Source organism: Triticum urartu, chromosome 5A (assembly GCF_056163025.1).
Source record: "Triticum urartu cultivar PI428250 chromosome 5A, HENAU_Tu73, whole genome shotgun sequence".
Taxonomy (NCBI): domain Eukaryota; kingdom Viridiplantae; phylum Streptophyta; class Magnoliopsida; order Poales; family Poaceae; genus Triticum; species Triticum urartu.
This window is the reverse complement of record NC_141877.1, coordinates 132,776,697-132,848,785: the sequence shown is the minus strand read 5'-3', so window position 1 is coordinate 132,848,785 and position 72,089 is coordinate 132,776,697. Positions and strand designations below refer to the sequence as shown.

The 72,089-nt window shown below is 45.0% G+C and overlaps 1 protein-coding gene across 1 annotated transcript; it reads left to right on the top strand.

Annotated features, from left to right (window-relative positions):
- The first annotated feature begins 44,340 nt into the window (after positions 1-44,340).
- LOC147970584 (uncharacterized) lies at positions 44,341-48,939 on the top strand. Its single transcript, XM_087523500.1, has 2 exons — positions 44,341-45,814; positions 48,908-48,939. Exons 1-2 carry the CDS (start codon positions 44,341-44,343, stop codon positions 48,937-48,939), a joined length of 1,506 nt encoding a protein of 501 aa, XP_087379626.1.
- Positions 48,940-72,089: the final 23,150 nt, after the last annotated feature.

The window sequence follows — 72,089 nt, the reverse complement described above, 5'->3', positions numbered from 1 at the left end:
TAAGTTGACAAGCCCTGCGTACGCGTCAACTTAGTAGGCCCATAGGCCAACCTCCCAACCGGTGCGCCCCAGATGTTAGTGGGAGGAATCATTTTTTCGTGTAATAAGGAGGCAGTTGATTGCGTGCGGCCAGGCCAGCGGAGGGAGTAGGGTGGGCCGGGGAAGCCTGCGCGGCATCACAGCGGGCCACAAGAGGAGGGAGCAGGCAGTCCCGCCGGCGCTAGTTTAGGCGGCTGGAGCAGGAAGATTAGAGATTGAAGAAGCACGTCGGCCATTGGATGGACATCCAACAGTCACTGCTGCTAGAATCGTGTGTTGACTGACAAAGCCTTGCGTAAACAAGTCAGCCTCGAAATTTGTGGCGTGTATAGCCCATTTGCTATTATTTTTATAACTTTTACTCATTTTCTAATTCATATGGAATTTATTGCAGCCCGTTTTCCATTTTTAGAATTACTGCCATTTTCTGGTGAGTACCAGGATTAAAATATTAACTAAATATGTGGGAAATTTTGAAAATTCGCAAATTTTTGCTGGGGAACAAAATATTCTTAATCCAAAAATTAGTAGCCATACTAAAACAAATTTAAAAATAAATTAGTACTATGTCATGTTAAATCCAATGAAATACGTATAAGATATCAGTGAAGAACAAAAAAAAAAGAAACTAATATCCCATTTGCTATATATTTTTGGAATTTTCAACCCCTTTTGATATTACTTTTAACAGACACTGACCATACTGTTTGGCCAGGCCGAAATGTATCCCTCCTCGTCTTGAAAGATTTGCAGCCCAGTAAGTCGGATAAAACAAATAGGCCTATCTTGGGTATTCTTCAAAAAGAAATACTGGGCTACCTATTTTCCCAAAGAAAAAATTGCTAGGCTGGTCATGTTGTTAGACGGGTCACAGAGACCGCACAACCCAGTTTATAGCCTGCTCCTCCAAATTACAACTAACAAAAAGCTGTGCAATTCTGTCGTTAATTGACTATACGTTGAAAATGATGTGGGTCCCAGATATCAGCAGGGTGGATTAGAGTAAAAAACGAGGGGTTCATCTGAGTAGTAAAAGAGGCGCTTGCTTATGTTTGGGAGTGGACCTGGTGGGTCCGTACTGTCATACTCACAACTACAGTCCTCTCCCAATTCACTATGTTGAGAGGGACCGTTTCGAAATAAAAGTATGTTGACAGGGCCGGACGGCGGCGCCGCGGCGAGCGCACCAAGGCGGAGGATAAAGTGCTGTCGCCAATGTGCTGGGCTAGGTTGGACATTCTTATTGAAAAATAAAAATGGACCGGATCTATTTACGACGTTGACTACGATTTGCATGGGTCCGCTGGTTGCAGGAAGAAAATGCTGGGAGGAAGAAGACTGGTCGCTATCTTTGTCGAAGAATAATATCGACTGAATGTAACGACACTATCATAGGAAATAATCCTCCTGTTAAATCGTGAATTTAAAGAACGGGTGCATGAGCATTTAGCTTTATTATTTATTTACTTATTTATGTTTTGGGGACCATGACCATGTACCTGGGCCGGATTCATGTGAGAGCCTCCCTTCCAGTTAATTATGGGATTCTCTATTGGGCCTTCATCAGTGGGCTGCATGTTATCAACAAGTGGAAAATGTGTTCCGTACGAAAAATAGTATGCACTACGTACGGTACGGGGCACTAAAGGATCGAACCGTGCAACGACTTCCAAAACATTGTGTTTGTCGTTCTAACAACATATTTATTCAACCAACAGACGAAATATACTACTGATTGTACGTTGAAAATAGCAGCAGCAACCAGGGCTGGGGGTGCAACAGAAGTAGTAAGCAGGCCAGAAGAGTGAAGACGCAACTCTCTTCCAAACCAAACATCAACCATCATTACAAAAAGGCTACCAAAAAAGAACAAGTGTATGCATCAAACTAAATAAAGATCCTACTACACCAAGTGTACGCATCTAACTAAGGCTTAGTTAGACGTTAATATTTATTAAGCTGTGGAGATTGGCTGATGGCTTGAACCAGATGGGTGCCTGACGGGGGAAACTCCAGCCAGCAGGTTGAAGTCTGATACTTGCGACCCTCTCTCCTACTTTGGGCTGCAGAGCGTGCCAGCACATATCAGGGTATGGTGCATGCAGAGACGCATGGTACGCTGTGTACACACAGTTTTGCCCGATGAACGAAACCGTGCTGCCATCATGATCCTTGCCGTCGGTTATCTTTTGGTTGATCGGATAATTTAGTCTGACAAACAGAGAGCGTGTACCAAGGCTACTTACCAACCTCCAGTCAAAAATTCCTGAAGGCCTAGAGAAGCTGGGATCCTGCTCAAAGACTTTGCAGTGACTGTGATTGTATTCCGCGAAACAACACGTCCGGTACGTGCGAACGATCATCAATCGTTCGCCGTCGTCTGATCGAGCCAGGAACCACCTGCAACTGCCATGCTGCTTTTCTTTGAAAGGTTCTGGGATTAGGAAGGGTAGGGACACCAGGCGGCCTACAACGTAGGGTCATATCAAAGTCAGACAACTTGCTTGAGTGATCACAGTACTGGTACTCCCTACAGTACCTGCTACTATGCCCTAACTTGCTTGAGTAGAGTAGTGGAGTAGGACTCTGCTCTACTACTAGCACCGGAGGAGTAGTATGTTCTAATCTAAAATAGTTACAAACTTCAATTCCCGAGCGTGGAACGACTACGAACCGCCATCAGTGCTAACTCCAATCCTACAAGTCATGGATTTGTTTATTTTTAACTTTCTGTATGAACCTGTAGCCAGCCTGCAAGTCATGTACACTGTACTGACAGTGGAACCCACAGAGTACTTAGAATACAAGATTAAGGATGCAATTAACTTTTTATAAAGGGAGAATCATACGTGCAATTAACTCAAATGGATTGGACGTGAATCTATTGTTCTCCAACGGCAACCGGAAAATTTCCTCCCGCGGGCCGGAGAAGGTTTCTCGGTTTGCATGCGGGTTTAACAGAGGGGTTTGATGGAGGCGAGGAGGCATGTTCAGCCGAGCATGCAGTGGACGGCGCAGTACTATTCGATTTGACAACTACAACTAGTATATTATAAAAAACAAAGAAGAGTAGTAGAGATAGAGATAAGAATAGAGACTAGGGAGGAGCACCATCTACTGCTTCGTGGGCTACTCCTGCGCTCCATTCGGCAGCCACACCGTCCCCTACAGCCACTCCCTCCCGCGCTCCATTCGGCGGGCGCTGTTGACATTTGGGGAGCGCACTCTTGCGACTGCTAGCAGCGACGACTTCATCGACGACGACTTCTTCCCCGACCTCGGTAACCTCTTCCTCAACGACATGGTCGACAACCTCAATGCCAATGGTGCTGCTCCTGTTGCACCATATGTGTTTCTGTCCTTCCTGTTCGAAATCGTGGTAGAATTCATGTTTATAGTTTGTGTCCTAGATTAGATCTGTTCATCTACTATGCTAGTCCGCATGATTAGTTCAATCTCTGTTATAGCCGTCATGATTTATTTTGTAGTAAATCTGGTAGTAACTTGCTCATATATTCAACTGGCGGAACGTCCCACTACAACCACTCCTGTTTCATGGACGGCCTGGTCGATGCCTCCAAGGAGCCCTTCGTCTATTGCTATGAGTGCCCGGTGCCGTTTTGGGGCTCGCCGGCGGACATCGTGCGTCACCTGATGCAGGCGTGCGGCGATCACTACTGGCCCTTGGCGAAGAACATCAAGTACGAGACGTGCTACCCATTCACCATGCCGGAGTCGCTGGAGGATCAGCGCCGCCTGCTAGTCTCGGAGGAGGACGACAGCGTCTTCCTCTTGATCGTGACCACCGGCGAGGCCCGCGCAGGCCGCCGCCACATCTCTGTAGTGTGCGTCAGGGGCGACGCCGCTGACGCTGACACTGACACGAGGCTGATGTACGGGTGCGTGCTCACTATTACTACCCCTCGGAGGTACATGGGTGGCGGCACTGGCTATGTCAAGCTGACTTGGACTCTACCGAGCTAGGACTTTCCCGTCGATGTGGACATGGAAGACGCATGGTGTTATTTGACCCCCAACAATGTGCATGGGGACTCCAAGGAGGTTTACCTGGACATCTGCATTACTAAGTTAAATGTTGATCATTAGTCTTCGCTCAATGTAATCCGCTGTCTAAGCATGTGGAGACTTGCATGCATGATCTTGCTCTATTGGAGTATCGTGCATGAATAAAAGTGTATCCATTTATGGTTTAATCTAGAATCTTCCATGTATGAATTTTTACTATAGTACTGGTGAAAGACTTATGATGAACCATTTCTTACATATCCTCTGCCCCCTTCCAAGTCATCCTGATTTAATCCCCCCGTCTTGGTGTATAAGGGCATGGTTAATACTTAAATAGTATAGCCAACTGTTGACTATAAGAAAGTGCCATGTCATCTGTAGCCAACATGTATAATAATGGATACTCAAAAACTAATTCTTGAAGATCATTTCCTGCAAAGCACAATAAGAGTTATTTCTTCACATGTTTTGGATGCAGGTTGAACAGTTGAATGCTTTTGTTTACAAAAGATACTTTTTATCTATTTCACCCGAATGTTTATGAGCTCTAGAGATGAGATAATATCCGAACAAACCTATTGATACCCGTTACACATGAGATGACCCCCACATCCTTTGTCAAAATAAACAACTCCCCAATCAATGCATTTCACTCTTCCGTACAACGCACGGGCACCTTACTATAGATTAGTACGACCAAAAATTGAACTAACATTATATATAGTACGATAAATGATGATGCATGTCACCTAAAATTATATCATTGAAAACTATGTTCAAATATGAATCAAACGATATTGTTTTTGTTGACATGCACTAACATTTTGTCAGTTAAATCTTCAGTCAAATTCAATGGGCCACGACCAATGTAGTAGTACTAGTGTAGAGGGCGGCGCTGCACGGGAGTCTCATCCCGCTCGTGGCGCGGCAGTAAAGCCGTCATATCACAAAACCCAACCACTCCCAGTAATAAGTGGCCTGGTAAAATAAACGGACAAGCAACCATCACATCCCTCCGTCTTTTTTGCATTTCATCTCTCTGCATTTACTTTCTCCGGTTCATCTCACACACTCGATCCCTAGCTACTACTCCAATTATCCCTAGCTACTACTCCTAGGGCCAGTTCTTTTGGCGGCTTCCCCAGCTTTTCCCATAAGACTAGTCACAGTGGAGAGTAACATTAAGGCGCCTCACTCATTTATTTGGGCTTCTAAACTACTACTAGTAGTACCTCCACCCTGGTTTAGTCCTCACCATTGTAATTTGTGCTAAATTTTGACCAAAGATTTAACTGATAAAATGTTAGTGCATGTGACATGCACTAACACTTCATTAGTTAAATTTATGATCAAAATTTGACATAGATTACAATGGGGACCAATAAACTAGGACGGAGGTAGTAGTTATGGGATTACTAATCTAGAAACCTAAAAGAACTGGCCCCTGGTACTCCTACTACTAGTAGTGAAGGAAATATGCCCTAGAGGCAATAATAAAGTTATTATTTATCTCCTTATATCATGATAAATGTTTATTATTCATGCTAGAATTGTATTAACCGGAAACATGATACATGTGTGAATACATAGACAAACAAAGTGTCACTAGTATGCCTCTACTAGACTAGCTCATTAATAAAAGATGGTTATGTTTCCTAGCCATATACATGAGTTGTGATTTGATTAACGGGATCACATCATTAGGAGAATGATGTGATTGACTTGACCCATTCCGTTAGCTTAGCACTTGATCGTTTAGTTTGTTGCTATTGCTTTCTTCATGACTTATACATGTTCGTATGACTATGAGATTATGCAACTCCCGTTTACCGGAGGAACACTTTGTGTGCTACCAAATGTCACAACGTAACTGGGTGATTATAAAGGTGCTCTACAGGTGTCTCCGAAGGTACTTGTTGGGTTGGCGTATTTCAAGATTAGGATTTGTCGCTCTGATTGTCGGAGAGGTATCTCTGGGCCCACTCGGTAATACACATCACTCAAGCCTTGCAAGCATTGTAACTAATGAGTTAGTTGCGAGATGATGTATTACGGAATGAGTAAAGAGACTTGCCGGTAACGAGATTGAACTAGGTATTGAGATACCAATGATCGAATCTCGGGCAAGTAACATACCGATGACAAAGGGAACAACGTATGATGTTATGCGCTTTGACCGATAAAGATCTTCGTAGAATATGTAGGAGCCAATATGAGCATCCAGGTTCCGCTATTGGTTATTGACCGGAGACATGTCTCGGTCATGTCTACATAGTTCTCGAACCCATAGGGTCCGCACGCTTAAAGTTCGATGACGGTTATATTATGAGTTTATGTGTTTTCATGTACCGAAGGTAGTTCGGAGTCCCGGATATGATCACGGACATGACGAGGAGTCTTGAAATGGTCGAGACATGAAGATTGATATATTGTAGGACTATATTCGGACACCGGAATGGTTCCGGGGGTTATCGGATATATACCAAAGTACGGGGGGTTATCGAAACCCCCCCGGGGTTATTGGGCCTCATCTGCCCAAGTGGTGGAAGAAGAGAGGAGGCAGGAGGTGGCGCGCGGCCCCCCTTCTCCTTCCTTCTCTCCACCTCCTCCTTCCCCCTTCTCCTAGTTGGAATAGGAAAGGGGGGCAAAACCTACCTGGAGTAGGATTTCCCCCCTAGGCGCGCCTCCTCTCCTTGGCCGGCCCCTCCTCCTCCCCCTTTATATACAGAGGAGGGGGGCACCCCATACACACAACAATTGATCTCTTGGATCTTTTTGCCATGTGTGGTGCCCCCTCCACCATAATCCACCTCGGTCATATCGTAGCGGTGCTTAGGCAAAGCCCTGCGTCGGTATAACATCATCATCGTCACCACACCGTCGTGCTGATGGAACTCTCCCTCAAAGCTCGGCCGGATCGGAGTTCGAGGGACGTCATTGAGTTGAACGTGTGCTGAACTCAGAGGTGCCGTACATTCGGTACTTGGATCAGTCGGATCGTGAAGACGTATGACTACATCAACCGCGTTGTGCTAACGCTTCCGCTTTCGGTCCACAAGGGTACGTGGACACACTCTCCCCTCTTGTTGCTATGCATCACCATGATCCTGTGTGTGCGTAGGAATTTTTTTGAAATTACTACGTTCCCCAACAGTGGCATCCGAGCTAGGTTTTATGCGTAGATGTTATTTGCACGAGTAGAACACAAGTGAGTTGTGGGTGATACTAGTCATACTGCTTACCAGCATGTCATACTTTGGTTTGGTGGTATTGTTGGATGAAGCGACCCGAACCGACATTACGCGTACGCTTACACGAGACTGGTTATACTGACGTGCTTTGCACATAGGTGGCTGGCAGGTGTCAGTTCCTCCAACTTTAGTTGAACCGAGTGTGTCTACGCCCGGTCCTTGAGAAGGTTAAAACATCACTAACTTGACGAACTATCATTGTGGTTTTGATGCGTAGGTAAGAACAGTTCTTGCTCAGCCCATAGCAGCCACGTAAAACATGCAACAACAAAGTAGAGGATGTCTAACTTATTTTTGCAGGGCATGTTGTGATGTGATATGGTCAAGACGTGATGAGATATAAGTTGTTGTATGAGATGATCATGTTTTGTTGAAGTTATAAGCAACTAGCAAAAGCCTTATGGTTGTCTCTCTATTGCATAAGATGCAAGCGCCAAATAATTGCTTTACTTTATCGCTATGCAATAGCAATAGTTGCAAGAGCAATAGTTGGCGAGACGACCATGTGACGACACATTGATATAGATCAAGATGATGGAGATCATGGTGTCATGCCGGTGACGATGGAGATCATGACGATGCTTTGGAGATGGAGATCAAAGGCACAAGATGATGATGGCCATATCATGTCACATATTATGATTGCATGTGATGTTTATCTTTTATACATCTTATTTTGCTTAGTTCGGTGGTAGCTTTATAAGATGATCTCTCACTAAATTTCAAGGTATAAGTGTTCTCCCTGAGTATGCACCGTTGTGAAAGTTCTTCGTGCTAAGACACCACGTGATGATCAGGTGTGATAGGCTCTACGTTCAAATACAACGGGTGCAAAACAGTTGCACATGCGGAATACTCAGGTTAAACTTGACGAGCCTAGCATATGCAGATATGGCCTCGAAACACTAAGACCGAAAGGTCGAGCGTGAATCATATAGAAGATATGATCAACATAGTGATGTTCACCATTGAAAACTACTCCATCTCATGTGATGATCGGACATTGTTTAGTTGATTCGGATCACGAAATCACTTAGATGATTAGAGGGATGTCTATCTAAGTGGGAGTTCTTAAGTAATATGATTAATTGCACTTTAATTTATCATGAACTTAGTCTTGGTAGTATTAGCATATCTATGTTCTAGATCAATAGCTCGCGATGTTGCTCCCCGTTTATTGTGTTCCTAGAGAAAAACTATGTTGAAAAATGTTAGTAGCAATGATGCAGATTGGGTCTGTGATCTGAGGATTATCCTCATTGCTGCACAGAAGAATTATGTCCTTGATGCACCGCTAGGTGACAGACCTATTGCAGGAGCAGATGCAGACGTTATGAACGTTTGGCTAGCTCAATATGATGACTACTTGATAGTTTAGTGCACCATGCTTAACAGCTTAGAATCGGGGCTTCAAATATGTTTGAACGCCATGGAGCATATAAGATGTTCCAAGAGTTGAAATTGGTATTTCATACTCATGCCCGTGTCAAGAGGTATGAGACCTCTGACAGTACTTTGCCTACAAGATGGAGGAGAATAGCTCAACCAGTGAGCATGTGCTCAGATTGTCTGAGTACTACAATTGCTTGAATCAAGTGGGAGTTAATCTTCCAGATAAGAGAGTAATTGACAAAGTTCTCTAGTCACTATCACCGAGTTACTAGAACTTAGTGATGAACTATAATATGCAAGGGATGACAAAAGTAATTCCCAAGCTCTTCGTGATGATGAAATCGATGAAGGTAGAAATCAAGAAAAGCATCAAGTGTAGATGGTTGACAAAGACCACTAGTTTCAAGAAAAGGGCAAAGGGAAGAAGGGGAACTTCAAGAAGAACGGCAAGCAAGTTGCTGCTTAAGTGAAGAAGCCCAAGTCTGGACCTAAGCCTGAGACTGAGTGCTTCTACTGCAAAGGGACTGGTCACTAGAAGCGCAACTGCCCAAGTATTTGGCGGATAAGAAGGATGGCGAGGTGAACAAAGGTATATTGGATATACATGTTATTGATGTGTACTTTACTAGTTTTTATAGCAACCCCTCGGTATTTGATACTAGTTCAGTTGCTAAGAGTAGTAACTTGAAACAGGAGTTGCAGAATGAACAGAGACTAGTTAAGGGTGAAGTGACGATGTGTGTTGGAAGTAGTTCCAAGAATGATATGATCATCATCGCACACTCCCTATACTTTAGGGATTAGTGTTGAACCTAAATAAATGTTATTTGGTGTTTGCGTTGAGCAAGAATATAATTTGATCATGTTTATTGCAATACGGTTATTCATTTAAGTTAGAGAATAATTTTTATTATGTTTACAGGAATAAAACCTTCTATGGTTATACACCCAATAAAAATTGTTTGTTGGATCTCGATCGTAGTGATACACATATTCATAATATTTAAGCCAAAAGATGCAAAGTTAATAATGATAGTGCAACTTATTTGTGGCACTGCCATTTAGGTCATATTGGTGTAAAGCGCATGAAGAAAATCCATGCCGATGGGCTTTTGGAATCAAATGATTAATGAATCAGTAGATGCTTGCGAACCATGCCTCATGGGCAAAGATGACTAATACTCCGTTCTCCGGAACAATGGAGTGAGCAACTGACTTATTGGATATAATACATACTAATGTATGCGGTCCGATGAGTGTTGAGGCTTGCGGCGGGTATCGTTATTTTCTGACCTTCATAGATGATTTAAGCGGATATGGGTATATCTACTTGTTGAAACATAAGTCTGAAACATTTGAAAAGTTCAAACAATTTTAGATGAAGTGGAAAATCATCATAACAAGAAAATAAAGTTTCTACGATTTGATCACAGAGACAAATATTTGAGTTACGAGTTTGGCCTTCAATTAAAACAATGTGGAATAGTTTCACAAACTCATGCCACCTGGAACACCACAGCATAATGGTGTGTCCGAACGTCATAACCGTACTTTATTGGATATAGTGCAATCTATGATGTTTCTTACCGATTTACCACTATCGTTTTAGGGTTATGCATTAGAGACAACTGCATTCACATTAAAATGGGCACCATCTAAATCCATTGAGATGACACCGTATGAACTGTGGTTTGGCAAGAAACCAAAGTTGTCATTTCTTAAAGTTTGGGGTTGCGATGCTTATGTGAAAAGTTTCATCCTGATAATCTCAAACCCAAATCGGAAAAGTGCGTCTTCATAGGATACCCAAAAGTTACTATTGGGTACACCTTCTATCACAGATCCAAAGGCAAGATATTCATTGCTAAAAATGGATCCTTTCTAGAGAAGGAGTTTCTCTCGAAAGAAGTGAGTGGGAGGAAAGTATAACTTGATAAGATAATTGTACCTTCTCCCGAATTGGAAAGTAGTTCATCACTGAAATCAGTTCCAGTGATGTTTACACCAATTAGTGAGGAAGTTAATGATGATGATCATGAAAGCTTCGGATCAAGTTACTACCGAACCTCGTAGGTCAACCAGAGTGAGATCCGCACCAGAGTGGTACGGTAATCCTGTTCTGGAGGTCATGTTAATTGACCATGGCGAACCTACGAACTATGAGGAAGCGATGATGAGCCCAGATTCCACGAAATGGCTTGAGGCCATGAAATCTGAGATTGGATCCATGTATGAGAACAAAGTATGGACTTTGATTTACTTGTCCGATGATCAGTGAGTCATTAAGAATAAATGGATCTTCAAGAGGAAGACGGACGCTAATAGTAGTGTTAGTATCTACAAAGCTCGAATTGTCGCAAAGTGTTTTCGACAAATTCAAGGTGTTAACTACGATGAGATTTTCTCACTCATATCGATGCTTAAAAGTCTGTCTGAATCATGTTAGCAGTTGCCGCATTTTATGAAATCTGGCAAATGGATGTCAAAACTGTATTCCATCATGGATTTCTTAAAAAGAAGAGTTGTATATGATGCAACCAGAAGGTTTTGTCGACCCTAAAGGTGCTAACAAAGTGAGCAACCTCCAGCGATCCATCTATGGACTAGTGCAAGCATCTCGGAGTTGGAATATATGCTTTGATAAAGTGATCAAAGTATATGGTTTTATACAGACTTGCGGTGAAGCCTGTATTTACAAGAAAGTGAGTGGGAGCACTACAACATTTCTGATAAGTATATGTGAATGACATATTGTTGATCGGGAAGAATGTATAATTTTCTGGAAAGCATAAAGGAGTATTTGAAAGGATTTTTTCAAAGAAAGACCTCGACGAAGCTGTTTACACATTGAGCATCAAGATCTATAGAGATAGATCAAGACGCTTGATAAGTTATTTCAATGAGTACATACCTTGACAATATTTTGAAGTAGTTCAAAATGGAACAGTCCAAGAAGGAGTTTTTACCTGTGTTACAAGATGTGAAATTGAGTAAGACTCAAAGCCCAACGACGGCAGAAGATAGAAAGAGAATGAAAGTCATTCCCTATGCCTCAGCCATAGGTTCTATAAAGTATGCCATGTTGTATACCAGATCTATTGTATACCCTACACTGAGTTTGGCAAGGGAGTACAATAGTGATCTAGGAGTAGATCACTGAACAACGGCCAAAATTATCCTTAGTGGAATAAAGATATGTTTCTCGGTTATGGAGGTGACAAAAGGTTCGTCGTAAAGGGTTACGTCGATGCAAGTTTTGACACTGATCTAGATGACTCTAAGTCTCAATTTGGATACATATTGATAGGGCGAGCAATTAGCTAAAGTAGCTCCGTGCAGAGCATTGTAGACATAGAAATTTGCAAAATACATACGGATCTGAATGTGGCAGACCCGTAGATTAAACTTCTCTCACAAGCAAAACATGATCACACCTTAGTACTCTTTGGGTGTTAATCACATAGCGATGTGAACTATATTATTGACTCTAGTAAACGCTTTGGGTGTTGGTCACATGACGATGTGAACTATGTGTGTTAATCACATGGTGATGTGAACTATCGGTGTTAAATCACATGGCGATGTAAACTAGATTATTGACTCTAGTGCAAGTGGGAGACTGAAGGAAATATGCCCTAGAGGCAATAATAAAGTTATTATTTATCTCCTTATATCATGATAAATGTTTATTATTCATGCTAGAATTGTATTAACCGGAAACATGATACATGTGTGAATACATAGACAAACAAAGTGTCACTAGTATGCCTCTACTAGACTAGCTCGTTAATCAAAGATGGTTATGTTTCCTAGCCATAGACATGAGTTTTCATTTGATTAATGGGATCACATCATTAGGAGAATGATGTGATTGACTTGACCCATTCCGTTATCTTAGCACTTGATCGTTTAGTTCGTTGCTATTGCTTTCTTCACGACTTATACATGTTCCTCTGACTATGAGATTGTGCAACTCCCGTTTACCGGAGGAACACTTTGTTTGCTACCAAATGTCACAATGTAACTGGGTGATTATAAAGGTGCTCTACAGGTGTCTCCGAAGGTACTTGTTGGGTTGGCGTATTTCAAGATTACGATTTGTCACTCCAATTGTCGGAGAGGTCTCTCTGGGCCCACTCGGTAATACACATCACTCAAGCCTTGCAAACATTGTAACTAATGAGTTAGTTGCGGGATGTTGTACTACGGAACGAGTAAAGAGACTTGCCGGTAACGAGATTGAACTAGGTATTGAGATACCGATGGTCGAATCTCGGGCAAGTAACATACCGATGACAAAGGGAACAACGTATGTTGTTATGTGGTTTGACCGATAAAGATCTTCGTAGAATATGTAGGAGCCAATATGAGCATCCAGGTTCCGCTATTGGTTATTGATCGTAGACGTGTCTCGGTCATGTCTACATAGTTCTCGAACCCGTAGGGTCCGCACGCTTAAAGTTCGATGACGGTTATATTATGAGTTTATGTGTTTTGTTGTACCGAAGGTAGTTCGGAGTCCCGGATATGATCACATACATGATGAGGAGTCTCGAAATGGTCGAGACATGAAGATTGATATATTGGACGACTATATTCGAACACCGGAATGGTTTCGGGGGTTATCGGATATATACCGGAGTACCGGGGGGGGGGTTACCGGAACCCCCCCGGTGGTTATTTGGCCTCATGGGCCCAAGTGGTGGAAGAGGAGAGGCGGCAGGAGGTGGCGCGCGGCCCCCCTTGCCCCAATCCGAATTGTGTAAGGGAAGGGGGCGGCGGCCCCCTTTCTCCTTCCTTCTCTCCACCTCCTCCTTCCCCCTTCTCCTAGTTGGAATAGGAAAGGGGGGCAAAACCTACTTGGAGTAGGATTGCCCCCAGGGCGCGCCTCCTCTCCTTAGCCGCCCCCCTCTTTTCCCCCTTTATATACGGAGGTGGGGGGCACCCCATAGACACAACAATTGATCTGTTGGATCTTTTGGCCGTGTGCGGTGCCCCCCTCCACCATAATCCACCTCGGTCATATCGTAGCGGTGCTTAGGTGAAGCCCTGCGTCAGTAGAACATCATCATCGTCACCATGCCGTCGTGCTGACGGAACTCTCCCTCAAAGCTCGGTTGGATCGGAGTTCAAGGGACGTCATCGAGTTGAACGTGTACTGAACTCGGAGGTGCCGTACGTTCGGTACTTGGATCGGGCGGATCATGAAGACGTACGACTACATCAACCGCATTGTGCTAATGCTTCCGCTTTCGGTCTACGAGGGTACGTGGACACACTCTCCCCTCTCATTGCTATGCATCACCATGATCTTGTGTGTGCGTAGGAGTTTTTGTGAAATTACTACGTTCCCCAACAAGTAGTACTCAAGCTGGAATTCCAATTGCACGGCACAACTTGTTTGGCAAAAAATTCGATACAGGGTGTAGGAAGCGGCTTGGGAATTTGCATACCTTTCCACCTAGTGAGATACTCCATACAAAGTACGATAGAGAAATAACCACAGAGAAGGAAGCTAAAAGTAAACAATCAAATGAGCATTTTTGCGTTTGTTTTGCATTGAATCGTTTCACAAGCTTGACTAGTGCTGTTTTTATACTTTTACAAAAACCACATTGTAATGTTAAAACGTGCATTTGCACGTACATAAGTAATAGTGGTACTCCCTCCGTCTAGGTGTATAAGTCTTCCCTCCTTCTTGGTCACGGTGCACAACCGAAGATGACTTATTGACCTGGACGGAGGGAGTAGCACAGTCTGCAAGCATATATAGAGAGAGACGTGTAGTGCGATAGTATATAGTAAAGTTTGTGCTATATGCATGTACTTGCAAAATGCGTACGAATACACAAGGTTTCCAAACTTTCCCTTTTACATACTTAATTAAGGACGGTAATAATTCCTGAACGTCCGGGATTTACCATTTGCATCCGAAAACTAATGAGATCGCCTTAAGAAACAAAAATTATACTCCTCCTAAAAGCCACAACGCTCGCAGGAGTGCTTGCGGCGCACCACGAGTGCCCTGGTGCGCTGTCGTTTCCCAGCTCGCCGACACAACGCCTCTTCCTCAGCCTCGCAACTCGCGAGGTGCTGATTGGCGGCTTGCCGGAGGGCGAGCACGATCTCACCGGTGTGGTTATCCTACACCAACAAGTACTCCTCCTCGTTGGAAGCATGCACCGGTCCACGTACCGCCAAGCGTAGATGAGGCGCTTGGGCCTAACTGCACTCAGGGCGTCGACACGGGCGTCCTCTGCCACTCTCACGGCCCTCGCATGAACCTTCTGCCAAAGAGCCAATTGCCTGACTCTCTCGGATGCGACATAGGCCTCCCAGGCAGCTTGTTCCGTGGTGCGCTTCTCTTCCTCGACCTTCTTCTCCGCCTCTATTTTGGCGTGCTCTGCTGGAGGCAAAGCCTCCCACAAGGCGACATCCATTTCTTTCCAAAGATCCTCAAGGCTTGGGGGCTCGGTGGGCGGCGCGGCGTTCTCCTCATAGCGGGGAGCCGACGCGTCCTCCGATGCGCGTGCTGGCGAGATTGGGAACACCGACGCGTCCACCTCGACGCGTCACGGCGAGGAGCGGAACACCGACGCGTCCTCCTTTACTAGTGGCAACGAGGAACGGAATGGCGATGCGTCGCGTCGTGGCTAGGTGCGGAACACTGACGCGTCCTCCTCGACTAGTGGCGACGAGGAACGGAACGGCGATGCGTGACCGTGCGCGCGGTGCAGCGAGGGGCGCCTAGGGCTTGGGAGGGGCGATGCCATGGTGGTCGACGTGAGAGGGAGGGGGAGGAGATAGCGATGAACGTGGACATGAGGGGGAGGAGATAGCGATGTCGTGGGAGGCGCAGTATTTATAGCAAGCAATGGCACACCTACGTAAGATATGGACTGAGCTGCACTGACTTAACTGCAGGTCCAGTTGCGTCACTGACATGTTGGCCAGACCCCTGTTGGGCCCATATGTCAGTGACCCAATGCACCTGCAGTTAAGTAACAGCTACATGGGCATATTTGTTGGAGTAAATTACGGGGGAGGGAAGGGGTGGAAATATTTCTAGTCACAACGGATTGGACGAGTGCGGGGGGAGGAGAGTCATGCATGCAGATTTTTTCCACACGGGGTGGAGAGGTGGGACCGCCGGAGGGAGAAGGAGAGTCTGGCAGGCATATTGTTTCCACACATGGAGAGGAAAAGATTTGGAGACGAACGGGCTTCCTGCAGGTATGTGGAACGATGCATAATAAGTCTCATTTTGCATGCCGGGCTAGGTATAGTCTCTAGTCATTAAAAACATACATGCCCCACACATGTTCATATTTCAAGGTGCACTAAATTATTGCATGTGATGATTAAGGCTGGCCATAATGGTGGTATCTTAGCTGGTATCATGCACACGGGAATAGCAAACATGCTGATGTAGTAGTTTTTTTAATCAAAGAAGGGTTTCCCCCTTCCGATTTTCATTACTGAAAACCAACATCTAAATCTAAACATAGTATTTTCCCTAGAACTACCAGGTTCAACATCTCGCAACATAAACCCATACAACCATACGCCAAGGAGGTACGTAGTAGGTAGTACTATGAATTCCATTTTCGCTCCATACCAATCGTTCTAAATGTTGGAAATATGCCCTAGAGGCAATAATAAAAGTATTATTATTATATTTCTTTGTTCATGATAATTGTCTTTATTCATGCTATAACTGTATTATCCGGAAATCGTAATACACGTGTGAATACATAGACCATAATATGTCCCTAGTAAGCCTCTAGTTGACTAGCTCGTTGATCAACAGATAGTCATGGTTTCCTGGCTATGGACATTGGATGTCATTGATAATGGGATCACATCATTAGGAGAATGATGTGATGGACAAGACCTAATCCTAAGCATAGCACAAGATCGTGTAGTTCGTTTGCTAGAGCTTTTCCAATGTCAAGTATCTTTTCCTTTGACCATGAGATCGTGTAACTCCCGGATACCGTAGGAGTGCTTTGGGTGTACCAAACGTCACAACGTAACTGGGTGACTATAAAGGTGCACTACAGGTATTTCCGAAAGTGTCTGTTGGGTTGACACGGATCGAGACTGGGATTTGTCACTCCATATAACGGAGAGGTATCACTGGACCCACTCGGTAATGCATCATCATTATGAGCTCAAGGTGACCAAGTGGTTGATCACGGGATCATGCATTACGGTACGAGTAAAGTGACTTGCCGGTAACGAGACTGAACAAGATATTGGGATACCGACGATCGAGTCTCGGGCAAGTAACATACCGATTGACAAAGGGAATTGTATACGGGGTTGTTTAATCCTCGACATCGTGGTTCATCCAATGAGATCATCGTGGAGCATGTGGGAGCCAACATGGGTATCCAGATCCCGCTGTTGGTTATTGACCGGAGAGTCGTCTCGGTCATGTCTACATATCTCCCGAACCCGTAGGGTCTACACACTTAAGGTTCGGTGACGCTAGGGTTATGAAGATATGTGTATGCAGTAACCCGAATGTTGTTCGGAGTCCCGGATGAAATCCCAGACGTCACTAGGAGTTCCGGAATGGTCCGGAGGTAAAGAATTATATATAGGAAGTGCTGTTTCGGCCATCGGGACAAGTTTCGGGGTTATCGGTATTGTATCGGGACCACCGGAGGGGTCCCGGGGGCCCACCGGGTGGGGCCACCTGTCCCGGGGGGCCACATGGGCTGTAGGGGTTGCGCCTTGGCCTAGATGGGCCAAGGGCACCAGCCCCAAAAGCCCATGCGCCTAGGGTTCCACTTAAGGGAAGAGTCCCAATGGTGGAAGGCACCTCTAGGTGCCTTGGGGGGGAGGGAAACCTCCCCTTGGCTGCCGCACCTAGGAAATTGGATCTCCTAGGCTGGCGCACCCCCCCCCTTGGCCCTCCTATATATAGTTGAGGAGAGGGAGGACTTCATACCTCAGCCTTTGGTGCTTCCCTCTCCCCTGTTACATCTCTCCCTCGTAGTACACGGCGAAGCCCTGCTACTGTGACGCCCTGCATCCACCACCACGCCGTCGTGCTGCTGGATCTTCATCAACCTCTCTTCCCCCCTTGCTGGATCAAGAAAGGAGGAGACGTCATCCGTTCCGTACGTGTGTTGAACGCGGAGGTGCCGTTCGTTTGGCGCTTGGTCATCGGTGATTTGGATCACGTCGTGTTCGACTACATCAACCCCGTTCTTTGAACGCTTCCGCTCGCGATCTACAAAGGTATGTAGATGCATCTAATCACTCGTTGCTAGATGAACTCCTAGATGGATCTTGGTGAAACCGTAGGAAAATTTTTGTTTTCTGCAATGTTCCCCAACAGTGGCATCATGAGCTAGGTCTATGCGTAGTTCTTCTTGCGCGAGTAGAACACAATTTGTTGTGGGCGTAGATATTGTCAACTTACTTGCCGCTACTAGTCTTATCTTGCTTCAACGGTATTGTGGGATGAAGCGGCCCGGACCAACCTTACACGTATGCTTACGTGAGACCAGTTCCACCGACTAACATGCACTAGATGCATAAGGTGGCTGGCGGGTGTCTGTCTCTCCTACTTTAGTTGGAGCGGATTCGATGAAAAGGGTCCTTATGAAGGGTAAATAGAAGTTGACAAATCACGTTGTGGCTTTTACGTAGGTCAGAAAACGTTCTTGCTAGAACCCTACTTCAGCCACGTAAAACCTGCAACAACAATTAGAGGACGTCTAACTTGTTTTTGCAGCAAGTGCTTTGTGATATGATATGGCCAAAGTTGTGATGAATGATGAATGGTCTATATGTGATGTATGAGATGTTCATGCTATTGTACAAGGAATCACAACTTACATGTCGGTGAGTATGACGGTGACAGGATGATCATGGAGCCCCAAGATGGAGATCAAAGGAGCTATGTGATATTGGCCATATCATGTCACTATTATTATTTGGTTGCATGTGATGTTTATCATGTTTTGCATCTTGTGTACTTAGAACGACGGTAGTAAATAAGATGATCCCTTACAACAATTTCAAGAAGTGTTCTCCCCTAACTGTGCACCGTCGCTACAGTTCGTCGTTTCGAAGCACGCCGTGATGATCGGGTGCGATAGATCCTTACGTTCACATACAACGGGTGTAAGATAGTTTTACACATGCAAAACACTTAGGGTTAACTTGACGAGCCTAGCATGTACAGACATGGCCTCGGAACACAGAAGACCGAAAGGTCGAGCATGAGTCGTATAGAAGATACGATCAACATGAAGATGTTCACCGACGTTGACTAGTCCGTCTCACGTGATGATCGGACACGGTCTAGTTAACTCAGATCATGTAATACTTAGATGACTAGAGGGATGTCTAATCTGAGTGGGAGTTCATTAATAATTTGATTAGATGATCTTAATTATCATGAACTTAGTCTAAAATCTTTACAATATGTCTTGTAGATCAAATGGCCAACGTTGTATTCAATTTCAACGCGTTCCTAGAGAAAACCAAGCTGAAAGACGATGGCAGCAACTATACGGACTGGGTCCGGAACCTGAGGATCATCCTCATAGCTGCCAAGAAAGATTATGTCCTACAAGCACCGCTAGGTGATCCACCCGTCCCACAGAACCAAGACGCTATGAACGCTTGGCAGACACGTACTGATGACTACTCCCTCGTTCAGTGCGGCATGCTTTACAGCTTAGAGCCGGGGCTCCAAAAGAGTTTTGAGAGACATGGAGCATATGAGATGTTCGAAGAGCTGAAAATGGGTTTTCAAGCTCATGCCCAGATCGAGAGATATGAAGTCTCCGATAAGTTCTTCAGCTGTAAGATGGAGGAAAATAGTTCTGTCAGTGAGCACATACTCACTATGTCTGGGTTACATAACCACTTGACTCAGCTGGGAGTTAATCTCCCAGATGACGCGGTCATTGACAGAATCCTCCAGTCGCTTCCACCAAGCTACAAGAGCTTTGTGATGAACTTCAATATGCAGGGGATGGTGAAGACCATTCCTGAAGTATTTGCTATGCTGAAATCAGCAGAGGTAGAAGTCAAGAAGGAACATCAAGTGTTGATGATGAATAAAACCACTAAGTTCAAAAAGGGCAAGGGTAAAAAAGAACTTCAAGAAGGACGGCAAGGAAGTTGCTGCGCCCGGCAAGCAAGCTGTTGGGAAGAAGTCAAAGAATGGACCCAAGCCTGAGACAGAGTGCTTTTATTGCAAAGGGAAGGGTCACTGGAAGCGGAACTGCCCCAAATACTTAGCGGACAAGAAGGCCGACAACACCAAAGGTATATTTGATATACATGTAATTGATGTGTACCTTACCAGTGCTCGTAGTAACTCCTGGGTATTTGATACCGGTGCCGTTGCTCATATTTGTAACTCACAGCAGGAGCTGCGGAATAAACGGAGACTGGCGAAGGACGAGGTGACGATGCGCATCGGGAATGGTTCCAAGGTTGATGTGGTCGCCGTCGGCACGCTACCTCTACATTTACCTACGGGATTAGTTATAAACCTCAATAATTGTTATTTAGTGCCATGTTTGAGCATGAACATTGTATCATGATCTCGTTTAATACGAGATGGCTACTCATTTAAATCCGAGAATAATGGTTGTTCTGTTTATATGAGAGATATGTATTATGGTCATGCTCCGATAGTCAATGGTTTATTCTTAATGAATCTCGAGCGTATTACTACACATATTCATAGTGTGAGTACCAAAAGATGTAAGGTTGATAATGATAGTCCCACATACTTGTGGCACTGCCGCCTTGGTCACATAGGTGTCAAACGCATGAAGAAGCTCCATGCAGATGGACTTTTAGAGTCTCTTGATTATGAATCGTTTGACACGTGCGAACCATGCCTCATGGGAAAAATGACCAAGACTCCGTTCTCAGGAACAATGGAGCGAGCAACCAACTTATTGGAAATCATACATACTGATGTGTGCGGTCCAATGAGTGTTGAGGCTCGCGGTGGCTATCGTTATGTTCTCACGCTCACTGATGATTTAAGTAGATATGGGTATATCTACTTAATGAAACACAAGTTTGAAACCTTTGAAAAGTTCAAGGAATTTCAGAGTGAGGTTGAGAATCAACGTGACAGGAAAATCAAGTTTCTACGATCAGATCGTGGAGGAGAATACTTGAGTCACGAATTTGGTACACACTTAAGAAAATGTGGAATAGTTTCACAACTCACGCCGCCTGGAACACCTCAGCGTAACGGTGTGTCTGAACGTCGTAATCGCACTCTATTGGATATGGTGCGGTCTATGATGTCTCTTACTGATTTACCGCTATCTTTTTGGGGCTATGCTTTAGAGACTGCCGCATTCACTTTAAATAGGGCTCCGTCGAAATCCGTTGAGACGACACCGTATGAATTATGGTTTGGGAAGATACCTAAGCTGTCGTTTTTAAAAGTTTGGGGATGCGATGCTTATGTCAAGAAACTTCAACCTGAGAAGCTCGAACCCAAGTCGGAAAAATGCGTCTTCATAGGATACCCTAAAGAAACTATTGGGTATACCTTCTACCTAAGATCCGAAGGCAAGATCTTTATTGCCAGGAATGGATCCTTTCTAGAGAAAGAGTTTCTCTCGAAAGAAGTAAGTGGGAGGAAAGTAGAACTTGATGAAGTATTGCCTCTTGAACCGGAAAATGGCGCAACTCAAGAAAATGTTCCTGAGGTGCCAGCACCGACTAGAGAGGAGGTTAATGATGATGATCAAGATACTTCTGATCAAGCTCCTACTGAAATTCGAAGGTCCACAAGGACACGTTCCGCACCAGAGTGGTACGGCAACCCTGTCTTGGAAATCATGTTGTTAGAAAACAGTGAACCTTCGAACTATGAAGAAGCGATGGCGGGCCCGGATTCCGACAAATGGCTAGAAGCCATGAAATCTGAGATAGGATCCATGTATGAAAACAAAGTATGGACTTTGACTGACTTGCCCGTTGAACGGCGAGCCATAGAAAATAAATGGATCTTTAAGAAGAAGACAGACGCGGATGGTAATGTGACCATCTATAAAGCTAGGCTTGTCGCTAAGGGTTATCGACAAGTTCAAGGGGTTGACTACGATGAGACTTTCTCACCGGTAGCAAAGCTGAAGTCCGTCCGAATCATGTTAGCAATTGCCGCATTTTATGATTATGAAATTTGGCAAATGGACGTCAAAACGGCATTCCTTAATGGTTTCCTTAAGGAAGAATTGTATATGATGCAGCCGGAAGGTTTTGTCGATCCTAAGAATGCTGACAAGGTGTGCAAGCTCCAACGCTCGATTTATGGGCTGGTGCAAGCATCTCGGAGTTGGAACATTCGCTTTGATGAGATGATCAAAGCGTTTGGGTTTACGCAGACTTATGGAGAAGCCTGCGTTTACAAGAAAGTGAGTGGGAGCTCTGTAGCATTTCTCATACTATATGTAGATGACATACTTTTGATGGGAAATGATATAGAACTCTTGGACAGCATCAAGGCTTACTTGAATAAGAGTTTTTCAATGAAGGACCTTGGAGAAGCTGCTTATATATTAGGCATCAAGATCTATAGAGATAGATCAAGACGCCTCATAGGTCTTTCACAAAGCACATACCTTGATAAGATATTGCAGAAGTTCAATATGGATCAGTCTAAGAAGGGGTTTTTGCCTGTGTTGCAAGGTATGAAATTGAGCTCAGCTCAATGTCCGACCACGGCAGAAGATATAGAAGAGATGAGCGTCATCCCCTATGCCTCAGCCATAGGTTCTATTATGTATGCCATGCTGTGTACCAGACCTGATGTAAACCTTGCCGTAAGTTTGGTAGGAAGGTACCAAAGTAATCCCGGCAAGGAACACTGGACAGCGGTCAAGAATATCCTGAAGTACCTGAAAAGGACTAAGGAAATGTTTCTCGTTTATGGAGGTGACGAAGAGCTCGTCGTAAAGGGTTACGTCGATGCTAGCTTCGACACAGATCTGGATGACTCTAAGTCACAAACCGGATACGTGTATTTGTTGAATGGTGGAGCAGTGAGCTGGTGCAGCTGCAAGCAGAGCGTCGTGGCGGGATCTACATGTGAAGCAGAGTACATGGCAGCCTCGGAGGCAGCACATGAAGCAATATGGGTGAAGGAGTTCATCACCGACCTAGGAGTCATACCCAATGCGTCGGGGCCAATCAAACTCTTTTGTGACAACACTGGGCTATTGCACTTGCCAAGGAGCCCAGGTTTCACAAGAAGACAGGGCACATCAAGCGTCGCTTCAACTCCATTCGTGAAAATGTTCAAGATGGAGACATAGAGATTTGTAAAGTACATACGGACCTGAATATAGTAGATCCGTTGACTAAACCTCTCCCTAGGGCAAAACATGATCAACACCAGAATTCCATGGGTGTTCGATTCATCACAATGTAACTAGATTATTGACTCTAGTGCAAGTGGGAGACTGTTGGAAATATGCCCTAGAGGCAATAATAAAAGTATTATTATTATATTTCTTTGTTCATGATAATTGTCTTTATTCATGCTATAACTGTATTATCCGGAAATCGTAATACACGTGTGAATACATAGACCATAATATGTCCCTAGTAAGCCTCTAGTTGACTAGCTCGTTGATCAACAGATAGTCATGGTTTCCTGGCTATGGACATTGGATGTCATTGATAACGGGATCACATCATTAGGAGAATGATGTGATGGACAAGACCTAATCCTAAGCATAGCACAAGATCGTGTAGTTCGTTTGCTAGAGCTTTTCCAATGTCAAGTATCTTTTCCTTTGACCATGAGATCGTGTAACTCCCGGATACCGTAGGAGTGCTTTTGGTGTACCAAACGTCACAACGTAACTGGGTGACTATAAAGGTGCACTACAGGTATTTCCGAAAGTGTCTGTTGGGTTGACACGGATCGAGACTGGGATTTGTCACTCCATATAACGGAGAGGTATCACTGGGCCCACTCGGTAATGCATCATCATTATGAGCTGAAGGTGACCAAGTGGTTGATCACGGGATCATGCATTACGGTACGAGTAAAGTGACTTGCCGGTAACGAGACTGAACAAGATATTGGGATACCGACGATCGAGTCTCGGGCAAGTAACATACCGATTGACAAAGGGAATTGTATACGGGGTTGTTTAATCCTCGACATCGTGGTTCATCTGATGTGATCATCGTGGAGCATGTGGGAGCCAACATGGGTATCCAGATCCCGCAGTTGGTTATTGACCGGAGAGTCGTCTCGGTCATGTCTACATATCTCCCGAACCCGTAGGGTCTACACACTTAAGGTTCGGTGACGCTAGGGTTGTGAAGATATGTGTATGAGTAACCCGAATGTTGTTCGGAGTCCCGGATGAAATCTCGGACATCACGAGGAGTTCCGGAATGGTCCGGAGGTAAAGAATTATATATAGGAAGTGCTGTTTCGGCCATCGGGACAAGTTTCGGGGTTATCGGTATTGTATCGGGACCACCGGAGGGGTCCCGGGGGCCCACCGGGTGGGGCCACCTGTCCCGAGGGGCCACATGGGCTGTAGGGGTTGCGCCTTGGCCTAGATGGGCCAAGGGCACCAGCCCCAAAAGCCCATGCGCCTAGGGTTCCACTTAAGGGAAGAGTCCCAATGGTGGAAGGCACCTCTAGGTGCCTTGGGGGGGAGGGAAACCTCCCCTTGGCTGCCGCACCTAGGAGATTGGATCTCCTAGGCTGGCGCACCCCCCCTTGGCCCTCCTATATATAGTTGAGGAGAGGGAGGACTTCATACCTCAGCCTTTGGTGCTTCCCTCTCCCCTGTTACATCTCTCCCTCGTAGTACACGGCGAAGCCCTGCTACTGTGACGCCCTGCATCCACCACCACGCCGTCATGCTGCTGGATCTTCATCAACCTCTCTTCCCCCCTTGCTGGATCAAGAAAGGAGGAGACGTCATCTGTTTCGTACGTGTGTTGAACGCGGAGGTGCCGTCCGTTCGGCGCTTGGTCATCGGTGATTTGGATCACGTCGTGTTCGACTACATCAACCCCGTTCTTTGAACGCTTCCGCTCGCGATCTACAAAGGTATGTAGATGCATCTAATCACTCGTTGCTAGATGAACTCCTAGATGGATCTTGGTGAAACCGTAGGAAAATTTTTGTTTTCTGCAACGTTGCCCAACACTAAAAACTACTTAGTACTTATAACGCGCCATTGAAAATCGGAACTCTTAACCCCGCTAAAAAAATGATATTTTAAACGTGGCTACTTGATCTGTGGCAACCGGCGAGCCACCGCCTCCAAGTCGTTCACCTGTGGTCCCGACCATCAACTCCTACAGATCAAATTATCACGCGAGCTGACTATTCCTACAAAGGTGCGCTCCACCACGTACCCGGTACCCGCGAATGCAGCAATCGTGCACCTAGGGTTTTAGGGTTTATTTGTTAACGTTGCCTTTACGTAACACTCATGTGTGCGAGACAGCGAGAGACCGACTACGTGCGTGCGCCTCTTCTCTTCGTATATGTACTCCACCGTTTGTTTGGTGTCCACAAAATTATAATAACTACTAGCAATGTGCCAATGTGTTGCCACACGATCTGAGTAGATTAATACATATTCATCGATTCGATAGAAAAAAGTCTAGTTTTGAAATACGTATATCACTAAAAAATGTTATGTTTCACTCAAAATATTTTCCTTTGGCGGTTTTGATGACATAAGGGAGGAATGTTGTTGGTTTCAAGGTTCGAGAAGTGGTATATGTCTTATTTCTACTCTTACTAGCAAGATGCCCGTGTGTTGCACGGAACATCAAGATCTTGTGGGAGAAAATGATGAACGAGGGAAGGCCTTATCTACAAATGTGGAGAGGAGTGCGGGTAAATTGCCATAGTTTCGTTCCTATCAATCAGATATATATCAGACGGCGTATATTGCAGGATGGCAGGCCCACCATTATCACCAACTCTGTTTTTTATCCCTACTCTTACAAAAAGCATAGTCGGTGATGATCGTGTGCCTGCCATCCTGCAATACAGGCCGTCCAATCTATATCCGACGGATAGGAAGGAAACTATGGCAATTTTGCAAAAAGATACCCACACCCCTCTCCACACTTGCAAATAAGGCCTTCCCTTGTTCATCCTTTTCTCCCACAAGATAAACTACTCACACGAATGCATCTTCATGTTCCGTGCAACGCATGTGCATCTTGCTAGTTGTTGCAAAAAGCCCATGTGTGTGTATGAGAGAGAGAGGGAGAGAGGAGGAGGACGGAGTGCATGTGTGACAAAGACACAAAGAGTGTGTGTGTGCGAGAGGTATCAGCTTAAAATGAGGCGATAGTGTGTGTGTGCACGATCGAGAGGGCGTGTCTCAAGAAGGGAAGAAAAATCTACATAGATACAAGGAGCGGGAGAGAGACATGTATGCGATAGTGGAAGAACGAGTGTGCGGGTGTATAAACTTATCTAGAGGCTAGTCGATAAATGTTTGTGAGAGAAATATGAGACGGGGGATGCGAAAGTGAGAGTTTTGTGTGTGTGAGAGAGAGACGGTAGTCGGGAAGGGGAGTGGAAGTAGGAGTTGTGTGTGTGTGAGAGAGAGACGGTAGTCGGGAAGGGGAGTGGAAGTAGGAGTTGTGTGTGTGTGAGAGAGAGAGGGGAGTTTGTCTGATCGGTAAACAAATGAATAATGTAAGTCTGGGATGGAGACGAAAAGGAGACCGGAACAAATGTTGTGTCTACAGCAGAGAGAGAGAGAGAGAGAGTAATTTTAGTGGTATGATTCATATCTAGAGACATATAGGGTGTGTGAGAGAATCCCATAGAGAGAAAGACAAAGTGAAAGACGAGTGGAGACTGTGTGTGTGGCGGTGAAAAAGAAAGCTTAGGTACCTAGTGATACGAGATAACGGTAGAGACGTGAGAGATAATGGAAACCATGTAATTTATAATGATAGGGAGAGTGTGACACTTCTCAAGGGAGACATCGAGAGACCATGTTTGCGAGGATAGGAGAAACATGAAGTGGGCGTGCGGGTGAGTTGGAGAAAAGAGAGTGATAGCTACATGAAGGAGCATGCATGCGAGAGAGATGGGCATGAAAGGAGTGAACATAAAAGGGATTCAAATATTTGAATTCGAGATGATGATACATGTAATCCATACTCAAACCAAAATTGATCTATCAAACATGCATACTCATATGAATTCACGCGCATCTATGTTATTTAATATGTAGATATTACGGATCCATACATTTTAGTAGAACATAATTTGGTTTAATTTTTTGAATTCAACCTTATGATTTTCAGATCATTGTATTTGTAAATCATATTAGACATATAAAGGAGCAGAATTCTTTGTTGTGCTTTTGAAAGTATATATTAAAAAAATGATGTATATAGAATTTTATTCCAATCGAAAATGGATCCCGGCCGAGAAAATAGAATACAAACAGGATCCGAATTGAGTTGGCACGGTAAACGTGCACTCTGCAAAATTTGAACGAAGTGGGGAAAGTCGTAGTAACCGCCTGAAACCAAAATCTGCGAGATGGAAATTACTACTGCCTATCACTGCCATGCAAAGCCTATCTGCTCGATATCTATAGGTTTCGATAGGGGTAGGTTTGTAATTTCACTCGAACGTGACATAACCGCCTCTCACCCGGATTCATACACGGTGGGCGCCAAAACACAGTGTGTCCTCGGCCGAAATCGACTCCCTCCCCGATTCATACATGGTGGGCGCCAAAAACAAACTCTTGTCGGCAAATATTCGGTGTATGCAAGATTATCGTCCTATCCCCAACCGACTAATATTGCTGTGATGTAGGAAATTTGAAATGGGGGCTAAGTTTGTAAATTTCCTCGCATTTGAGACAAACGCGCCCTCAAGACATGGTTCCCCCTTCCTCTCCACCTCCATTTCCCCATTCGTACTCCGTGGGCGCCAAAACACCCTCTCCACCCCAGCCTCCTCCGTCCGCCACCCCATCCACCACCATCCTCCTCCACCATGCCGGAGCTGGTACCCCGACGCCGCCGTCCATTACGAGAGATCGACCTCTCTCATCCACGGCTTCGGACCGGGATCCTTGCATCCCGTCCTCTCGCTTCATCCCCATCGTCGTCCACCTTGCCGGCGCCGCTCCTACGACCGTCTCGTCCACCGCCCCCCGCCGCCACCGTCTACCCTCCTAGATTTGCTTCCACGCCGCCAACAGCCATCGCTACCGCAGCACCGTCAAATTCTCAGCAGATACATACACGGCACCGCACTAGAGGCAGTACTCTTTCGTATCTGCTCAACTTATTTATAGCAGCAAGTAAATAGATCGCCACTGCTTTACTCTGATTTCTTGTCCATCACTTACTTGCTAGTTGAGAGCAAACATTGGTTGCGAAGTTGCCTTTGTCCGGTTTTCACCTTCAGATCCACCATGGCACTCTCAACACTATACTCCCAATGCTTACGGTTTTCGCCTTTTTATATTCCACACTAGTTAAATCACAGTAGACTAAATTTCAAAATTGGGTTAGTCAATTTTTCAGAGCTCACTGGAGTTCGCCGGTGCGAATGAAGGGGCTCGAGTGGGGACTTTGGTTGTTGGGGGGGCGGCGGTGGGGCCTCACCGAACGAAGAAAACTCGACGCGGGTGGGGGTGGCAGAGGAACACATGCGGTGGGGGCCGATGGTCTGGCCGGCGGCCCGTGCGTTGTTCTGTATGGGAAGAATCAGAGACGAGGAAGAAGAAGGGTTAGGAGACGTAGGATCTTCATCCAACCACCTGAAATGGTCGACTGACCCAAATGCAGACATGCCTTTATATTTAGTACCATCATCGTACCTGCTTAGCACTGCTCCTGAATCCATCAAGCTAAACAACGTGCCACTCATAATTCCAAACTTGTTGCTCAAGTACAAATCTGATATGATGCTGATATTACTAAAACAGATAACATTTAATTGGTCAACTAATGTTCCTACTTTACTTTCGAAAAAGCACGTGCACCACATATAGAGACATCAGGGAGTTGCTTTCTTAATGCGCTCTGGTTCATCATGTGTGGGCACTGCGGAATTAACATTTAATTATCCAAAATCTGTTTGCTCTTCTTTAGCATGTTCCTCTTCCGTTCTTCTTTAATAAGTACTCTCTCGGTTCCTAAATACAAGTCTTTGTATAGATTCCACCATGGACTACATATGGAGCAAAATGAGTGAATCTACACTCTAAAATGTATCTGGATACATATGTATGTGATCCATAGTGGAAATCTCTACCAAGACTTATATTTTGGAATGGAGGGAGTATGATAGTAGTACAATATGTTCCTTATAGTGAATATGAGCAAGGACATTTGCAGTGTAGAGGTCTATACGGTCGGTTGGTATGGACACTTTGAACTCGTCAGGCCTCTTTGATTCGTAGGATTTTGTAAACATGGGAATAGGATTTGTAGTGGCCTGCCCACTTGAATCCTATAAGAATAGCAAGGAAATGCGGGGAGCTGTGTCGCCTTTGAGAGTTACACTGATATTAACAGTACCGCACCTTCAGTTGAAGAGAGCTGGTATCCGAAGGCTTTCTAGCCATACCGACAATACTAGCACATATATTCCAGCAAGTTCCACTTTGCTGATTTTACTCTGATGCTTACGATTTTCCCGCTATATCTACACTATGATCTATGTAGCTGCTTTGTATCGCACTAGCAGCAGTCCACTCTTGAAGCTAAACACCGCAATGACTTACAAAATTGGCACCAAGGCATTGAGTGCCATTCTGGATGCAATGAAACTCACACGCTCACCACCTATTGATTCTTGTTCAGAATATGATCCTAATGACTATTCTAACCTCGAGGAGTCAAAGGCAGATGGCCTGTCCTGTTCACCCATCAAGGTGCCTGTTCTAATTTGGCAAGGTTTTATTGATTGCGTGTATCTTGCATTTCTTCTACTTTGTTGCACCGCCATCTGCTTAGTTTACTCATCATATATGTCGAGATGCCATGCCCATCCATTATCAATACATATTCCATCTGTCATCATACCATGTTTTTCCACTCAAATGTTGTTCTTGTGCATCAGACATCAAAAAGGAAGAGGGTGATTGCCGAACCTAAAGGAGCACCAGCAAAGTCCTTGAAAAACGTGGTTGTGCCGGAGAAAGCAGACATCACCCCACTTATATTGGCTGTACAACCAGTGACACAAAACGTAGGACCGACTCCAGCACACTGTACCCATAGTTCCTGGCCACACCACTAGCCGCACCACACAGGACCTGCACTCCAACAAAAGGTATGCCGATTTAAGTTGCCATAGCACCGGCCGTACCTCAGAAAAATCCCACTCCAGAAAAAGTACAGCAAGTCCACCGGCCGAAGACCTATCCCAACTGCAGAGACAGCCAATTCCTGCAGATTGGAACCCCATTCCAGTTATTCCCAGTTTAAAAGACAATGCTTTCAATGTTGTTAGGGACTACGTGCATATATTCCCATCATGGGAAGATTATAGTGAAGCCAAGCACCATTTTCACATCTTCCTGTCCCACTTACGTGTAAGTGCTATTATTCATGGTGATTATTTTCCTATTTTCTACTGATTGAACACATCAATGATTTACATTACATTGTTGCAAGTAGGCAAGGGTCAATCTGGATAGTCATGACGAGGAAAGCTTGCTTGCGCTTTTCAAGGAAGCATTGCAGCAGTATCGGTGTTACCTGAGGAAATCACACTTTGATGGCAAGTCTATAAACGAATTTCTGGTGAAGTCTCCTGTGCTAAATTTAGAAGACATTGAATGGAAAAACCTTGTTATGCATTGGTCTCGTTCCGAGGATGAGGTACTGTCTATGATATCGCATGACAATTTGAACTTCTACTTTTCCGCATGTGCCTTACGGACCTTTTTTGCAGGAAATCTGCTCGAAAAAGAATTCCGATTTGAAAAGAATGACATGATATCTCAAATATGCTGCCCACTGCTTTGCTCTTGTTAGTACCTGTTGTCCTGTATCACTGTACTTGCATACATACCTGGTTCATTATGTGACAGCAGTATGCATGATAGCTTGCTTATCAATTGTTCGCTCCAAATTATCTGATCTATATGAATGGTTACATTAGTGTAGAATATATCCAATGCTAATGAATTTTTTAGCTCTGCATTGTTCTTGTAAGTACCTGTTGTCCTTTATCAGTGTACTTATATTGACAAGTAGTTGTTCATGTACCATCACTCTGCGGCTTATTTTCCTTTGCCCTCCATTTTCTACACATAAGATCTATATTTACTCTTACCATAAGGTTGGATAACACCGATGGTACTGAAGAAGTTTAGCTCTGCATTGCTCTTGGCTGTACCTTTTGCCTGTATCGTTGTACTTACATTTATAGCTACATGGTTATGTAGCATCACTCTTCAACTTATCTTAAATATTCTCCATTTTTTCTTATATTGTCACATCTATAGTTACTCTTAACAAAATGTAGAATAAAGGAAATGCTTATGAAGAAGATTTTGTGGTAAACTTCTTGAATTGCCCCCCCCCCCCATCAGCATGGACAAGCGCTTTATAGAGGCTGCCTTCACCAATAATGTAAGTTTGTCCTTCTCAAGCCTTCAAACTTTTTTGTGTATATTTGGTTAGGCATGACTGCAACAGCTGTTTATTTTTGGTGTTTCCATCAAATTGCATGTTTAAAGTTTATTATGTACTCCAGTTCATAAACAAAAGTTTGTCCTTCTCAATTTAAGTTTTCAGTTGTACAACCAAGTTCCTTCTTCATACCATGTAAATTAAACTATACAGAGCAAGTGATCTTATTTTGCCAATCTGAAATGGGATAAATTGACAACACACTACCAATGATACTTATGAGTTCTTGATCTGTAATCCAGTGGTGTCGTGAAGCTGCCAACTCCTTCACAATGTCATTTCCTGCCATGTCTTGACTTGAACAATACCATATTGTGTTAATACTATTTTAAACCGTGTCACTTTATTCATCAGTAAGAAATGTGATGAATTGTCAGGACTGATACTTATATGTGCAAAACCTGTCATTTTTCTGCTTGTTTATCTTTCAGAGTGAGAAGGATATAAGTGTCAAACAAGTGCAGTCTCACCAGCTTGCTCAGCTGCTTGCGCTGCAGCTCCCGAGCAGGGCTAACCTTTCTTGAACTTTATTGAAGTGTTGTCAGTTTTGTATATTATTTTGTCGGCGTGTTTAGTTGCACTGGTGGTGATCTTTGATGCCCAGTGTATGTAATCTGTTGTTTGCTTGTGCTTTATTATCATACTGGCCAACTTTGATGCACAATAGATGTTATATGCTGTAATTTCTTTATTGTATAGTCTAGGTTTTTTTCTTATTCACGATGCTGCAGTTATTTTACTGTATATATATCCTATCTTCGCAGTAAACCGGCCAAACCGTAAAATTACGGTACATAGTCGGGCCGTCATGCAAATCACCATGTATGATTTGCATCATGGGCCCCGTCTTCTTGGTCCGTTAACAGGCTAAATGTAAACTGGCCCACTAGTAGATTCAGGCCTTTAATAGGCCGAGTAAACCGTCGACCCTATTTTCCCAAGAAAACTCAATGGGCCTTTAGGAGGCTGAAAAGTAGGTTGGGCCTGAAACGTGCCGAACAGCTCACGGGCCGGCAGCAGGCCGAAATAGACCCCGGCCCATGAATGTGCCAATCAAATCATGGGCTTATAACAGGCCAAAATTTTCTTGGTCCTTGTTAGGCCCAACTATATGATGGGCTTTTAACAGGCCGAAATTAATATAGAGCCAAAATGTTAAACGGGCCCTTAACAGGCCGAAACTAATATCAGGCCGAATTACCAAATGGGCCTTTAGCAAATGGGCCCAAAAGCGTAGCGTCCAGTTGACGGGCCGAATCTGATATTAGCCATAATTTAGCCCAAAGCCTCTTAAAGGGTCGGACCTGATCTGGGCCGTAATTTAGCCTAGAACATGGTAGGCTTTTAATGGGCTGGATCTCATATGGGCCATTATTAGGTCGGGAATGTGGTAGGCCATTAATGGACCGGATCAAATTAGGGCCGACATTTGGCCCAAAACATGGCAGCCAGTTAATGGGCCGGCCTACTAGGGTCCTCAAAATCTTGTGGGCCTACAGCTAGGCCGGCCATTAATGTCGGCGAAATCTCGTGGGCCTTTAGCTAGGCCGGCCCATTATGGTCCACAAAAATCTTGTGGGCCTTCACCTGGGCTGGCCCATTATGGCCCGCAAAAATCTTGGGGGCCTTTACCTGGGCTGGCCCATTATGGCCCGCAAAATCTTGTGGGCCTTTAGCTAGGCCGTCCCATTATGGTCCACAAAATCTTATGGGCCTTTAGTTGGGCCGGCCCATTTAATCTTTATGGGCCACTTTTGGGCCGGTCCACGTGTTAACATATCATAGGCGCATCTCGCCCATTGGATGAGTGACACCTGTGCCAACACGGAGCTGACACGTGTTTCCTCTAGACAATGATGATTTTACACATGGAAAATCCCCATTGGTCGGGGTTGTTAACGGTTTATCGGATCCAAAACTGGACCCGATAGCTTAACGGCATTCCGTTATGGTGGATGCCACGTGTCGGTCACCCTTGAGGAAAGCACTTCTGTGACGCGCGATTTATCATCATGGAAGTGGACACTTCCGTGATGATAATTTTGCTAATGTCATGGAACACTTCTACGATAGCACATGTATGACTATCTTAATTCTGTCATAAAATTGTCATGGATGTACATGCATGACAAAAAATGCGACCTACTGTGATAAACACATATCATGACGGAAGTGTATTTTTTTGTAGTGAAGGTTGAACTTTGGACCACCAAACCGGGGCATCGATGACTGCCCCTTACGAGACTGATTGTTATTCTGCGTGTTGTCCTTGGCTGTTCTTTTCCCCATGCCATCCTTCTCCTCATCAGACTCAGGGTCCTTAGTCTTATAAGAGTCGGCGTATTTGATGAGAGCCGCCATGATCTCTCCCATGTCATTGCAGTGGCGTTTGAGCCATCCCAGCTTCTGTTTGAGGGGAATGAACCGGCAATTTTTCTCCAAAATCAGGACGGCCGATCCGGCATTGATGCTTTCCGATGAGTGGATAACGGCCGAAATCCGGTGAACCCAATGGACGGTTGACTCATCCTCCCACTGGATACAAGAGTCTAAATCAAGAATCGATAGAGGCTGCTTGCATGTGTCCTTGAAATTCTGGATAAAATGCATCTTCAACTCAGCCCATGATCCGATGGAATTAGGGGGCAATCCCTTTAGCCTTGTGCGAGCCGGCCCATCCAACATCATGGTGAAATTCTTAGCGCACATAGCGTCGTCGACGTCCAACATCTCCATGGCCAGCTCATAGCTCTCAATCCAAGCCTCCGAAGGTTAATCCGCTGTGTAATTGGGCAACTTGCTGGGGCCCATAAAATCCTTGGGCAGACGCTCATTACGCAAAGTCGGCACCAGGCACGGCACACCCATGGTCCTAGAAGTCATCCTAGCTTCCACAAACACCGATGGGTTATGCTGAGGTTGCTGATGAGCCGCCAACTAAGCCACTAGCTTTGCCTCCCGTTGTGCCCTAGCCTGATCCACCAAAACCTGAGCATTGTTATTAGCACGTGGCGGGTCATGCTCACGGGGCTGGCGATGATGCCGCTCACTGCTCGAAACCGCCGACGACTCAATGCGTCGGCTATAACTTCAGCTATGGCTTGGGGTTCAATGAATCTGCTCACGGCTATATGAGTACGTCGCGTGTTGAGCTACTGCGGTTTTAAGAAGTTCCATGACCATCCGCGCCTCCACCGCCGCGGGAGACTCACCTTGCATCGAGAGAGCTGCTAGCCGCGATGTCGTAGAAATCATGTTATCCAAAGGGTTAGAATAATGACCCGGCGGTGTCGGCACCTGCTGAGGCGGGGTTAAATTCAAAAGAGGCATGTCTGCGACGCGTGGTTGAGTCATCGCCTCGGCCACGGGTGCCTCAACAGCCCGGGTCACCTGAGGCGGATTACTTGGTCCGGCCCTAGGTGTGTTGAAAAGACTCCTCGCATCATAATCCAAAGGCAGACGACTCTGGTGCCTCCTTTCTAGAACGGCGTTGCATGCATTTTGATCCAAGCTTAAACAGAAATTTTCTGCTCGAATCCGTTGTGAATCGGCGTCCAGGGCGGCTTACTCTGTCGTCATCCTAGCATTCTCAGCATTAAGCTCATCTCTGGCCTGAGCTATCTCATCTTGCAGTTTTGCCACGTCTGTCTTCTGTTGTTGCGCTTGAGTCTCTGGGGTTACTTCTGCCGTTAATAGAGCTGCCAAGGCGTCCAAGAGCTCGGACGAAACCTGAGCTGGTGGGCACGCAGAGCTGCTCGCTTCGGCCGTCGCAACAGCCGTTGAAACGGAGGTCATAGCCGCAGCAGTTGACGAAGTCAGCACTGGTTGTGTGCCGGCCATGAAGATCGTGACTCTATTCGGCGGCTCATAGGGGTCCGGAATACTGTTGCCATCGGAGTAGCCCCAAGCCCGCCGTCTTGCAGTTGATACATTGGATTAGTCGCACCGGTTGAGGACTCATCATCATAGTAGATGGTTGTCTCTCCACCATACACATATCCTTCCTCAAGACCCATTCCGTGAATAAAACTAACAAAAGCGCGCTTCATGACGGTTTGAACCTTGGCGGGCCATGCACACTGAGCCGTCTTGATGATGTCGGTGCAGGTGTCCGGCTCAGGCTCCGACTCGCCAATATTGCCGATGAAGACATGGATTCCGCTGAAGGGGACCTGGTACCCGTATTCGATTGAATCGGCCTCGGGACCCCATCCTACGTCCTTGATGTAGATTTTTCCGTGATGACTCTTGGTCATCCGGCCCACGGCGTATCCCTTGATCCTTTAGAAGACGCGCTTCATGGACTCGAAACTACCGTGCGCTGGCCCCACGGTGGGCGCCAACTGTCATGGAATCGTCACGACAGATGCCCTAGTGAAAAGACTTAGGTGTGGAGCCATCACAACTAGGTTAGCTTAAAGGGGTTGAGCGGGAAACAAGAGACACACGGGTTTACCCAGGTTCGGCCCCTCTCAATGAGGTAAAAGCCTACTCCCGCTTCTAGTTGTATTACTTGGGTTTTGATCACCAGGGAGCGAGTACGCTTGACCTAGTTATCGTTTGATGTTTTCTTTAGTTAACCCGCCGCCGGGTCTCCCTTTATATACAGGTTGATGCCTGACGGCTTACAGAGTCCCAGCCGGCTCACACAAACGTGACCGGTTTGGTTTCTAACTAAACCTGCCTTACAAAATAAGTTATCATATGATAGTTTACACCTTCATGTCTTAAGTCACCTCCGGGTCTTGGGCCTTCTCACCTTAAGCCGCCAACGGTGTGACCCGGCCCCTTCTTGGCGGGTCATACCTCGGGGTTATATCCCCAATAGGTGAGATGTCGATATGAGGAGAATAAGGAGTGAGAAGACCCTAAGCTTGGGGATGGCCAAGGCACCCCAAGTTAATATCCAAGGAAGACCCAAGCAACTAAGCTTGGGGATGCACCAGAAGGCATCTCCTCTTTCGTCTCCAACATTATGGTAACCTCACTTGGAGCTATATTTTTATTGGTCACATGATATGTGTTTTGCTTGGAGCGTCATTTTATTTTTTAGGATTTGCTTACTGTTATTTATATTAATGTTTTGCATGTTTCATTTCAATAAAAATGTCAAGGATAGCCTATACCATGCTTATCTTGCAAGTATATGAGTTGCTGTTTCAAAACAAAAAGTTTATCGCTGTTGCAGAAATTCTCTAGAAAAGTCAGAATGTGATAAAATGTTGAAACTTTTTGCACAATAAGCTCTGATAAATTTTCTATAGTTTGGTAAATTTTCATAATTTTTGGATTTAAATAAGTATTGATACTCTTGCATTCTTTACAGACTGTACTGTTTTGGCAGATTGCTGTTATGATTGCATTGTTTGCATATGTTTGCTTGTTTAATGATTCTATTTGAGGATAGGAGTATTAAATATGCAGAGGCATTTAGTATGAAATGTTGAATAATAATTTTAGTGATTTTCTACAGTAGAGAATGATAAGGTTTTTGCATTGATTGATACTAACTTATCTCATGAGTTCTTGTTGAGTTTTGTGTGGATGAAGTTTTTAAGATTTAGGGAAACCATGATATAAAAGGAATTAAGGAGACACAAAAGCTCAAGCTTGGGGATTCCCAAGGCACCCCAAGATAATATTTCAAGAAGTCTCAAGCATCTAAGCTTGGGAATGCCCCGGTAGGCATCCCACCTTTCTTCTTCAACAATTATCGGTTAGTATCGGTTGAGCCTAAGTTTTTTCTTCTTCACATGATGTGTGCTATTCTTGGAATGCCACTTTGTTTTTGTTTTGCTTTCTGTTTTAATAAAATACTTAGATCTGAAACTTTTAAATAAGAAAGAGTCCTCACATAGCTACCTATTTACTTAACTACTCACTTGATCTTCACTTATATCTTTTTGGAGTAGTTTGTCAGTTACTCTCGTGCTTCACTTATATCCTATGAGTAAATTGTTGAATAATTTGAATAAAATGAAACTGAAATTATATGTTCATATCATGCCTAGTGGTAACTTCACATGGGGTTTAGAAAGTGAAATCTTTTGAAGCTTGACAATCACAATATTGGTCATACAAGCAATTCATGAATTATTAGTAGAAGGAAGAGAACCTTCACATGCAAAAACACTATCTTGGAAATCTTTTGTGATTGTGAGCCCCTATCAAAATATTATATGCCAAATTTTTTGACATTGGACGAGGAAGACAACATAATGATTTATGTTTGTTCATATTCACATAGAAGTTATATTGTCATAGATCCTTCAACATGTGGTGCTTGCCCCCCATCTTTGCTAGCCAAAAATTCCGCACCAAATAGAGATACTACTTGTGCATCCAAAAACCCTTAAACCCAAATCTTATTTTCAAGAGTCCACCATACCTACCAAAGGATTGAGTAAGATCGTTCAAGTAAGTTGTCATCGGTGCAATAAGGCAATAAAAATTGCCTCTAGAAGTGTTAGATCATTTAGTGTAAGAGAAAATTGAGCGTTCTACGAACTTGTGATGGCAAAGAATAAAAGTGACAAATTGCATAATAAAGTTGCTATCATAAGGGGCAATATAACATGATGTTCTTTTGCACTAAGGGATTGAGCATACAAACAAAAAGCACATGGCAACCTCTGCTTCCATCTGCGAAGGGCCTACCTTTTACTTTTATGTCTTTACTTTCATGCAAGAGTCAAGGTTTTTCCCTCTATTCATTTTTATTTTTCTCTTTTGACAACCATCATGGGGTGAGTAAAGATCTAGGCACATATATCAAGTTGGATATGGGTAGCATGAGTTATTATTGTTGACATCACCCTTGAGGTGAATATATTGGGAGGCAAAAATATAAGCCTCTATGTTTCTATGTGTCCAGTTGAAACATTTTGCTCATGTGTATGCGGTGAGTGTTAGCAATCATATAAGACTATATGATGGTTGAGTATGTGGAGCTCTTACTTAGACTCAGCTGAATAAGTTGAATTACAATTGTTGGTGATTAGGAATATAGGTTGTTGAGTTCATTGTTTGAACCTTAACATGTGAATTGGTTGCTACTTTGCCATGATGAGTTTTATGAGAAAGAGTTATTGTTATGATGCTAGGGTAAGTGATTGAAATTATCATTTATCAAACTTATCCACTTTGCTAGCATTCACCCTTCATAAATTATTTCTTTTACCATTTACCTACTCGAGGACGAGTAGGAACTAAGCTTGGGGATGCTGATACGTCTCCAACGTATCTATAATTTATGAAGTATTCATGCTGTTATATTATCATTCTTGGATGTTTTACAATCATTTTATAGCAACTTTATATAATTTTTTGGTGACTAACCTATTGACCCAGTGCCCAGTGCCAGTTGCTATTTTTTGCTTTTTTAGATCGCAGGAAATCAATATTAAACGGAGTCCAAACACCATGAAACTTTTGTGGGTTTTTTATGGACCAGAAGACATCCAATGGGCCAGAGCAGCACCTGGCGGTTCCCTAAGGGGGGAACAACCCACCAGGGCGCGCCTAGGGGTCCAGGCGCGCCCAGGTGGGTTGTGCCCACCATAGTGGTCTCCCGTACCCCCTCTTCTCCCTATAAATCGTCAAATATTCCAAAAACCCTCAGGGTAATCCTAGATTAGAAGTTCCGCAGTCGTAAGGCTCTATAGCCACGAGAAACCAATCTTGACCCCGTTCCGTCACCCTGCCGAAGGGGGGAATCATCACCGGTGGCCATTTTCACCATCCCGGTGGCCACCATGATGAGGAGGGAGTAGTCTACCCTCGGGCCTGAGGGTTTGTACTAGTAGCTATGTGTTTAATCTCTCTCTTGTGTTCTTGATGGCACGATCTTGATGTATCGGGGGCTTTGTTAATTGTAACGCCCGGATAATCTTGCTACAGAAATCCCACGCTAATCATGCCATGTCATCCCGATTACTGTTGCTAAACGCCCGTTAGTTCAAACCGCGTCAACTTCAAATCTAAAATTAAAATTAATGTCGGCAATAAAAGTTTTCAAAAATTGAAACAAAAATGTTCGGTGGTTGCCAAATATTACACAGGTAATTATGGGGCAGCAAACACATTTTTATAAAATGTCTAAATAGTTTAAAAGGTTTAAAAGCAGAAATGCAAATAGATAAAAACAAAAAAAAAGAGCAAGCCCCCCTCAACTGGGCCGAATGGCCCAGCTGGCCACCGCGCCCCCCTAGGGCCTCTACCCACCGGGCCGCCAGGCCGGCCCACCCCACTGCGCCCTTATCCCCCCACTGCCCCGAAACCCCAGCCCCACCGACGCCCACTCGCCCCCACTCCCCCTCGTCGTTCTGGATTTGGATCGGGATCCCGATCCCCTCGCCCCTCGCCCCCGTGCGCGCCGCCCCGCCGCCCATCGCCGGACCGCCTCGCCTCCCCCTCTTCTCCGATCTGGATGCGCCGCCGCCCGAAGGCCTCACCGTCGCCGGACCACCCTGCCATCGCTGCTCGTCGCCTGGAACTTCTCTGCCCCGTTGTGCAAGCCCCGACTCCTCCTCGAGCCGGCTTTGCTCAACTACAGGGCTCGGTGAGCCCCGTGCTCCCTCTCTCCCCTCGTTCTCTGTTGCCGGCGCCGTCCACCGCGCGCCGACCGCGCTCGGCCCTGTGGCTCGCCATGGTCCTCCACGCCCCTCTACACGCACGCCGCGTCCGCGTCTTTGCGCGCCCCGGCCTCCTCGTGGTGCACGCGTGCGGCCCACTCGCGCCCAGTGCTCGGTGCCCCTCCTCCCTGCTCGCCCGCGCGCCCCACTGATGCCGTCTCGCCCTCGCCGTGCAGCCTCGCACTGCTCACTACCCCGCGCCGGCCATGCCCCTGTTCGCCCGAGCTCCCCACCCCCCACACGCGCGTAGTCTCCAGCCGCACCCGCTGTTGGCCCTCTCTCACCGCCAGCTCCACCCTGTAACTGCTCGCCGGCCACCGCCGCGGTGTCCCCGCGCCGCCCCTCGCCCCCGCGGCCGCCGCTCCTGCCTCCTGGCCAGCGCCGTGGCCCCCGGCGCACCGCAGCGCTCAGTTGGGTTCGGCCACGCCAAGGCACATGTGCCCGACGCCCGCGCCAACTATGGCTCACCAGAGCCACTGGCTCGGGGCCCCACCCACTGAAACGAAAACAAAAAAAAAGAAAAAAAAAGGAATTTAAAATAAATAAATAAATTTATTTAATCAATTAATTAACTTAGATTAATTAGCTTAACTTAATTAATCTATTTAGTTAAACTAATTACACGGGATTAGTTAGTCTAAGTGAATGACATGTGGGACCAGAGGTCTGTTGACTAGTCAAAGTCCACATTTGATTGCTGATGTCATGCTCCCATCATGCTGACGTCATAAATGCATTTTAGTATTAAATTAATTCTGTTAATTCTAGAAAATGATAAAATCCTTTTAAAATTAATATAAAATAAACCGTAGCTCGGATGAAAAAACTTTATACATGAAAGTTGCTCAGAACGACGAGACGAATCCGGATACGCAGCCCGTTTATCCACCACACATCCCTAGCATAGCTAACACGCAACTTTCCCCCTCCGGTTCACCGGTCCAAAAACGCGAAACACCGGGGGTACTTTCCCGGATGTCATCCCCCTTCACCGGTATCACCTACTACCGCGTTAGGGCACCTCTAACGCCGTTACTTGTCATATCATGCATCACTATGCATATGCTTGCATTATATTTATTGTTTCTTCCCCCTCTTCTCTCGCTAGACACCGAGACCGACGCCGCTGCTACCCAGTACGACTACGGTGTTGACGACCCCTCTCTCTTGCCAGAGCAACCAGGCAAGCCCCCCCCCTTGATCACCAGATATCGCCTACTCTCCTCTATACTGCTTGCATTAGAGTAGTGTAGCATGTTACTGCTTTCGTTATTCCTATCCTGATGCATAACCTGTCCTTGTTACTACTGTTGATACCTTTACCTGCAATCCTACTTGCTTAGTATAGGATGCTAGTATTTCCATCTGTGGCCCTACCTTCTTGTCCGTCTGCTGTGCTATACTATCGGGCCGTGATCACTCGGGAGGTGATCGCGGGTTTATACTATGTACTTTATAATTGATACATGTGGTGATTAAAGACGGGTCGGCTCGTAGGAGCACCCGCGAGTGGAACTTTGAGGCGGAGCGACAGGGCAGGTTCAGACCACCTAGGAGAGAGGTGGGCCTGGCCCTGGTCGGCGTTCGCGGATACTTAACATGCTTAACGAGATTTGGGTATTTGATCTGAGTCTGGCCATTTGGTCTATACGCACTAACCATCTACGCGGGAGTAGTTATGGGTATCCCGGCGTCGTGGTATCAGCCGAAGCCTTCGTGACGTCAGCGACTGAGTGGCGCGCGCCGGATTGGGACGTAAGCCTGCTCTTGTATTAAGGGGGCTAGTTCTGCTTCCGGCCGCGTTCGCAACGTGCAGGTGTGCTAAGGGCGATGGGCCCAGACCCCTGTGCGCTTAGGGTTAGACCGGTGTGCTGACCTCTCTGTTGTGCCTAGGTGGGGCTGCGACGTGTTGATCTTTCACGGCCGGGCATGACCCCGAAAAGTGTGTCCGGCCAAATGGGATCAAGCGTGTTGGGGTATGTGGTGCACCCCTGCAGGGAAGTTAATCTATTCGAATAGCCGTGATCTTCGGTAACAGGACGATTTGGAGTTGTACCTTGACCTTATGACAACTAGAACCGGATACTTAATAAAACACACCCTTCCAAGTGCCAGATACAACCGATGATCGCTCTCTCATAGGGCGACGAGGGGAGGATCATCGGTTAGGATTATGCTATGCGATGCTACTTGGAGGACTTCAGTCTAATCTCTTCTGCATGCTGCAAGACGGAGGCTGCCAGAAGCGTAGTCTTCGAAAGGACTAGCTATCCCCCCTTATTCCGGCTTTCTGCAGTTCAGTCCACATATGATACCCTTCTCCCATTTGATACCAATGCATACATATGTAGTATAGCTCCTTGCTTGCGAGTACTTTGGATGAGCACTCACGGTTGCTTTCTCCCTCTTTCCCCCCTATCCCTTCTACCTGGTTGTCGCAATCAGATGTTGGAGCCCAGGAGCCAGATGCCACCTTCGACGACGACCCCTACTACACCGGAGGTGCCTACTACTACGTGATGCCCGCTGACGATGACCCGGAGTAGTTTAGGAGGATCCCAGGCAGGAGGCCTGCGCCTCTTTCGATCTGTATCCCAGTTTGTGCTAGCCTTCTTAAGGCAAACTTGTTTAACTTATGTCTGTACTATATTGTTGCTTCCGCTGACTCGTCTATGATCGAGCTCTTGTATTCGAGCCCTCGAGGCCCCTGGCTTGTAATATGATGCTTGTATGACTTATTTTATTTGTAGAGTTGTGTTGTGATACCTTCCCGTGAGTCCCTGATCTTGATCATACATGTTTGCATGTATGATTAGTGTACGATTAAATCGGGGGCGTCACAAGTTGGTATCAGAGCCGACTGCCTGTAGGAACCCCCCTTCCACACCCCTTGGCCGAAGTCGAGTCTAGACATTGCAAAAACTTTTACTAACTTGGCTGTGTGCCTTACGGGCCCATGTCGCCATCGGGTGGTACTAGGATCTTTTACTCCTCGACCTTTACTCTGGGACTCTGAACTCTCTCCTACTCGGGTTAAACGATTTTACTAACTCTAACACTAGGATCCCGTGACCACGTTCACCCCGAAGTTGGATAAGCCCTAGTTATTCTTTAGAGTAGTATCTGAACATTATCCGCATTGTCATTTGACTCCTGTGAAAACATCTTTGTTTTCAGATGGAACCCACGAGGCAGGTTGTGCGCCACATGACGGCCATTGGTGCCTCAGGATCACCTGCTGTGTTGGTTGAGATGATGACCTATCTGGGTTATCGCTGGCACCCTGAGTACACCGTCTATGAGGAGTATCAGGACTTCAACCAGGAGCAGTACCGTGCCATCGTCCACCTCTACTCTCGGGAGTATGACTCCACTACCGTGCTGCAGACTGCTCATGGTGTTGGAGTGACCATCGACATGGCGGTCCATGATGCTGCTTATGCTGCTCTGACACGTCTTCGTGGAGAGTATCAGGAGTTGGACACCTCCCCCTTCAGGCACATTGCTATCGCATCCGATGTTGGTGCGGAGGGATACTACACTGCTGCCTACTCCACTGTCACCCGAGAGCCCTTCTACTATCAGAACCTGGTTGTGCATGCTGACGGGCTGGATAGAGCTAACCGAGCTCTTCGCCACGAGTTGTACACCACCCGTCAGCACCTGTATCGTGCTCTGACGCTGTTGCACCCCTCTGTCCACTCTGGTGATCTGTCGCGTTTTGCGATCTACCCTGCCCGGACCGTGATGCCCCAGGGCGTCAGCTGGCCAGATGTGGGAGGCTACTCTCCTGCATTGGGTCCTCTCCTGCCACCTACGCATCGGGTTCCACACCAGAGTATCCGCGGACCCCAGGCTACTCGCGTGGAGGTCTTCCCTTCGCGTCACTACCAGCTGTCGGGCTACACCTACCTCCGCAGTACCGCATGGGACTGACGTAGACTTGCTTATTAGTGTTAGCTGCATTTGCCGCGAGCCTGTGTGCCGCCTATGATGTCTTAGCCTATGTACTGAACACTGTGTAACGAACTCTATGCATGATCTCTTTTGTAAGATATGCCGACTACTATGTAGTATCTATCGTGCTACGTTCGTTGTGCATGTTTCATCATGAATGATTCTTGTTTTTTTTGCAATTCCTCAATGCTGAACTACCCCTGTTAAATATTAGCAGGATGGTTAGACCAGGTGGTCGTGGTCGTGGTGGCAACGCCCCACCACCGCCTGAGTACATGGCTGGGATGATGCAACAGTTTGAGCTGAATCGTCAGTTCATGGAGAATATTATGGCTCAGTTTCCTCGCCCCAATATGAACCAGCAGCCAACCCAAGTGACTCTGCAAGATTTCATGCGCCTCAACCCAACCGTGTACCGCAGCTCAACTCAGCCTCTGGATGCTGACGACTGGCTCCGTGACATCACCTATGAGATGGAGTCTGCTGATGTAGCCCCTGCCAGCTATGTCACCTTTGCTTCCTTCTTCCTGAAAGGACCCGCGGCTCAATGGTGGGACAGCCACAGGCGTACTCTGCCAGCTGGAACAATCATCACCTGGCCAGACTTCCAACCTGTCTTCCATGCTCGCTTCATTCCTCAGGGAATCATGGACCCGAAGAAGCGTGAGTTCCGCAACCTCACCCAAGGCAACAAAACTGTGGAAGCTTACCAGCGGGAGTTTCTTGACTTGTCCCGCTATGCTGAAGAAGACATTGCAACTGATGCACGCAGACAGGAGAAGTTCCGTGATGGCCTTCAAGCTGACATCAAGCTCGCACTTCTAGTGCATGACTTTGCTGATTTCTCCACCCTGGTGAACAAGGCCATCAATGTCGAAACTGGTCTGCAGGAATACCAGGGCTCTCACAGGCGCAACCGTGAGACGGGCTCATCTTCGGGCCCGCCTTCACAGAAGCGTAAGATATGGATTCCCAACAGTATGTACCAGCCAAATGCACCTGCCCCAAGGCAGACCTATGCTGCACCACGTCTGCCTGCTCCTCCAACTAGGCAGACAAGACTTCCAGCTCCACCACCACAAGCTCCTGTTCCCACTCCCAATAATGGTCTCTGCTACAAGTGTGGACAACCAGGTCACTGTGCTAGGGATTGCAATCAGAACCAGAATCAACTGGCCCTCCCAGCAACTAGCCGTGGAAGCAACCAGCCTCGCAACAACAGTGCCAAGTCTTATGGTCATGTTCATGCCAACCATGTTGATCTCAATGAAGTTCTAGACCAGCCTGCTACCGTGATGGGTACACTCCTCGTAAATTCAGTACCAGCATCTGTTTTATTTGATATAGGAGCATCACATTCTTTCATATCAGCTGAGTTTGCATTCATGCATGGCATCAAATACGAAGAGATGAACACTGCGATTGTGGTACACACCCCTGCGGGCCAGTGTCAAACCTCTATGGTTAGTCACAACGTTCCCGTTGAAATTGAAGGACTGGAATTCCTTGCCTCCCCCATCGTACTAAAGTCCTGTAGCATCGACCTCATTCTGGGAATGGATTGGTTGAAAGCGCGTACGGCTTCTATAGTTTGCGCCACTAAGGTCGTCCATCTGCTACACCCTTCTGACGAAATAATAGCTTACCAAGCTCATCTAGTTCAGAATGCCGAGGCACGACTTTATGCCTTGAACGCGTTGAACGCTGCACCACTCGAGGGCATTGAAAACATTCCCGTCGTTCGTGAATTCCAAGACGTCTTCCCAGAAGAACTTCCAGGGATTCCTCCTGCTAGAGCTATTGAATTCATCATTGACTTGAAACCCGGCACTACCCCTATAGCTAAATGACCCTACAAGATGCCGCCGCATGAACTCATTGAGCTTAAGGAGGAAATCGACAAATCTCTTGTCAAAGGTTTCATTCGCCCAAGTTGCTCTCCTTGGGGAGCACCTTCTCTCTTTGTTAAGAAGAAGGATGGGACAAACCGATTGGTCCAAGACTACCGTCCTATAAACCAAGCCACCATTCAGAATAAATACCCTCTTCCTCGGATCAATGATCTTTATGATCAACTGGCTGGCTCATCAGTGTTCTCCAAACTTGACTTGAGGTTGGGTTACCACCAGATCCGTGTTCGTGAGGAGGACATCCCAAAAACCGCCTTCGTGACTCGGTATGGATCATACGAGTACACCGTCATGTCATTCGGCTTAACGAATGCTCCCGCCACCTTCTCTCGTCTGATGAACTATATATTCATGGATTACCTCGACAAGTTCGTCGTGGTTTATCTGGACGATATCCTTGTATTTTCCAAGAACGAGGAAGAACATGCTGGACATCTTCGTCTGGTGCTAGAAAAGCTTCGAGAGCATCAACTGTATGCTAAGTATTCCAAGTGTGAATTCTGGCTCCCCGAAGTAACCTATCTTGGGCATGTCATCTCCAAGAATGGTATTGCCGTCAACCCTGAACGAGTTCAGGCTATTCTCGATTGGACTCCTCCGAAGAATGTGAAGCAAGTCCGAAGTTTTCTCGGCCTCGCCAGCTATTGCCGTCGATTCGTCGAGAACTTCTCCAAGATTGCCAGGCCTCTGACTAATCTGTTGCATAAGGGTGTCAAGTTTGACTGGACAGACAAGTGTCAGGAAAGTTTCCAGGCGCTCAAAGACAAGTTGACTTCTACCCCCGTACTTGCTCCACCTGATACTAAGAAGGACTTCATCATTTACTGCGACGCTTCCCGTCAAGGATTAGGCTGTGTCCTAATGCAAGAGTGCAGAGTGATTGCTTATGCCTCTCGTCAACTGCGCCCTCACGAAGAAAACTACCCAGTTCACGACCTCGAGCTTGCTGCTGTCATTCATGCACTGAAGCAGTGGCGACATTACCTTCTCCGTAATCGTTGCGAGATCTTCATCGACCATCAAAGTCTGAAGTATCTGTTTACTCAGCCAGATTTGAACCTACGCCAGCAAAGATGGATGGAGACTGTTGCAGACTTTGACGTGGGTATATCCTATACCCCCGGCAAGGCTAATGTAATGGCTGATGCCTTGAGCCACAAGTCTTACTGCAACCACCTCCAGGTCCACAAAGTTCAGCCCTCGCTTGCCGAAGAATTTAGAAGGCTGAACCTCCATATTGTTCCTCCGGGATCACTCACTCCCCCTCCTGAAGGTTTCCCCAAACGGAACCTCCATGTTGTTTCCAAGGGTTCTCTCAATACCCTGGTTGCGAAACCAGATCTTGTGGACACCATCAAATGGATACAGAAATGTGACGATGAAGTCCTCAAGATTAAGCGCGACCTCAAAAAAAGAAAGCCCTCATTCTTCACTGTTGCTGACGATGGCGCCTTGCATTTCAAAGGCCGCCTAGTGGTACCATGTTCGAAGAAAAACCTGGATAAGACTAAAAGGGTTATGCAAGAAGCTCATGATACGCCTCTGTCCGTCCATCCTGGTAGTACAAAGATGTACCAGGATATTCGTCAAAGATTCTGGTGGTCTAATATGAAGCAGGACATTGCTCGTTATGTTGCTGAGTGTGACGTTTGTCGCCGAATCAAAGCAGAGCATCAAAGGTCTGCTGGAACTCTGCAACCTATCTCTATTCCTGAATGGAAATGGGACCATGTTGAAATGGACTTCGTCACTGGATTTCCCAAATCTCAGAAAGGTAATGATGCTATTCTTGTCGTCGTTGACCGGCTTTCCAAAGTTGCCCATTTTCTGGCGGTCAAAGAGACAGTCACTGCTAGTCATCTTGCTACTCTCTACATGGCCAGAATTGTTTCACTTCACGGTATCCCACTGGTTATCAGTTCAGACCGTGGCAGTTTATTCACTTCAAGGTTTTGGGCGAGTTTCCAAGAAGCTATGGGAACTCATCTGTCGTTCAGTACTGCATTTCATCCTCAGTCGCAAGGACAGGTTGAACGTGTCAACCAAGTTCTCAAAGACATGCTTCGAGCTTGTGTAATATCATTCGGCAAGAAATGGGAGGAATCTCTTCCATATGCCGAGTTCTCTTATAATAATAGCTATCAAGCTAGTCTGGATATGTCCCCCTTCGAAGTGCTATATGGACGAAAGTGTCGAACCCCTCTGAATTGGTCAGAAACTGGGGAACGTCCACTCTTCGGTCCGGATATTATCCAACAGGCCGAAGAACAAGTCCGCATTATTCGCGAGAATCTCAAGACTGCTCAGTCACGTCAGAAAAGTCAGTATGACCGTCATCACCAAGACATGGTCTATCAACCTGGCGAAAAGGCTTATCTTCGAGTTACACCAATGAAGGGTGCACACCGCTTCGGGATCAAAGGAAAGCTAGCTCCCCGCTATATTGGTCCTTTCACTATTCTCGAAAGGCGTGGAAAGGTGGCATATCAACTGGAGCTTCCGCCGAACCTTTCTCAGGTTCACGATGTGCTCCACGTGTCGCAGCTTCGACGCTGCTTCAAGGACCCAATCCGAGCTGTGGATCATGAAGTGCTGGAATTGCAACAAGACCTCTCCTATAAAGAGCATCCGGTCCACATTCTTGACCAAGCTGAACGCCGCACACGTCAGAAGGCGATCAAGTTCCTCAAGGTCCAGTGGTCGAATCACTCTGAAGACGAAGCCACCTGGGAACGCGAGGATCGTCTTCGTGATGAATACCCCGCACTGTTTCCTTCTACCTCCTAAATCTCGGGACGAGATTTCTTGTAGTGGAGGAGATTTGTAACGCCCGGATAATCTTGCTACAGAAATCCCACGCTAATCATGCCATGTCATCCCGATTACTGTTGCTAAACGCTCGTTAGTTCAAACCACGTCAACTTCAAATTTAAAATAAAAATTAATGTCGGCAATAAAAGTTTTCAAAAATTGAAACAAAAATGTTCGATGGTTGCCAAATATTACACAGGTAATTATGGGGCAGCAAACACATTTTTATAAAATGTCTAAATAGTTTAAAAGGTTTAAAAGCAGAAATGCAAATAGATAAAAAAAGAGCAAGCCCCCCCTCAACTGGGCCGTATGGCCCAGCTGGCCACCGCGCCCCCCTAGGGCCTCTACCCACCGGGCCACCAGGCCGGCCCACCCCACCGCGCCCTTATCCCCCCACTGCCCCAAAACCCCAGCCCCACCGACGCCCACTCGCCCCCACTCCCCCTCGTCGTTCTGGATCTGGATCGGGATCCCGATCCCCTCGCCCCTCGACCCCGTGCGCGCCGCCCCGCCGCCCATCGCCGGACCGCCTCGCCTCCCCCTCTTCTCCGATCTAGATGCGTCGCCACCCGAAGGCCTCACCGTCGTCGGACCACCCTGCCGTCGCTGCTCGTCGCCTGGAACTTCTCCGCCCCGTCGCGCCAGCCCCGACTCCTCCTCGAGCCGGCTTTGCTCAACTACAGGGCTCGGTGAGCCCCGTCCTCCCTCTCTCCCCTCGTTCTCTGTCGCCGGCGCCGTCCACCGCGCGCCGACCGCGCTCGGCCCTGCACCTCGCCATGGTCCTCCGTGCCCCTCTACACGCACGCCGCGTCCGCATCTTTGCGCGCCCCGGCCTCCTCTCGGTGCACGCGCGCGGCCCACTCGCGCCTAGCGCTCGGTGCCCCTCCTCCCTGCTCGCCCGCGCGCCCCAGTGATGCCGCCTCGCCCTCGCCGTGCAGCCTCGCACTGCTCGCTACCCCGCGCCGGCCATGCCCCTGTTCGCTCGAGCTCCCCACCCCCCACACGCGCGTAGTCTCCAGCCGCGCCCGCTGCTGGCCCTCTCTCACCGCCAGCTCCACCCTGTAACTGCTCGCCGGCCACCGCCGCCGTGTCCCCGCGCCGCCCCTCGCCCCCGCGGCCGCCGCTCCGGCCTCCTGGCCAGCGCCGTGGCCCCCGGCGCACCGCAGCGCTCAGTCGGGTTCGGCCACGCCAAGGCGCATGTGCCGGACGCCCGCACCAACTATGGCTCACAAGAGCCACTGGCTAGGGGCCCCACCCGCTGAAACGAAAACAAAAAAAAAGAAAAAAAGGAATTTAAAATAAATAAATAAATTTAATTAATCAATTAATTAACTTAGATTAATTAGCTTAACTTAATTAATCTATTTAGTTAAACTAATTACACGGGATTAGTTAGTCTAAGTGAATGACATGTGGGACCAGAGGTCTGTTGACTAGTCAAAGTCCACATTTGATTGCTGATGTCATGCTCCCATCATGCTGACGTCATAAATGCATTTTAGGATTAAATTAATTCTGTTAATTCTAGAAAATGATAAAATCCTTTTAAAATTAATATAAAATAAACCGTAGCTCGGATGAAAAAACTTTATACATGAAAGTTGCTCAGAACGACGAGACGAATCCGGATACGCAGCCCGTTTATCCACCACACATCCCTAGCATAGCTAACACGCAACTTTCCCCCTCCGGTTCACCGGTCCAAAAACGCGAAACACCGGGGGTACTTTCCCGGATGTCATCCCCCTTCACCGGTATCACCTACTACCGCGTTAGGGCACCTCTAACGCCGTTACTTGTCATATCATGCATCACTATGCATATGCTTGCATTATATTTATTGTTTCTTCCCCCTCTTCTCTCGCTAGACACCGAGACCGACGCCGCTGCTACCCAGTACGACTACGGTGTTGACGACCCCTCTCTCTTGCCAGAGCAACCAGGCAAGCCCCCCCCCCTTGATCACCAGATATCGCCTACTCTCCTCTATACTGCTTGCATTAGAGTAGTGTAGCATGTTACTGCTTTCGTTATTCCTATCCTGATGCATAACCTGTCCTTGTTACTACTGTTGATACCTTTACCTGCAATCCTACTTGCTTAGTATAGGATGCTAGTATTTCCATCTGTGGCCCTACCTTCTTGTCTGTCTGCTGTGCTATACTATCGGGCCGTGATCACTCGGGAGGTGATCGCGGGTTTATACTATGTACTTTATAATTGATACATGTGGTGATTAAAGACGGGTCGGCTCGTAGGAGCACCCGCGAGTGGAACTTTGAGGCGGAGCGACAGGGCAGGTTCAGACCACCTAGGAGAGAGGTGGGCCTGGCCCTGGTCGGCGTTCGCGGATACTTAACACGCTTAACGAGATCTGGGTATTTGATCTGAGTCTGGCCATTTGGTTTATATGCACTAACCATCTACGCGGGAGTAGTTATGGGTATCCTGGCGTCGTGGTATCAGCCAAAGCCTTCGTGACGTCAGCGACTGAGTGGCGTGCGCCGGATTGGGACGTAAGCCTGCTCTTGTATTAAGGGGGCTAGTTCTGCTTCCGGCCGCGTTCGCAACGTGCAGGTGTGCTAAGGGCGATGGGCCCAGACCCCTGTGCGCTTAGGGTTAGACCGGCGTGCTGACCTCTCTGTTGTGCCTAGGTGGGGTTGCGACGTGTTGATCTTTCGCGGCCGGGCATGACCCCGAAAAGTGTATCCGGCCAAATGGGATCAAGCATGTTGGGGTATGTGGTGCACCCCTGCAGGGAAGTTAATCTATTCGAATAGCCGTGATCTTCGGTAACAGGACGATTTGGAGTTGTACCTTGACCTTATGACAACTAGAACCGGATACTTAATAAAACACACCCTTCCAAGTGCCAGATACAACCGATGATCGCTCTCTCATAGGGCGACGAGGGGAGGATCATCGGTTAGGATTATGCTATGCGATGCTACTTGGAGGACTTCAGTCTAATCTCTTCTACATGGTGCAAGACGGAGGCTGCCAGAAGCGTAGTCTTCGAAAGGACTAGCTATCCCCCCTTATTCCGGCTTTCTGCAGTTCAGTCCACATATGATACCCTTATCCCATTTGATACCAATGCATACATATGTAGTATAGCTCCTTGCTTGCGAGTACTTTGGATGAGCACTCACGGTTGCTTTCTCCCTCTTTCCCCCTATCCCTTCTACCTGGTTGTCGCAATCAGATGTTGGAGCCCAGGAGCCAGACGCCACCTTCGACGACGACCCCTACTACACCGGAGGTGCCTACTACTACGTGATGCCCGCTGACGACGACCAGGAGTAGTTTAGGAGGATCCCAGGCAGGAGGCCTGCGCCTCTTTCGATCTGTATCCCAGTTTGTGCTAGCCTTCTTAAGGAAAACTTGTTTAACTTATGTCTGTACTCAGATATTGTTGCTTCCGCTGACTCGTCTATGATCGAGCTCTTGTATTCGAGCCCTCGAGGCCCCTGGCTTGTAATATGATGCTTGTATGACTTATTTTATTTGTAGAGTTGTGTTGTGATATCTTCCCGTGAGTCCCTGATCTTGATCGTACACGTTTGCATGTATGATTAGTGTACGATTAAATCGGGGGCGTCACATTAATATAGTTGGATCATATGGTATTTTCCCCTCTCTATCTTGTTGTGATGAATTGAGTTTTCCCTTTGAGATTTTGTTTTATCAGATTGAATATTTTTATGGATTTGAGAGCACTTGATATATGACTTGCATATATCAAAATTCATATTTCAAAACAAAGATTTAATAGGAGACACATCAATAACTTTTAGATCTTCATCCTTATTATCATGAAAACTAGAAGAACGTGCTTTTATAAAGCAATCTTTCTTAGCACGCATCCTAGCGGTTCTTTCTTTGCACTCATCAATGGAAATTCTCATAGCTTTGAGAGACTCATTGATATCATGCTTAGGTGGAATAGATCTAAGTATCAAAGAATCAACATCAAGAGAAATTCTATCAACGTTCCTAGCCAACTCATCTATCTTAAGCAATTTTTCTTCAATCAAAGCATTGAAACTCTTTTGCGAAGTGATAAATTCTATAATATTAGATTCAAAATCAGAGGGCATCTTATTATATTTTCCATAAGAATTGTTGTAGGAATTACCATAATTATTAGAGGAATTACTAGGAAACGACCTAGAATTAAAATTAGCTCTATACGCGTTATTACCAAAATTATTCCTACCAACAAAATTCACATCCATAGATTCATTATTATTCTCAATCAAGGTAGACAAAGGCATATCATTAGGATCAGTAGGAGCACTCTTATCAGCAAACAATTTCATAAGTTCGTCCATCTTTCCACTCAAAACATTAATCTCTTCAATTGCATGCACTTTTTTTATTAGTAGATCTTTCGGTGTGCCATTGAGAATAATTAACCATAATATTATCTAGGAGTTTGGAAGCTTCTCCTAAAGTGATTTCCATAAAAGTGCCTCCCACGGCCGAATCTAAAAGATTTCTAGAAGCAAAATTCAATCCGGCATAAAAGTTTTGTATAATCATCCAAAGATTCAAACCACGTGATGGGAAATTACATATCATTGATTTCATCCTCTCCCAAGATTGTGCAACATGTTCATGATCAAGTTGCTTAAAATTCATAATATCGTTTCTAAGAGTGATGATCTTAGCGGGAGGAAAATACTTAGAGATAAAAGCATCTTTGCACTTATTCCATGAATCAATACTATTTTTAGGCAAAGACGAAAACCAAGCTTTAGCACGATCTCTAAGCGAAAATGGAAATAGCTTCAATTTGACAATATCATTATCCACATCTTTCTTCTTTTGCATATCACACAAATCAACAAAGTTGTTTAGATGGTTAGCGGCATCTTCACTAGGAAGGCCAGAAAACGGATCTTTCATGACAAGATTCAGCAAAGTAGTATTAATTTCACAAGATTCAGCATCGGTAAGAGGAGCAATTGGAGTGTTAATAAAATCATTATTGTTGGTATTGGCAAAGTCACACAATTTAGTACTATCTTGAGCCATCGTGACAAGCAAGCAACACACAAGCAAACAAGGAACAGGCAAAAAAAGGAAAATAGAAAAAGAGAAGGGGAACGGAAAGAGAGGGAGAGAGGAAGAGAGGGCGAATAAAACGGGAAGGGTGAAGTGGGGTGGAGGAAAACGAGAGGCAAATGGCAAATAATGTAATGCGAGGGATAAGAGTTTGTGAATGGTAGTTGGTATATTTTGACTTGGTAATGGCGCCAGAAATGACTCGTTGTGGGAGTCAAATCTTGACTTGACTTGGCGCGAATCTCCCCGGCAACGGCGCCAGAAATCCTTCTTGCTACCTCTTGAGCACTGCGTTGGTTTTCCCTTGAAGAGGAAAGGGTGATGCAGTAAAGCAGCGTAAGTATTTCCCTCAGTTTTTGAGAACCAAGGTATGAATCCAGTAGGAGATCACGCTCAAGTCCCACGCACCTACACAAACAAATAAGAACCTCAAAACCAACGCGATAAAGTGGTTGTCAAGCCCTTCTCGGTCACTTACGAGAGTGAATCTGATAGATATGATAAGATAAGATTTTTGGTATTTTTATAATAAAGAGAAATAAAGATGCAAAGTAAAATAAACGACAAAGGAAATAACTAAGTATTGGAAGATTAATAGACCCGAGGGCCATAGGTTTCACTAGTGGCTTCTCTCAAGAGCATAAGTATTACGGTGGGTAAATGAATTACTGTCGAGAAATTGATAGAATTGAGCATAGTTATGAGAATATCTAGGTATGATCATGTATGTAGGCATCACGTCCGAGACAAGCAGACCGACTCCTGCCTGCATCTACTGCTATTACTCCACACATCGACCGCTATACATCATGCATCTAGAGTATTAAGTTCAAGAGAACAGAGTAATGCTTTAAGGAAGATGACATGATGTAGAGGGATAAACTCATGCAATATGATATAAACACCATCTTTTTATCCTCGATGGCAACAATACAATATGTATCAGTTCCCTTTCTGTCACTGGGATCGAACACCGCAAGATTGAACCCAAAGCTAAGCACTTCTCCCATTGCAAGAAAGATCAATTTAGCAGGCCAAACCAAACTGATAATTCGAAGAGAGTTGCAAAGATAAACCAATCATACATAAAAGAATTGATAGGAGAATCAAATATTGTTCATAGATAATCTGGATCATAAACCCATAATTCATCAGATCTCGACAAACACACCACAAAAGAAGATTACATCGAATAGATCTCCAAGAAAATCGTGGAGAACTTTGTATTGAGATCCAAAGAGAGAGAAGAAGCCATCTAGCTAATAACTATGGACCCGTAGGTCTGAAGTAAACTACTCACACATCACAGGAGAGGCCATGGAGTTGATGTAGAGGCCCTCCATGATCAATGCCCCTCCGGCGGAGCTCCGGAAAAGGCCCCGAGATGGGATCTCTCGAGTACAGAAGGTTGCGGCGATGGAATTAGGTTTTCATGGTGCTCTTGGATGTTTGGGGGTACGTGGATATATATAGGAGGAAGAAGTACGTCGGTGGAGCAACGGAGGGTCCATGAGGGTAGAGGGCGTGCCCAGGGGGGTAGGCGCGCCCCTGCCTCGTGCCTTCCTCCCTTGTTTCTTGACAGCCACTCCAAGTCTCCTGGATCACGTTTGTTGAGAAAATCACTTTCCTGAAGGTTTCATTCTGTTTGGACTCCGTTTGATATTCCTTTTCTTCGAAACCCAAAAATAGGCAAAAAAAACAACAATTTGGGTTGGGCCTCCGGTTAGTAGGTTAGTCCCAAAAATGACATAAAAGTGTAAAATAAAGCCCATTAACATTCAAAATAGATAATATAATAGCATGGAGCAATCAAAAATTATAGATACGTCAGAGACGTATCAGTTTACTTGGCACTTTATTGAGACAAAAGCTATAAAACATTATTACTACAGTAGCTTAATCATGAGGACACATAAAAATAGTAGGGGTAAATGTTGGTTTGTCTCCCAACGAGCGCTTTTCTTTATTGCCTTTTTAGATAGGCATGATTATTTCAATGATGCTCACATAAAAGATAATAATTGAAACATAAAGAGAGCATCATGAAGAATATGACTAGCACATTTAAGTCTAACCCACTTCCTATGCATAGGTATTTTGTGAGCAAACAATTTATGGGAACACAAATCAACTAGCATAGGAAAGCAAAGCAAGCATAGCTTCAAGATTTTAAACACATAGAGAGGAAACTTGATATTATTGCAATTCCTACAAGCATATGTTCCTCCTTCATAATAAATTTGAGTAGCATCATGAGTGAATTCAACAATATAACCATCACATAAAGCATTATTTTCATGATGCACAAGCATAGAAATTTTACTACTTTCCACATAAGCAAATTTGTTCTCATGAATAGTAGTGGGAGAAAACTCAACAAAATAACTATCATGTGAGGCATAATCCAATTGAAAATTAAAATCAAGATGACAAGTTTCATGGTTATCATTGTTATTTATAGTATACATGTCATCACAATAATGATCATAGATAGGAGGGATGCTTTCATCATAATAAATTTGCTCATCAAAACTTGGGGGACAAAAAAATATCATCTTCATCAAACATAACATCCCCAAGCTTGTGGCTTTGCATATCATTAGCATCATGGATATTCAAAGAATTCATACTAACAACATTGCAATCATGCTCATTATCCAAATATTTAGTGCCAAACATTTTAATACATTCTTCTTCTAACACTTTGGCACAATTATCGGAATCCTTATTTTCACGAAAGACATTAAAAAGATGAAGCATATGAGGCACCCTAAATTCCATTTTTTGTAGTTTTCTTTTATAGACTAAACTAGTGATAGAATAAGAAACAAAAAGATTCAATTGCAAGATCTTAAGATATACCTTCAAGCACTAACCTCCCCGGCAACGGTGCCAGAAAAGATCTTGATGTCTACTACACAACCTTCTTCTTGTAGATGTTGTTGGGCCTCCAAGTGCAGAGGTTTCTAGGACAGCAGCAAATTCCCCTCAAGTGGATGAACTAAATTTTATCAATCTGTGGGAGGCGTAGGATGAACATGGTCTCTCTCAAACAATGCTGCAACCAAATAACAAAGAGTCTCTTGTGTCCCCAACACACCCAATACAATGGTAAATTGTATAGGTGCACTAGTTCGGTGAAGAGATGGTGATACAAGTGCAATATGGATGGTAGATATAGGTTTTTGTAATCTGAAAATATAAAAACAGCAAGGTAACTACTGATAAAATTGAGCACAAACGGTATTGCAATGCGTTGAAACAAGGCCTAGGGTTCATACTTTCACTAGTGCAAGTTCTCTCAACAATAATAACATAATTGGATCATATAACAATCCCTCAACATGCAACAAAGAGTCACTCCAAAGTCACTAATAGCGGAGAACAAACGTAGAGATTATTCTAGGGTACAAAACAACCTCAAAGTTATCATTTCTGATCGATCTATTCAAGAGTCCGTAGTAAAATAACACGAAGATATTCTTTCCGTTCAATCTATCCTAGAGTTCGTACTAGAATAACACCTTAAGACACAAATCAACCAAAACCCTAATGTCACCTAGATACTCCAATGTCACCTCAAGGATCCGTGGGTATGATTATACGATATGCATCACACAATCTCAGATTCATCTATTCAACCAACACAAAGAACTTCAAAGAGTGCCCCAAAGTTTCTACCGGAGAGTCAAGACGAAAAGTGTGCCAACCCCTATGCATAAGTTCACAAGGTCACAGAATCGATCACCAAAACATACATCAAGTAGATCACGTGAATATCTCATTGTCACCACAGATAAGCACATGCAAGACATACATGAAGTGTTCTCAAATCCTTAAAGACTCAATCCAATAAGATAACTTCAAAGGGAAAACTCAATCCATTACAAGAGAGTAGAGGGGGAGAAGCATCATAAGATCCAACTATAATAGTAAAGCTCGCGATACATCAAGATCATGCTGAATCAAGAACACGAGAGAGAGAGAGAGATCAAACACATAGCTACTGGTACATACCCTCAGCCCTGAGGGTGAACTACTCCCTCCTCGTCATGGAGAGCTTCAGGATGATGAAGATGGCCACCGGTGATGGATCCCCCCTCCAGCAGGGTGCCGGAATAGGGTCCCGATTGGTTTTTGGTGGCTATAGAGGCTTGCGGCGGCGGAACTCCCGATCTAGGTTATTTTTGGAGGTTTCTGTATTTATAGGAATTTTTGGCGTAGGTCTCACGCCAGGGGGTCTCCGAGTCGTCCACGAGAGAGGGGGACGCGCCCAGGGTGTAGGGCGAGCCCCCACCCTCGTGGATGGCTCGGGACTCTTATGGCCCAACTCTTTTACTCCCGGGGCTTCTTTTGGTCCATAAAAAATCATCAAAAATTGGCACGTCAATTGGACTCCATTTGGTATTCCTTTTCTGTAGAACTCAAAAACAAGGAAAAAATAGAAACAGACACTGGGCTCTAGGTTAATAGGTTAGTCCCAAAAATCATATAAAATAGCATATAAATGCATATAAAACATCCAAGATTGATAATATAATAGCATGTAACAATCAAAAATTATAGATACGTTGGAGATGTATTAGTAATCAACACTAGTAGTCAACCACAAGCACCAATCTATAGTTCCGATACAAGGATTGAACACAAGAGATGAACTAGGGTTTGAGAGGAGATGGTGCTATTGAAGATGTTGACGGAGATTGCCCGCCCCAAGATGGGAGAGTGCTTGGTGATGATCATGACGATGATTTCCCCCTCCGGGAGGGACGTTCCACCGGAGGGCAAAAGTGCTCCTGCCCAAGTTCCGCCTCGAGACGGCGGTCTCCGTCCCGAAATTCCTCCCTTTATTTTTTCTAGATCAAAATGACTTATATACCAGAAGATGGGCACCAGAGGTGGTCCGAGGGGAGCACAACCCACCAGGGTGCGCCCAGGTGGGTTGTGCCCACCTCGTGGTCCCCCTCTGGTACTTATTGGCTCCAATATTTCTCATATATTCCATAAAAAATCCCCGTAAAGTTTCAGCTCATTTGGAGTTGTGCAGAATAGGTGGCCTGACATAGATTTTCCAGGTCCAGATTTCCAGCTGCCGGAATTCTCCCTCTTTGTGTGTACCTTGCATATTATGAGAGAAAAGGCATTATAATTACTCCAAAAAATATTATTATGCATAAAAACATCACAAGTAACAGTAGGAAAACATGATGCAAAATGGACGTATCAACTCCCCCAAGCTTGGACCTCGCTTGTCCTCAAGCGAAAACTAAAATCCAAAAACATGTCCACATGCTTAGAGAGAGAGAGGTGTCGATAAAAACAAAATATGGAAATAGAAGCATCATGAGAATTATTATAACAACAACAAACTTTAACATAAAGCCTTTATCACAAAACTTTCTTCATAGACTTCTCATGAATAATTAACAATTCATCACACTTTTGAAGTACAAAGCCTAAACTCTATTGGAAACCAACAAACTATGTTCTCAGTCAACTTTGCAACTACAATTTCATCATCTTTTCAGGAAGGTTCATGTATCGGAGCCTTTTGGAAAGACCACATACTCAACCATCATATATTCTTCTATGATTGCTAACACTCACCGCATACACATGACCAGAACGTTTCAACTAGACACATAGAAAGATAGGGGCTTATAGTTTTGCCTCCCAACATATTCACCTCAAGGGTGATGTCAACAATAATAACTCATGCTACCCATATTCAACTGGACATATGTGCCTAGATCTTTCCTCACCACATGATGCTTGCCAAAGGAGAAAATAAAAAGGAATAGAGAGAAGAAATTTGACTCTTGCATAAAAGTAAATACATGAAAGTAAAAGATAGTCCCTTCACAGAGGAAAGCAGAGGTTTCAATGACTTATTTGTTTGTATGCTCGACCCCTTAGTGCAAAAGAACATCACATTGTATTGCCCCTTGTGATGGAAACCTTTATTATGTAGTATGTCGCTTTTATTCTTCACCATCACAAGTTCATACAACGCTCAATTTTCTCTTACACTAAATGATCTCACACTTTTAGAAGCAATTTTTATTGCCTTATTGCACCGATGACAACTTATTTGAAGGATCTGACTCAATCCTTAGGTAGGTATGGTGGACTCTTGAAAATAAATTTGGGTTTAAGGGTTTTTAGATGCACAAGTAGTATCTCTACTTAGTGTGGAATTTTTGGCTAGCAAAGATGGGGGGAAAACACCACACATTGAAGGATCTATGACAATATAACTTCTATGTGAATATGAACAGACATAAATCATTACGTTGTCTTCCTTGTCCAACGTCAATAATTTTGGCATATAATATTTTGATGGGGGCTCACAATCACAAAATATTTCTAGGATAGTGTATTTATATGTGAATCTTCTCTTCCCTTATTAATTCTTTCATGAGTTGCATCATTGACCAATGCTATGTTTGTTAATCTATAATAAAATTTTCTACTTATACTTTTCCTTATGTGGTGACATCACCTACCATAAGATTACCATATGATCTTATTCATTTATTTCCTTTCTTTTTATTGGAACATGAAAGTAAAGAAAGCAAAAAATCAAACTAAACTTTATTATACATCTTGCACACGATTACAAGGATAGATCACTAAGCAAACTCTCGAAAAGGAAGGATTAAACTAAAATTTTATTCATCTAAAGGAAAAGATAACTATGGATAAAACTAAAATAAGTAAAGGCAAAAGATTGTAGGGTGATACGATACCGGGCCACCTCCACCAAGCTTGGCAAAAGTCAAGGGGAGTGCCCATACCCGATACTCAGTTTTGTTTTGGTGATGAAGAAGAAGGTGGTGGTGAAGTTGAGGCGATCTTGTCCTTCACGATCAAGAGATTCTCCAATCCTATGGATGATGCTCCGGAGGAAGATGATGTGCTCTTGATGCAGAATATTTTCACGAGTGAGATATTTATTTTGCACACAAATCGTTTCAATGATTCGAAAAGCTTCAATCTCAGTCGGGGTAAGATGATCATAGCAATGTTTAAGGATATCTTCTTCTTCTTCTTCCTCCTCAGTAGGCCAGGCCTGTTCAACCACCGGTGCTTGATCTTCGGTAGCCTCCTTGTTCTTGTCTCCCTTGACGGCTTCTACGGGCTCTTCTCTATTCATCTCATTCTTCATCAACCAAGCATCCTCTTCCACGTTGTTGCAGGAAGAAGAAGAAGACATGATGCCCGGCTCAACAGATGTGACCGAAAACAGCAAGAAAAGAGAACAAAACATTTCTCCGCGATACGGTGGTCAATAGGTTCGGGGGGTATATAAAGATTTTTTTATCTTAGGAAACAAGCAAGTTGTAGAAAAACAGAGTCCAGAAGGTACCCGAGGTGGGCACAACCCACCTGGGCGCGCCAGGCTGCCAGGCGTGCCCTCGTGTCTTGTGCCCACCAGGGTGCGCTTCCAAGTAGTTTCTTATTTTCCTAATTTTTGTTATTTTCCAAAACTGATGAAAAATATTTTTGCAGATATTTCGGAGTCCGTTTACTTACCGTATCACGTACCTCCTCTTTTTCACGATTCTGGAGTGTTTCAGAATGTCTCCTTTATGTGTTCTTCTGGTGTCAAAGTTTTCATAATATTACTTTCAACATTAATGGGCATACCTGAGATATAATGTTTTGTTCATTGCCCATTAACAACCTTCGGGTTAGTACCTTCGGGTTAGTACCTTCGGCATTATTTATTTTGATAGCTCCAGACCGATAAACCTCCTCAATAACATAGGGACCTTCCCATTTGGAGAGGAGTTTTCCTGCAAAGAATCTAAAACGAGAGTTGTACAAAATAACATATTGGTTCTCCAACTTTGAACTCACGCTTCTGGATTCTTTTATCATGCCATCTTTTAACTTTTTATTTAAATAACTTGGCATTTTCATAAGCTTGGGTTCTCCATTCATCTAATGAGCTGATGTCAAATAACCTCTTTTCACCGGCAAGTTGAAAATCATAATTGAGTTCTTTAATTGCCCAATATGCTTTATCTTCTAACTCAAGAGGCAAATGACAAGCTTTTCCATAATCCATTTTATAAGGAGACATACCCATAGGATTTTTATATGTTGTTCTATAAGCCCAAAGTGCATCCACTGGTGCACGTCGGTCCTAAACAAATGGTTTTTACCCCTTTCCACGGCGGCATTTGGAACCATGCCAAGTGAGTGTGGGCGATAGGGGGTCCTTCCCACACGACCCAGAAACCGTCGGGGATATGCCCTCCTGGGACACACGCCTATCAAAATGAGGTCGTGTGTGACCGGCGAGCGCTCAAATACGAACATACGTATAGTAGAGCTAAAAAAATACAATTATACGGCAAAATTGTTTCTGGCCGCAAGTACATCCCACACAGTTAGTCCCCGCTAAAAGTTTCCATTCGTATGTACATCCCACGCAGTCGCTCCAAGGAAAACGTTTCCGTTCACAGGTACATCACACACAATTTTTTCCCGTTAAATCGTTTCCGTTATTGAATGTATCACACACGGTCCATAGAAGGAACTATGTGGCAAAGGATATCCATCACACACAGGTTTTATGTGGTAAACATTTGCGCAAGGTGGCCTAACGCAAACAGTTTTCAAGAGAAAGTTGTGTGTGATTGTTCATTGACCCAACACAGTTTATTCCTAGAAACTGTGTGCGTTGCCTGAGGTCATCGCCCACTGTATTTTTTCAACAACCGTTTGGAATAGCAAAACCCAATTAGCAGGCTAATTCTCCATTAGCAGGCTAATTATCTGATTATTCATAATTCATTTATTAATATAATTGACATTTCATATTAAGCACACAATATATTTCATTTCCATATTAAGGAAGCAGAATTTCATAATTGAAATACATTAGAGTACAACATGATATAGCTTCAGCACTCACCTACCCCATTACACAACTGCACCAGTAGCAAGTTCCACATGCAACATGTAGAACCTTTCAAAATTAGCATCATAGACGGTATATAGACAGTGCATCTCATGTGGAAAACTTGTGAAGCGGAAGGCGAATATTGAGCCTTCATTGATGTTGAAGGTCTTTGCAACTTTAGGCCAGTGCCTATGGATGATTGACCGTCCATCCTTCGTCCTCTTCAGGAACACTTCAATATTGAACTGTGAGTGTTGTATGTAAACCTTCCTCGCATCTTGACCATAGAGGTGGTTTGAGAGGTAATCATCAGTGAACTGCTTTGGAAAGGGCTGAAAACAAGGATGTGCATAAATATCTTCTCTATATTGGAAATGGGGCAAAGGAATAAAAAAGGCAAGGTATAATAGTTAGTACCATCTCGTAGTGAACTGATGTCTTCTTCATTGTGCAGACAAAGATCTTGTTGTTTTTTGTTGCTAATTTCTTTATCCTAACAATCTTCCTGAGTTTCTTGATTTGATTGATATTCATGGACAACTCATTTCCCTATATGCAAAAGGGTCCAACAGTGGGTCAAAACCTCTGACAGCAGGACCTACATGTGCAAGACCAAATTGTTAAAAACCAAAATATTAGAATGGTTCCTGCAATTGCACAATAATGTGCTATTACAGAACGGACCATGCACGTGCTAACCTCGATTGTAAACCTCAGTGCTTCCCATTGTTTCCCTGCAACACCTATAAGGTAGTTAGTCACCAGGTTAAGTAAGGGTTCGCATGCTATCAGTAAAATATGTTGATGAAAAATAAACACATTGCAGATTCATCAGATTAATTCAAGCCACACAAAAAACCCATTTACCCAAACCAAGCATGATTAAGAACTAGGAAATATATCACTTGTATATGTTTCTCATGTATTAAGTGCAAACAAATTCGATTTATTCCTCACATGCACAACAATACAGTATTCTACCCACGACAATTGGACATCGCATTGCAGAATTGAACCAAGCAGTTAACTAAACACCACAACAAATGAACCAAACATTAACTGAGCACCACATTGCACAATGTAACATACTCCTAATAGAAGATCAGACAGTTAACCAAACAGTTAACTACAGCCAATTGTAGCAATTGTATTTGTTTCTCATGTATTTACTACAGCCAAATTCAATTTATTACTCACATGGTATACAATAACAGAATGCACCCACGACTATTGAACATCTTATTGCATAATTGAACCAAACAGTTAAGTAAACACCACAACACAAATGAACCAAACGTTAACTGAGCACCACATTGCACAATGTATAACCAAACCAAGCATGCTTGACAACTTGGAAATATAGCAATTTTATTCGTTTCTCATGTATTTTGTAAAGATAAATTCGACTTATTTCTCACATGGAAGACAATACAAAATTGCAGCCTGAAGAATTGAACATCACATTTGCAGAATTGAACCAAATAGTTAACTGAAGATGAAAACTAATTAACAAAATAGTTAATAAGTGAGCACCACACTGCACGACATATAGAACATATACACTAGAGCAACAAATTGCATGGTAAAATTAGATAGCACAATTCACTAGAATTTTTGAAGGAAAGGCAGGAGCAACACACGCAACGGGTAAACCGAGCATGCTTAACCGGCGTAGCTAGCAAATGGCAAGGGGCTCCTCCAAGATCTGGGGGTCGGCACGAATGGCAGCCATTGCGACCTCATTCGCGCGTGCGGCCGCGATTTGCTTCTCCGCTGCCAAATGCTCCTTGAGATCCTGGCTATACTGCATGCACCATGTCTTAGGGACGCGCTTATTTGGTGGAGGTGTCGGTGATCTGGGTGGAAGGTGTCATGCTCGCACCGACGGTCGGGGCATGTGGGATGTGGAAGGAGGAGGAGGATGGGGGTCAGGTGTGGATTACCTGCCTGGATAGACGAGGCCGAGCAGCGTGAAGGAGGGTCGCCGACAAGGAGGCGGCGTTGCAAGCAAGGAGTGAAGGTTTCAACTTGGAAAGGAAGGCGGAAAGAGGGGAAATGTGGCTTTTGGTAAGGGGGAGGGGGAGGGAACGTAGATATTTCTACGGAAGCCGAAAATTTGGAATCACTTCAGCCAAAAAACTGGCACACAAAGTGTCATCAAACACGGTCCCTTATTCAAAACTGTGTATGATATGTGGACATCACAAATGATTCAGATAGCTTCACCCGTGTGTGATGAGTTTGAACGTCAAAAGTTTTGGTTCGAATTTCCATGGTTACAGTGGTCATCTAGGTCATTGCATAATTTGGGTACACAAATGAGACTACAGCACACCCACACTTCTTAATCGAGCAAGTTTAGCAATTAAACATTGCCAGCTGACCAAAACATTACTCTAACAAATTAAAGACTGGCGCTCTTAATTAAACAAAACAAAGAGTACTAATACGGCTGGTGCTCATCGATCTCCATCGCCGCCTCCATGTCCAGCTCGTGCCTGACTGTCTCCTGGGGAAGGGGCTCCATGGCATCCATCGCACCATACTCGGCAAGCATCTCGCCATCCGCGTCCGCCATCTCTTTGGAAAAGGCTGCCACGAGCTCGGTGTGGGCGGACTCGATCTGGGCTTGGACGGGCTCCGTCGTCGCAAGGTTTGTGGTGGAGGAACGGATGGCTTCTCGAACGCTCTCGGCGATTGCCAGCTGCTGGGTGTGGGCGGCCTCGACATGGTCGTGGGCGGCCTCCATCAGGGCTAAGGCCATCGCTGCGGAATGGACAGCTGCCGTGCCGCTCTCACCAGTTGCTATGCCCGAGGCAGATGTTGCTGCTGCCACCTGAGAAGCAACATCGGCCGTTTAGGCTGCCTTTACCGCCCAGTCACAGATTGCGGCCGCACTCATGCACCTTGTTAGCACGCGTATGGCGGCTGTGGCCGCACTCTCCCCGGAATGGGCCATCGAAGTTGCCCTCACAACGCGGGTCCACGTGCCCATCTTTCACCGGCGACGATTGAACATTGAAATGATATTTGGGGAGCGAGCTAGTGTGCTTGAGATGCCAGCTGTGGACTGTAGCCGATGCACCTTCTCGTGTAAGCCATAGGCGTACCATACACCGACGGTGCTCCAGGATATTTTGTGCTGCATCTCACACGGTTGCTGATAATAAACTGTGTGCGATCTACTTGATTTTTCATCTTGATTTGAATTACATAATGGGCTCACAGCGGCAATGGATGGTGTTTGAATTGCTAGACCTTTTATGTGGAGTGAACATGCAACTATATGTGTGTCGTAAAAGAATTGGAATTATTCAGGGTTCGTTTGAACATTTTATACATTAAATTGGTTTTCTAGCCATTTCAGGTGCACAATTCAAAATTAAACTACATGCACATGCTCCAGTGCATATAAATTGGTTGAAAAATCAAATCTGTGTCCTTGGGTGCATGCTTAGGTCCCATGCAAGGAATGGGAATGAATTTCAAACACCAGGGCACCGTTGATTGCCGACAAAACATTGAGATGCCTGGTTTTTAAATTCTAGTAAATCCAAAACTCATCTGAAATTCATGAAACTTGGCATGCTATCATGGAGCGGCATCAACATGTCATGGTAAATTTTTTGTCCCATTTGGGGCAGGTTTGGGTATATGCTTCTCACAAACCGGAGCTTCTCACAACAAGCATGATGGTTTTCGGTAGGGAACGTCCCACCTTTGGGGACGAAACGATATCCATTGCCTCTTATTGCTTTCAAAATTTTCTCATGTCAACATAAAACAACAGGCGTGTTGTGTGAATTTTTGTGAATTTTTGGGGTTTGTTTGGGCATTTTTATGCATTAACTGAGTTTCCAATGCATTTATGTCCATAATTTAAATTTGAACTACATGCACATGCTCTAGTGCATATAAATTGGTTGAAAGATCAAATCTTTGTCCTTGGGTGCATGCTTAGGTCCCATGCAAGAAATGAGAATGAATTTCAAACACCAGGGCACCGTTGATTGCCGGCAAAACATTGAGATGCCTGGTTTTTAAATTCTAGTAAATCCAAAACTCGTCTGAAATTCATGAAACTTGGCATGCTATCATGGAATGGCACCCGACATGCTGTGGTATTTTTCATGTCCATTTTGAGAGAAGGCGCACTCGAATAATGTCAGCCAACAAAGGCATTTTGAAAAAATAGCTGCCACTTTAATATCTCAAACATTTGTATAATTCAAACCGTGTGCGTTCTGTTAACCATTCACGTGACGCCACGTGTCTTGGTTTTAATGGCTGTAGGAGGTGCCGTGCGGATAGCTGCTTGACCTTGACTGGACGGGAGGCATACGAGTGCCGTTTGGTGCGTAGGCTGACCGAGAGGCGTGCAAGCTGTCCTCGAATGCGCAGGCTCACCAGGAAGCGTGCAAGATGTACGCTGCGCAGGCTCACTAGGAAGCGTGCCCTTTGACTTCCATGGTCGCCCGCCTTGCTCGCATCCTCTCCATTATTGGCGCCCAAGCCGCAGTTTAATTCACTTTTTAAATATAAAACACTCATCGCAAACGTTTTGTTAGAACACCCGTATGCAAACCGACAGCTTCCCCAGGAAGCCAAGTGAAAATGTGCTGAGCAGGATTTCTGTAGGTCTTGATTGCAAACATTTTAGATAGAACATCCATATGCAAAGTCAGAGCAACGCATGATTTGTGCATCCCTTCAACACAAACGGTTGTTTTGGATGACCCATGTGCAACCACGTACAAACAATTTGGTAAGATTTGTCAATCCTTGTAACACTAAGATTTGTCAAAATATGAAGCTAAAAATCACTAGCAATATCTAAGTTTTGCAACTAAAATTCAGTAATTAAGCATAGATTTCATTCATAGATTAAGCAGTCCTTCTTAATTTATACAAACAGTTCCACTCGACAGCTGAACCGACCAAACTTTTCCCCAATTGTTACCAACCATGTACTGAAATAGCTAGTTCAACTATATATACTAGCTAATTTTAAGTACGTTGTACAGTTCGACCACACCTATAGTCAGATGAACTGAACAAAATAGCCCCTAAATACTACTACTACTGCGAAGGGGCTTTGTACTACTTCCGGCTGCCTCTCCTCTGCCGAGCACGCTCAGTAAGAGGCGGAGGAGGAGGAGCCTAACGACGAGCTGGGCAACCGCAATATGGTGCCTGCCGCTGTTGTAGCTTCAGCGATGCTCACCTCGAATGCCCTCTACCGCTCTAGACGACCCCTCTCGAAGCGGTGGTTCTTCCCATAGATATCCTGATTCCTCGCCTTTGAGGCAGCGTGTGCCGTGACCACAGCGGTGGTAAGGCTCTTTGCATGCTCGACGAGGCGCTCCTCCTCCTCCCACAGGAACTCGGTGTAGCGCGCAAGTGTAGGATCGAAAGTATGTCTAGAGGGGGGGTGATTAGACTACTTGACCAAATAAAAATCTAGCCTTTTCCCAATTTTAAGTCTTGGCAGATTTTAACAACTTAGCACAAGTCAAGCAATCGACCTACACATGCAAGTATAAGAATATAGCAGCAGAATGTAAAACATTGCATATGAAGGTAAAGGGAGGAGTTTGGAGGGAGCAAATGCAATGTAGACACGGATATTTTTGGCGTGGTTCCGATAGGTGGTGCTATCGTACATCCACGTTGATGGAGACTTCAACCCACGAAGGGTAAGGTTGCACGAGTCCACGGAGGGATCCACCCACGAAGGGTCCATGAAGAAGCAACCTTGTCTATCCCACCATGGCCATCACCCGTGAAGGACTTGCCTCACTAGGGTAGATCTTCATGAAGTAGGAAATCTCCTTGCCCGTACAAACTCCTTGGTTCAACTCCACAATCTTGACGGAGGCTCCCAAGTAACACCTAACCAATCTAGGAGACACCACTCTCCAAAACGTAATAAATGGTGTGTTGATGATGAACTCCTTGCTCATGTGCTTAAAATGATAGTCTCCCCAACACTCAACTCTCTCTCACTGATTTGGATTTGGTGGAAAGATGATTTGAGTGGAAAGCAACTTGGGGAGGGCTAAAGATCAAGATTCATACGGTTGGAATGGAATGTCTTGGTCTCAACACATGAGTAGGTGGTTCTCTATCAGAAAATGAATGTTGGAAGTGTAGGCATGTTCTCATGGCTCTCTCCACGAGTGAAGAGTGGGTGGAGGGGTATTTATAGCCTCCACACAAAATCTAACCGTTACACACAATTCACCAAACTCGGTAGGACCGAATCAGAAATCTCGGTGGAACCGATTCAGTTCAAAATGTGAACTTTAGGCTTTTCAGTGGGACCGACATGTGAACTCGGCGGGACTGATTTGATTAGGGTTAGGGCATAACGTAATCTCGGTGAGACCGATTACACAAACTCGGTGGGACCGATTTTGGTAATAAGCTAACCAGAGAGTTGGCCAAGCAAACTCGGTGGGACCGAATCGCTCATTTCGATGATACCGAAACGTTACGAAAGGGAAACAGAGAATTTGCATTGTGAACTCGGTGGGACCGATCGCTCATATTGGTTGGACCGAAACGTTATGAAGGGAAACAGAGAGTTTGCAATCCCATCTCGGTGAGACCGAGATCCCTATCGGTACGACCAATATTACTAGGGTTTCTGGCAGTGGCTATGTCAAGTGAACTCGGTGGCGCCGGATAGAACATTTCGGTGAGGCCGAGTTTGACTTTTTGGTTTGGGACATATGTGTATATGAGAAAGTGGTTGAGGGTTTTTTGGAGAATATCACTAAGCATTTTGAGAAAGTAAGCCATTAAGCAACACCTCATCCCCTTTTAATAGTATTGGATTTTCCTATGGACTCAATGTGATCTTGGATCACTAAAGTGAAAAAGGTAGAGTCTTGAGCTTGAGCCAATATGTGTCCTTAGCATTTTGAGGGGTCCAGATTCTTAATCCATGCCATGCCAATCATTGAACTTTCTGAAATGATCATCTTGAAATAATATTAGTTCAATGAGCTATATGTTGTTAATAATTACCAAAACCACCCAGGGATAGTTGCACTTTCAATATCCCTTTTTTGGTAATTGATGACAACATATAGATCAAAGCTTCGACAAATGATAATAAGATTGAAATACACTGTCACTTTGAGAAGTATGTGATAAGCAAGAGCTCCCTCTAAATTTGTGCACTATTTAAGATTTGCTTTTGAATGCAAATGCACAATTGATTAGGATCATGGGTCACTCTTGCATGTCACATACATCTTGGTGGAGCGCTCAAAATGATATGAATTAAAACATGCACTCATCACCAAGGATCATATAAGGATGTAAAAGATAATGTCATCCAAGCAAGCATTAAGGTAGCATATGATCAAACACATGATCATACAAGTATCTCACACAAGTACATAGAGTATCAACCAAGCACACAATAAAGTTCAACCAAAAACAAGAGAGACAAAGAAGCAAAACACTCTCTCTGGAAGCCTATGATCTATACATTTCTCCCCTTTGGCAACAAGTTACCAAAAAGACAAAAATACATAGTGCTATGAGTCTCTCAGGCTTGGTCTTCGGGAGGTGGTGTAGAGAGAACTCCAAGGACGAAGGCATTAGTGGATGATGTTGGTGCTGGTGGAGCTGGTGCTAGAGGTGGTACTGAAGCTGTTGCTGGTGCAGATGAAGTAGCTCTTGTATCAGATACTGGCACTGCAGCTGACCTCTGACTCCTTGGCACACGCTGAAAAGCACCCGTACTTGCCCTTCCTCTCCTCTCCTCAGCTTCCTCCTGGAGCTGCTCAACTACAGTATGTATCTCAATCACCTTGAGGTCAAGATCATAGAACTTGGTCTCTATGATCCTCTCCAAGCTCTCCTCATTCTGAGTTAGGGTGGCCAAGCCCTTATAAATCCTCAATGTAGCTTGAATTAGATAACCCAAATGATCTTGTTTGCTCTTCAGGAACACCTGAGATGCTTCCTTGGCAGTTGGTATCCTTGCTGCCTTTTTTGCCTTTGCCGTGGCTCTCTTCTCCTATGCTTGTGCTAATGAAGGTTCATTCTCATTCATTACAACTTCATTATCTTCAAAATCTGGGTATAAGGCTAAATGCTCCTTATCCAAAAAGTAAGTACCTATGCCCATCTTTGTGTTGATGAGCACCTGAATGTGTGGAGCATACCCACAAGATCTTTTCTGGTCAGCAGCTGTCCTCTTGATTGTCTCCGCAATCAGACTCATGACCTTGAATTTTTGTGGTACATCAAAGATTTGCAGCGAGTTGATGGAATGTCCCCTTATCATCTTGTGATCTCCAGATTTGGGTAACAGAGTATGCCTTAAGATGGTGTTGATAGTGCACATATCCAAGCTCGTGTGTCTCCAAAGCTTTATCGGGGATCTCCTTGTACATGTTTGCCATTGATTTGTGGTCCTTCTTCTTCTTGGCATACACATCCAAATCATCCTCTTGCTCTTCTAGGGCATTGATCAACTTGGCCCATTCATCTACAGTTGATTGGTACCTTGTACCTTCAGACATGCACACTATCCTCCCATCTGGATAGAAATGAGTAGTGGAGTAAAATTGCATGATTAGCTCATCATTCCATTTTGAAAGATTATGTTCAAAAAACTTGTCAACTCCACAAGCTTTGAAGCTTTCATGTACACCCAGGAAGTGATCCTCATTCTCATCAATAAATTCCCAATCGACCCATCTCATATCACTGACAATTGGCTTCTTGTCAAGCAGAATGGTCTCATAGAAGTCTTGTTGTTCTTTGGTGTGGAACCTATAGTCCACTGCAGTTCTCCTGCTTATAGCATATGGATCAAACTGCCTCCAAAGTCGCAAGCCCGCATCCTTTCTGATGTGCATGTCCTCAACCACAGGATGAGCATCATTGTGATCTGGAATCTTGGGTTTTAGTTTTCTCAGCACTTGGGCTTCATCATCTTCTTCTTCAACTTCAGGCACTGGGCCTTGTTCTTCTCTTCAGCAGGAATCTTTCTGGTGCTTCTCTTGGGCTTAGAAGGCTTCTGAGCTTGAGCTATTGCTTTGGGAGCAGTTTTGGGCTTTGATGTGGTAGCCCCTGACTTGATAGCATCTCCCATGAGTTTCTGAGACTTGGGAGCTGGAGCAGCATCCTCTTCCTCTTCATTTTCTTCTAGCTCTCTCATGATGGAGGATCTACGAAGCACTCTGGCAGTGGTCTTCCTAACCCTCTCCTTCCTCTGCTTGCCATCTCCAGCCTCTTTGGGTTCAAGAGTGAACTCCATAGTTTCTTGAGTGGAGGCTTTGGCCTTAGACATAGGAATCCTTTTTGCAGGTGCGTTCTTATGTAACCCTGGCTTGGTTGTTGCAGCAGTACCATACTATTTCTATAGCAC

Excerpts from the sequence above, each read along its gene's own strand:
- LOC147970584 (XM_087523500.1), top strand. The coding sequence starts at position 44,341 with ATGAACCAGCAGCCAACCCAAGTGACTCTGCAAGATTTCATGCGCCTC. Across the intron at positions 45,815-48,907 it reads CATCATTGACTTGAAACCCG|GTAATTATGGGGCAGCAAAC; the intron begins GCACTACCCCTA and ends AATATTACACAG.